Source organism: Emys orbicularis, chromosome 20 (assembly GCF_028017835.1).
Source record: "Emys orbicularis isolate rEmyOrb1 chromosome 20, rEmyOrb1.hap1, whole genome shotgun sequence".
Taxonomy (NCBI): domain Eukaryota; kingdom Metazoa; phylum Chordata; order Testudines; family Emydidae; genus Emys; species Emys orbicularis.
In genome coordinates this window covers 12,340,042-12,411,297 of record NC_088702.1, presented here as the reverse complement: position 1 = coordinate 12,411,297, position 71,256 = coordinate 12,340,042, and the positions used below count along the sequence as shown (strand labels likewise).

At 51.8% G+C, this 71,256-nt stretch overlaps 1 protein-coding gene across 1 annotated transcript; it reads left to right on the top strand.

The window, feature by feature from the left end:
* The first annotated feature begins 30,705 nt into the window (after nt 1-30,705).
* ACKR1 (atypical chemokine receptor 1 (Duffy blood group)) lies at nt 30,706-44,998 on the top strand. Its single transcript, XM_065420442.1, has 2 exons — nt 30,706-30,752; nt 44,015-44,998. Exons 1-2 carry the CDS (start codon nt 30,729-30,731, stop codon nt 44,996-44,998), a joined length of 1,008 nt encoding a protein of 335 aa, XP_065276514.1. The 5' UTR covers nt 30,706-30,728.
* The last annotated feature ends 26,258 nt before the right edge of the window (nt 44,999-71,256 follow it).

Genomic DNA, 71,256 nt, shown 5'->3' with positions numbered 1-71,256 from the left:
TATCCAGCTTCTTGTCCACTGTAATCCCCAGGACCTTTTCTGCAGGACTGCCACTTAGCCAGTCGGTCCCCAGCCTGTAGTGGTGCATGGATTCTTCCATCCTAAGTGCAGGACTCTGCACTTGTCCATGTTCAACCTCATCAGATTTCTTTTGGCCCCATCCTCCAATTTGTCTAGGTCACTCTGGACCCTATCCCTATCCTCCAGCTTATCTAACTCTCTCCCCAATAACGTAAGGGTGTGATGGATCCAGCTAGGAGGGTCTCCAAGATGCCCACCTCTTTGGGTATTTGAAAGTGCACACTAAGCCAAAGGTCTGGCCTGAAAAGAGAAATGGAACCAAAACAACCTGACTTCACTTTGAGACCAACTGAGCTGCCCGTGTGGACATTCTACAGGCATGTCTGCACGACAGACTTAAGTCAACTTATGTTAGGTTGACTTACAGCCACTGTAGCCCAGCTGGCAGCAGGGAGCCGGGGGCAACCAGGCTTTAGCTGCCCGGGTTTCTTGTCAATTTCACGGCTCCAGCGTGGAACCCTAAAAATTGACAAGACAGCCAACAGCCCATGTAAGTAACGCAGTGTCTACACAGATACTGTGTCACCCTAACTACGCCGCCATAAGCCCTACAGCTCTCATAGAGGTGGAGTTACTATGTTGGTGTAGTAGGGCACTTCCATCGGCAGGACAAGCCTGTAATGTAAACACTGACATAGCTGCCTTACGTCAACCTAGCTGTGTAGTGTAGACCAGGCCTGAGGTCCACTGAACTGTGGCTTCTTCCACTTTAGTGACTTAATGGGCTTCACTAAACCGGAACAGGTGGCTTTAAACAGCCTGTAGGGGGGCCCACTCAGCCTTGACTCCAGCTTAACTCATTGCTTTAAATTTACTCCCTGGCTGACCTTGCCCATGCGGACCAGGCCCTAGAAACTACCCTCCGGGGAAAAGCCTGCAGTGGCTGGGAGCTGGAGGCTGTGCACCCACCGGGTCCTTTGCCTCACTGATTGTTCTGATTCTTTGTCTTTGGTTTACTGGACTCGTTTATTCAGCAGCAAAGTGGGCATGTGATCATCTGATGGGCCTGTCAGTGTCCGCCCAGCTTCACCCTGGCACGGGGGCCGGGTGACGGAGCTGGGAGCTCAGCCCCACTCTGAGTCACCATCTGCCGCAGCATAATTCACACAGACAGGCCAGATGCTGTGACTAGCACAAAGCTCTGTCACTTTCATGTGAGTTAAAATACATTAGCTGGGGGGCACCGGCCGAAGACTGGACCCAGCCCTGCTCTGAGCACAGGCAACACGGCACTGCCGCTGGCCACACATGATGGGAATTGCTGCCAAAGGAAGCCCACAGCTCACCTTGACACAACTGGTGGTGTTTCCCCAGTACCAGCCTGTGACATTCCCCAGGCTACAGTCTGGACTGTGTCCACTCAGTTCTCCAACCTGGGGAGCCTTTTACATGGCTTCGCTCTGAGAGCAACCACTCCTGGCCTGCCCACACCCAGCCTCCTGCATATAAGTTACTCCCGTGTACAGTACATGAGTGCTGCAGCCTAGGCTTGCCAACAGTCCCTTATTACAAGGGACCCCCCTTATTTTTCATCTCAACAAGATTGGGAGTTGCTGAGTGCTGCAAAGAACAGCAAGAAATTCCCCGGCAAACGTAGGTGAGTGCTGCTTAGTATTACTATCATTATTATGTTCCTTATTTTTGAAATATTGTTGGTGACCCTCCTGCAGCCAGCCACTCTTGACTTACACTGCAGAGTGACACCGGCAAACTCCCAGGCCCAGACTTTCCCAAAAATGCGCGTCTTGCATTAAACCCTCTCATGGACAATACAAACCCAAAGAAAGTCCATCATTTTATTAATAGAAAACGATATGCACAAATCCTGTTATCTCAAATGAAATTTCCCAAACACTTCAATTCAAACACCCTGGTTTAGATAAAACAATAAAACAAATTTATCAATTATAAAAGATAGATTTTAAGGGACTACAAGTAGTGAGGCATAAAAGACAGAAATGGTTACAAGAACATAAAAGGTAAAACACAACTAATGCCTAACTTAACAAGGTAAGTGAATTCAAAGCAAAGGTCTCTCTCACCACGTTCCAGCAGTCTTACCCGCTGAACTTCTTTCCGTCAGGATCCCTCCTCCACTCCAGTGCTGCTTCCTTTGTTCGTTAGGTGATGTGGTCGCCATGGATAGAGAGAAAGGGACAAATCATTTGGGGCATTTGCTCTCCCTTCTTATAGTTCTCTCTCTTCTTCGAGAAGCATCTCCAGCTGAGGTCCAGAAGACAGAAAGTCTGTATGGACAGGAACCCCAAGCTGTTTCTTTGTCAAGATGTAGATTTTTCCCCCCACATCCTCCTTGTCATCATTTCCTGACAAAGAATGGCCACTAACCAGGTGAGGGTCCATTTGATTTTGTTGACACCTGACTGAGGCATTAGCTTGCCTTTTGTCTCTGGAGAACTGGTTTGTGACTGCTCCCCAGACTTGGAACATATCTTAGTAATACCATACAGGAGAATCTTATCACTTTACATGCAATATTGCCACACATATTTTACCAGGACAATAATGGTCTGCAAATTCTGAATTTTCAGATGATACCTCACAAGGCATCCTTTGTACAAAATGTAGCATAGTCCTGGGGTGAACATAGGGTTCCAGACTGTCATAAAGGCTCCTTCTTCAAATACCCAACACAGCTGCCACCACCCTCCCAGTGCCCAAAGAGTCACCTGCTCCCTGCCACAGCGCTGCCACCTCTTTCATTACATCACATATGGGTGGGAATTTCCCAGCTCCCCAGGATTCTGCAGAGCAGTTTCCTGCCCAGCCATTCCAAGCTCACAAAGGAGAAGCCAGCGCTCTGCTGAACTCCAGCCTCCAACAATCTACACAGCTGAGCATTAGTGGCTGGCGTTATTCTGCGGGCATTGCTATATGTGCCCCACTGCTTGGTATGAATCTGAATAACTGCTTGGTCAGTGCTGACTAGCATAGTCCGGCAGCAGCAGGAGGAGCCGCCAGCGCCAGGGCTGTGAGCCTGCCCTGAACTACCGGGACTCTGAGCATTAGAGAGGCTGCTCCAGCCATACTGCCTGGGTGTCTATTTGTGCCACAGGACTTACCCAGCAGCCTTCAGGGCAAGGTGACAGAAACCTGATGCTTTGGCTCAAGAGATGGCTTGGGGCTGCCTCCTTGGCTGTGCTCAGCAATCAGCACTATGCCCAGAGCGCACATGAACATGGCTCAGAGAAGGAGCCTGCCCAGCCAGGGAGCAGCCAGCTCTCCCCTCCCCTCATCACAAGGCTGCTCTGCACACGGCAGCTAGGCCTGTGTCTGAGCAGGCAGGGCTAGTTAAGCAGGTGCTGGGGCTGCAGGGGGTGTCACCGTCGGGAACCAGGGTCGGTGGAACTGAGCTCTGTCCCTAGAGATGGACATCTCTGGTCTCCATCAGACCCAGGGCACTATCCTGGATACAGGAATCCCTGAGGAAGCATCTGACTCCAGCCTATGCGAGGCAGGAGCTCAGACTGGATGGTCAGAATGGCCCTTGAAATCTACACAGCTAGGAAAATTAGCTAGAAAAGGTCTTTTAGTTCACACCTGGGGCCCATGCAGGATTGTTCCCTATGGCCAGGGCCTGTGTGTGGCAGCAGAGCTGACCTCCTTGGAGCAAGCCCTGTGGGCTCTGGTATGATGGGCCAGCAAGACCCCTGTTCTCTGAGAAGCTGGCAAAGCCCCAGGACTCCACGGGCTCAGGTGTGACAGGCGGGCAAAGCCCCGGGACTCCGTGGGCTCGGGTGTGACAGGCGGGCAAAGCCCTGGGACTCTGTGGGCTTGGGTGTGACAGGCAGGCAAAGCCCCAGGACTCGGTGGGCTCAGGCAGGCCAGGCCCTGGGCCTCTGCGGGCACCAGCTTGAGGGCCTGAAGATTCTCTGGCAGATTTGTTGAATTTAATCAATTGAATGTGGAATGACTAATCCAGCGGGCGCCATCACCTGGGAATTCATTTGGAGCCTGATGGCGTTGGACACTCGTCTCCCAGAGCGCCCTTGCGCTGCCTTCGAAATCCCCACCATAGGCATGAAATTCCCCTGCTGGGGAGTACCTTGGGGCGTGGGACACACCCATTGGGCCAGATCCTGAGCTGGGGGATTCTATGTAGCTCCATCAGCTTTGCTATTAAGGGCTGCAGAGGCCGGGGTTCTGGGGCCCTGCCTACAGGACATTGCCAGTTGGTATGATAACTAACTGGTGAGCATGTATTACGGGCCCCTCTGTGCCCAATCCACAGAGGGTATGAGTTGTTACGGGCCCTGCCTAGGGACTTGACTCTTTAGCTCAAGCTGTAGCAGCTTATGCCTTGACTCTGGAGGTCCCCGTTCAGCCCCTGGAGTGCTGGCTGAGTTGGCTGCCATCACACTATATCCAGTCCAGGTCTAAATGTAGCAAGCAATGGGATGTCTGCACTTCGGGGCAGCATGCTACACCAAGGGGGCAGAGGAGATGGTGGCTGTGGATGGGTTGGGGGAGGCGTCCTGTGTGCTGAGCAAGGCGCCCTCTAGTATGATGCTGTGCTTTGAGGGCAGATGTTGCCATGTCCCTGCACAGGGCCTCAGCCCCTGGGACCAGGCCGGCTGATGATGCCTGTAGAACCTTTCCTTCCTCCTCTCCTGTGCTGTTTGGGCAGGGACCTGTGGAGGTGGCTTGGGGCGGCCCTTCCCTGTGGTTCCATGCAAGGGCACCCACGAAAAGGAGGCTGCAATGGGATGGGACAGACTTAGGCTGGCGAAGCAGATGTCTTTGATGTCAGGTCTAACCTGAGCAATGTATGTCCATGCTGAGTTCCCAACAGCAGCAGCAGACCCGGAGCTCGGCAGCGGCCTGGCGTCTGCCCTGGCTGGAGCAGTCAGGGTAGAGCTGACCAAAGAATGGAGTTTTGGTTCAGAGCCAAACCCCCAAATCTGAAAAAATCCAGTTCAATTCGAACCAAAACCAATTTCATTTTTACATTGAATCGAAAAACTCAAAAAAGCAATTTGTTTTGAATGGACTGAAATGTTTCTGGTAAACTCAAAACTAATTTTTTTTTTTTAGTTTTTCATTTTGATTCTGCCATTTTCAGGTGTTTTGCACCCTTTTTTGTGGGCTTGGGTTTTTTTGGCCAATATGAAACTGAAAATGCTGTTTCAGAATTAAAAGTTGAAATGAAATGTTTTGACCTTTTTGAAACGTATTTTCAGATTTTTTCAGCCCAAACTATTAAATAAATTTGACCCAAATTCATGAATATTTTGGAACCCTGAGAAATGCATTTTTTCAGCAAAATTTCTATTTGCCAAAAAATTCACCCAACCTTAGTCTGGAGGGTGTTAAACTAATGGGAGAACAAATGGGCTTTCATTAGCACAAAATTGAGATGTTGAGAACAAAATTAACCAAGAAACCAAAGGATGTGAAGAAAGAAATTCTTGAATTGCCTAGACACCAATGCTAGGAGCCTGGGTAACAAACAAGAGGAAATGGAATTGCTCTTTTAAACCCATACATTTGATCTAGTTGGTATTATTACGGAAACCTAGAGGGCTGATTTGCATGATTGGAATGTTAAATTCACTGGTTACAACCTTCAGTATTTAGGAAGGCTCACGTGGGCAAAAGGGGAGGGGGAGTGGCACTCTGTCAAAAATGGCCTTGCCTGTCTCCGAACCACTGGCAATTCAGAAGAAAATAATGTTGAATGCTTATGGAGCAATGTCCTAACAGGTAACGCACAAGATGGGGTATCAGTTGGTGTTTGCTACTGACCCCCAAATCACACTAGGGAACAGGATGCATAAGCTGCTGAGGACCACTGCACCAGCCACAGTGACCAACCATTGATGGCATCACACCAGGCATCATGATCTGGCTCAATCCTGAGAATCCAAGAATCTCTAGGGCAGCTCCGCAGGCAACAGCAGATAGGGTCAGGGTGTGCAGTGTGCACCTCTTTGTGCATCAATGGAGAGTTTCAGAGCACAGTGTGCTGGAGGAGATGTGCAGGCTCCTCACGTGTCTGTCTATAATATATAGGGGAAAAGGCTGTGTGATCATGGGGGACTTCAGTTTGAGTGACGTATGCTGGAGGTCTCATGCTGCTGCTGCTAAAACATCCTCGGAATTTCGAAATATTATAGATGACAATTTCCCAACTCAGAAAGCGTTGCATCCAACTTGGGGGAATTCTTTATTAGACCTCATCTTGACAGATAAAGAAGAACTGATCACAGAACTAAAAATTAGTAGTAGTTTAGGTTTAAGGGATCATGGCTTGATTGTTATGTGCAAACAGAATAAGTCCAGACCAGGGATATATATATTCTTGGTGCTTTAAAGGGCCAGTTTCACAAAACTGAAAACAATTATGAGCCAAATCAATTGGGAGAAAGAATTTAAACTGAAAAATGTGAATGATAAGTGAGAACTGTTGAAGATTATTTTACTAGATGCCCAAAATGACACAATCCTCCAATTGAGAAAGAAGCCCACACTCGTTTTTAAAAAAAACTGACTTGGAAGAGAAATAGAGGCAATACGATTAATTAATTACAATTAAAATAAAACCATATATATAACAAAAAGAAAAAAGGGGAAGTCGATAGTAATGAATATAAATCAGAAGCTAGAAATTGTAGAAAATCGATAAGGGGAGTAAAAGGACAGCAGGAGCCATCTATGGTCAGCAAAGTTAAGGACAATAAGAAGGTTTTAAGTATATGAAGAACAAAAAGAATTCTAACTATGGTATTGGTCCATTACTAAATGGAAATGGTAGAATTATCAATAATGCAGAAAAGATGGAAGTGTTCAATAAATATTTCTGTTCTGTATTTGGGAACAAAAAATAGGTAGTGCAGATATATCATATGTTGATTAAACACATTCCATTCCAATAGTAACTCAGGAGGATGTTAAACAGTAGCTTCTAAAGTTAAACATTTTAAAATCAATAGGTTCAGATAACCTGCATCCAAGAGTTTTAAAAGAGCTGACTGAGGTGCTCACAGGACCATTAATGTTGATTTTCAATAACTCTTGGAACAGTCAGGAAGTTCCAGAACATAAGAACATAAGAACATAAGAACATAAGAAAGGCCGTACTGGGTCAGACCAAAGGTCCATCTAGCCCAGTATCTGTCTACCGACAGTGGCCAATGCCAGGTGCCCCAGAGGGAGTGAACCTAACAGGCAATGATCAAGTGATCTCTCTCCTGCCATCCATCTCCATCCTCTGACGAACAGAGGCTAGGGACACCATTCTTACCCATCCTGGCTAATAGCCATTTATGGACTTAGCCACCATGAATTTATCCAGTCCCCTTTTAAACATTGTTATAGTCCTAGCCTTCACAACCTCCTCAGGTAAGGAGTTCCACAAGTTGACTGTGCGCTGCATGAAGAAGAACTTCCTTTTATTTGTTTTAAACCTGCTGCCTATTAATTTCTTTTGGTGACCCCTAGTTCTTGTATTATGGGAATAAGTAAATAACTTTTCCTTATCCACTTTCTCAACATCACTCATGATTTTATATACCTCTATCATGTCCCCCCTTAGTCTTCTCTTTTCCAAACTGAAGAGTCCTAGCCTCTTTAATCTTTCCTCATATGGGACCCTCTCTAAACCCTTAATCATTTTAGTTGCTCTTTTCTGAACCTTTTCTAGTGCTAGAATATCTTTTTTGAGGTGAGGAGACCACATCTGTACACAGTATTCGAGATGTGGGCGAACCATGGATTTATATAAGGGCAATAATATATTCTCAGTCTTATTCTCTATCCCCTTTTTAATGATTCCTAACATCCTGTTTGCTTTTTTGACCGCCTCTGCACACTGCGTGGACATCTTTAGAGAACTATCCACGATGACGCCAAGATCTTTTTCCTGACTCGTTGTAGCTAAATTAGCCCCCATCATGTTGTATGTATAGTTGGGGTTATTTTTTCCAATGTGCATTACTTTACATTTATCCACATTAAATTTCAGTTGCCATTTTGTTGCCCAATCACTTAGTTTTGTGAGATCTTTTTGAAGTTCTTCACAATCTGCTTTGGTCTTAACTATCTTGAGTAGTTTAGTATCATCTGCAAACTTTGCCACCTCACTGTTTACCCCTTTCTCCAGATCATTTATGAATAAATTGAATAGGATAGGTCCTAGGACTGACCCTTGGGGAACACCACTAGTTACCCCTCTCCATTCTGAGAATTTACCATTAATTCCTACCCTTTGTTCCCTGTCCTTTAACCAGTTCTCAATCCATGAAAGGACCTTCCCTTTTATCCCATGACAGCTTAATTTACGTAAGAGCCTTTGGTGAGGGACCTTGTCAAAGGCTTTCTGGAAATCTAAGTACACTATGTCCACCGGATCCCCCTTGTCCACATGTTTGTTGACCCCTTCAAAGAACTCTAATAGATTAGTAAGACACGATTTCCCTTTACAGAAACCATGTTGACTATTGCTCAAGAGTTTATGTTTTTCTATGTGTCTGACAATTTTGTTCTTTACTATTGTTTCAACTAATTTGCCCGGTACCGACGTTAGACTTACCGGTCTGTAATTGCCGGGATCACCTCTAGAGCCCTTTTTAAATATTGGCGTTACATTAGCTAACTTCCAGTCATTGGGTACCGAAGCCGATTTAAAGGACAGGTTACAAACCTTAGTTAATAGTTCCGCAACTTCACATTTGAGTTCTTTCAGAACTCTTGGGTGAATGCCATCTGGTCCCGGTGACTTGTTAATGTTGAGTTTATCAATTAATTCCAAAACCTCCTCTAGTGATACTTCAATCTGTGACAGTTCCTCAGATTTGTCACCTACAAAAGCCAGCTCAGGTTTGGGAATCTCCCTAACATCCTCAGCCGTGAAGACTGAAGCAAAGAATCCATTTAGTTTCTCCGCAATGACTTTATCATCTTTAAGCGCTCCTTTTGTATTTTCATCGTCAAGGGGCCCCACTGGTTGTTTAGCAGGCTTCCTGCTTCTGATGTACTTAAAAAACATTTTGTTATTACCTTTGGAGTTTTTGGCTAGCCGTTCTTCAAACTCCTCTTTGGCTTTTCTTATTACACTCTTGCACTTAAGTTGGCAGTGTTTGTGCTCCTTTCTATTTGCCTCACTAGGATTTGACTTCCACTTTTTAAAGGAAGTCTTTTTATCTCTCACTGCTTCTTTTACATGGTTGTTAAGCCACGGTGGCTCTTTTTTAGTTCTTTTACTGTTTTTCTTAATTTGGGGTATACATTGAAGTTGAGCCTCTATTATGGTGTCTTTAAAAAGGGCCCACGCAACTTGCAGGGATTTCACTTTAGTCACTGAACCTTTTAACTTTTGTCTAACTAACCCCCTCATTTTTGTATAGTTCCCCCTTTTGAAATTAAAGGCCACAGTGTTGGGCAGTTGAGGTGTTCTTCCCACCACAGGGATGTTGAATGCTATTGTATTATGGTCACTATTTCCAAGCGGTCCCGCTATAGTTACCTCTTGGACCAGCTCCTGCGCTCCACTCAGGATTAAATCTAGAGTCGCCTCTCCCCTTGTGGGTTCCCGTACCAGCTGCTCCATGAAGCAGTCATTTAAAGTATCGAGAAATTTTATCTCTGCATTTCGTCCTGAAGTGAAATGTTCCCAGTCAATATGGGGATAATTGAAATCCCCCACTATTATTGGGTTCTTAATTTTGATAGCCTCTCTAATTTCCCTTAGCATTTCATCATCACTATTACTGTCCTGGTCAGATGGTCGATAATAGATCCCTAATGTTATATTTTTACTAGAGCATGAAATTTCTATCCATAGAGACTCTATGGAACCTGTGGATTCGCTTAAGATTTTTACTTCATTTGAATCTACACTTTCTTTAACATATAGTGCCACTCCTCCCCCTGCACGGCCTGTTCTGTCCTTCCGATATATTTTGTACCCCGGAATGATTGTGTCCCATTGATTGCTCTCAGTCCACCAGGTTTCTGTGATGCCTATTATATCTATATCCTCCTTTATCACAAGGCACTCTAGTTCACCCATCTTATTATTTAGACTTCTGGCATTTGTGTACAAGCACTTTAAAAACTTGTCCCTGTTTATTAGCCTGCCTTTTTCTGATGTGCCAGATTCTTTTTTATGTGGCTGTTTATCATCTGATCCGGCCCTTACATTATACTTTTCAGTCCTCTGCTCCTGACTATAACCTGGAGATTCTCTATCATCAGACTCTCCCCTAAGAGAAGTCTGTGTCCGATCCACACGCTCCTCTGCAGCAGTCGGCTTTCCCCCATCTCCTAGTTTAAAAACTGCTCTACAACCTTTTTAATGTTTAGTGCCAGCAGTCTGGTTCCACTTTGGTTTAGGTGGAGCCCATCTCTCCTGTATAGGCTCCTCCCATCCCAGAAGTTTCCCCAGTTCCTAATGAACGTGAACCCCTCCTCTCTACACCATCGTCTCATCCACGCATTGAGACTCTGAAGCTCTGCCTGCCTACCTGGCCCTGCGCGTGGAACTGGGAGCATTTCTGAAAATGCCACCATAGAGGTCCTGGATTTCAGTCTCTTCCCTAGCAGCCTAAATTTGGCTTCCAGGACATCTCTCCTACCCTTCCCTATGTCATTGGTACCTACATGTACCACGACCACCGGCTCCTCCCCAGCACTACACATAAGTCTATCTAGATGCCTCGAGAGATCCGCAACCTTCGCACCAGGCAGGCAAGTCACCATACGGTTCTCCCGGTCATCACAGACCCAGCTATCTACATTTCTAATAATCGAATCTCCCATTACTAACACCTGCCTTTTCCTAGAAACTGGAGTTCCCTCCCCCGGAGAGGCAACCTCAGTGCGAGAGGCAACCCCAGAACCATCTGGAAGGAGGGTCCCAACTACGGGAAAGTTTCCCTCTGCTCCCATTGACTGCTCTACTTCCCTGGGCCCTTCTTCCTCCTTAACAGCACAGGTGCTGTCTAAGCGGAGGTGGGACAATTCTACAGTGTCCCGGAAAGCCTCATCAACATACCTCTCTGCCTCTCTCAGCTCCTCCAGTTCCGCCACCCTGGCCTCCAAAGTCCGTACATGGTCTCTGAGGGCCAGGCGCTCCTTGCACCGACTGCACACATACGCCACCCGCCCACAGGGCAGGTAATCATACATGCAACAGTCGGTGCAATAAACTGGATAGCCCCCACTCTGCTGCTGGGCTTCTGCCTGCATTGTATCCTAGTTAGTGAAAGGGTGGTTTACAGAAGGGAGTTTTGGAATGTGGTTTGGTTTATAGGTTTTAGGGGGGGGCCACGGGGATGGGGTTACGGCTGGCGAGGGACTCCCACTCCCTTCCCACTCCCCTTCTAAACTCCCTTGCGAAACTCCCTGTTAGCAGCCCCTGGTCGCTTGTGCGCGGCTTTATAAAGCCCTGGCCTGAGTGAATGCCCCGCCCACTGATTAAGGCTCAGCCAATTACCAGAAGACTGGAAGAATGCTAATGTGCCAATATTTTAAAAGGGTAAATGGGATGACCTAGTTAATTATAGGCCTCTCAGCCGGATGTCGATCCCAAGCAAAATAATGGAAGGGTTTACACAGGACTTAATTAATAAAATAATTAAGGAGGGTTTTATAATTAATGCACATCAACATGGCATAATGGAAAATTGATTCTGTCAAACTAACTTGATATCTATTTTTGATGAGATTGTAAATTTGATTATAAAAGTAATAATAGCATTGATGTAAAATACTTACTCTTCCGTAAAGCATTCTGCACAATATTTTAATTAAAAACTAGACTGGTGCAAAATTAACACAGCATACATTAAATGGATTAAAACCTGGCTAAATGACAAGTCTAAAAATGTAACTGTAAACAGGGAATCATCATCTAGCAGCTGTGTTTCTATTGGGGTTCTGTTGGGATCAGTTCTTACCCATGCATGATTTATCATCAATGACCTGGAAGAAAACATAAAGTCATCAGTGATAACGTCTGCAGATGAAAGAAAGATTGGGGGTGTAGTAAGTAATGAAGAAGACAGGTCACTGATTGTAAATGAGTGGCATCCTCCCAGGCGCCCCCTCATGGCCATAGGGAGCCTTGCAAGTAGACCCTCGCCTCAGTTTCCCTCTTTAGTAACTGAAAGGACTCCACTTCAGGCTCTTACTTACAATACCCCTCCTGGAGGGCAGTGTATTACAAAAACCCTGTGCAAATAGTCTATAACAAAAGTCCCAAATCAGAGTCCATATAAACCCAGTGCATAGTCCTTGTTCTCACCATATCCCATGTCTTCCATCACACCTAGGCTTTTATCCATCCTCTTCCAGCCCTCTGCCAGAGCAGCCAGCCCAACACTTCTGTCTGGGGTGCAAGCAAACAATATGTGTTTTAAGATGGCAAAATGTAAATGCATCCATCTAGGGCTGAAGAATGTCAGCCATGCTTCCCGGATGGGGAGAGGGGCTCAATCTTGGGGAGCAGTGACTCTGAAAAGGATTTGGAGGTGCTAGTGAATAATCAGCCGAATTCGAGCTCCCAATGGGATACTGTGGCCAAAAGGGCTAATGCGACCCTTGGCAGGGGAATATCGAATGGGAGCAGAGAGGTTATTTTACGTCTATATTTGGCGGTGGTGAGACTGTTGCTGGAACACCATGGCCAGTTCTGGTGTCCACAATACAAGAAGGATGTTGATAAACTGGAGAAGGTTCAGAGAAGAGCCAGGGGAATGATTAAGGGGTTGGAAAACCTGCCTGCTAGTGACAGACTCCAGACACTGAGTCTCTTTAGTGTAACTGGGAGATGGCTAAGGCGACTTAACCGTGGTTTTTAAGAACCACTGTGGGTCATGGTGGAGTCTCCATTACTGAACATCAAGACTGGATGTTTACTAAACACTACGCTCCAGTTCAAATGGGAATTAACTCCGGGAAGCCCGCAGCCTGTGCTGTACAGGGGCTCAGACCAGATGATCACAACGGTACTGTCTGGCCTTATAACCAGATCTGCGCCAGCTGGGCTCACCTTGCAGCCACCGATCTCCAAGCACCTTGCAGAGACTAGTGAGTGCGGCCTGGGCCAGCCTCCTCCCACCCATTGCAGGGAGCAGTTGGGCTGTGGGACTGAGGGAGCCGGAAGTGGAGCGGCTGAGTTAGGCTGGGAGGCCAGCAGGGGGCACTGCAGGGCAGGATTGCAGATGTTAGCGCAGGGACTGGCGGTGCGCGGCTCAGCAGCGGTTGCTGGGGGGCGGGGGGTAGCGCCATGCTCCAGCGGCGCTGCCAGCCCCGCGCGGCCGCGCCCCCGCCGAGAGGAGAGAGAGACAGCCCGGCACTGCGCTGCCCCCGCCCGCGCTGGGGCGCGCTGGCTCCAGCCAGGCAGGGAGACGGGGCTAGGATCCTCAGCGCAAGGGAGAGAGGCCAGCCCCAGCCCCCCCCCCCCCCCCCGCTTTGTTTCTATTGCTTTGGATAGCTGCTCCCCTCCCTCTCTGACAGCTGGGCGACCCCCCCCCCCCCCGCTGGGTGATTCCCTGCCCCCCGAGATAACTGGGTGAGACCCCCCCCGACAGCTTGGCGAGAATCTCCCCCCCCCCGGTGATTTCCTCCCCCCCCCCCTCCCGAGAGAGCTGGGTGAAACCCTCCCCCTCTGACAGCTGGGCGAGAATCCCCCCCCCCCCCCAGAGAACTGGGTGAGACCCCCCGACAGCTTGGCGAGAATCTCCCCTCCCCCCGGGTGATTTCCTCCCCCCCTCCCGAGAGAGCTGCGTGAAACCCTCCCCCTTCCCAGAGAGCTGGGTGAGACCTTCCCCCTCTGACAGCTGGTTCCTTTTTAGACCACGGTTTATTTAATGCACCCAGGGAGAAAGCAGCCTTTGGCCAGGCTTTGCAATGTATGCCTGGCGCTTACCTGCCCCTGACAGTGGGATACACAATAACCTCTGGGTGTCCCACCCCACCGCTGGGTATCTCCCCTTCTGGTGGTTCCCAGCAGCGTTGGAGGTGGGAGGCTTGAAGGGGGTGTAGGCAGGGAGGAGTAGGCTGGGGTGGGGGGTTGCGGAGGGGCAGGCTGGGGGGGAAAGGCTGGGGGTTGGAAAGGGGTAGGTGTGGACAGGAGGGTTGGAGATGGGTAGACTGGGGCGGGGGGTTGGGGAGGGGTAGGTTTGGGCAGGAGATGGGTAGACTGGGGGGGTTGGAGAGGCATAGGTTGGGAGTCGTGAAGGGGTAGACTGAGGTGGGAGGGTTGCGGAGGGGTAGACTGGGGCTGGGGATCAGAGTGGGGTAGGCTGGGGCAGGGGGTCGGAGAGGGTAGTTTGGGGGGGATAGGCTGGGGCGGGGGGGTTGGGGAGGGGTAGAGTGAGGTCGGGGAGTTGGGGAGGGGTAGGTTGGGGCTGGGGATCAGAGTGGGGTAGGCTGGGGCTGGGGGTCGTGGAGGGTAGGCTGGGGGAAATAGGCTGGGGTTGTGGGGGTTTGACACTAGCTTATCAGAACTCCAGAGCAAACTCTGCCACTCCCACAGCTCCCCACTCACCTGCTGGCATCTCCCAGCCAGCAGGGCTGTGACCCACTAACTGCTCAGGGTGCCAGCCCAGCATCTCCCCAGCGTATGAGTCACAGCCAGCCCCAGGCCTGCAGCGCCCTGCCCAGTGATGCCACTCAGAGCCCTGCTCTGCAGGGACGTGTGCCCAGCTAAGGCCGACTCTCGGCAGCTAGTGCCAGGGACATCAGTGAGAGCTGGGAACAGGGAGCCACAGAGCACAGGCCAAACCTTGAGAGGAGCCACTGGGACGCAGGGGGCAGAGGAGACGGGGTGAGACACCTGAGCTCGAGGCAGCACGAGACAGAGCGAGGTCCCCTCTCAACACCACAGCAAGGGGAGTTGGGGGGAGGGGCAGAGATGGCCTCACCCCACGGAGCAGCCCCCGCCCCACAAAGCCCCACCTGGGACATCTTGCCCCCTCACATGCAGACCGCAGGGGCCAGCCCTGTTGTTCTCTGGGACACGTGTGGAGAGTCTTGGGCCAGGGAGCTGCTGTGGAACTGAGCTGCGTGTAGCTGTGCGTTTGCACGTGTGTGTGTAGGGCTCTGTACACATCTCCCTGTGCATGCACTTATATGCGTGCTTGTGAAACACACTTGTAAAGTGTGCATCCTCCTCCTCTAGTGATTAGCCTGGACAGAGGAGAACAGGCTAGTCACATCTGTACTCCCAGTGGGCGAAGCTTGTGCTGTGGTGCTGAAGTCCCAGGCTTAAACCTGGCTGGTAACATGGGTGGGCTCATTACATGTCTGCTCACATGTCTCTCGATGTACGTATACATGTGTGTGTGTGTGTGCTGGTGTCCCAGCTTGTGCACAGGTGCATGTGTGATTGTGTGCAAGTGTGTCTCTTCATGGATATGTGTGTCATTCCCTGCACATGCCCCTGTGCATTAGGGTGACCAGACAGCAGGTGTTAAAAATCGGAATGGGGTGGGGGGTAATAGGAGCCTATATAAGAAAAAAAACCCAAAATCAGGACTGTCTCTATAAAATCGGGACATCTGGTCAGCCTACTGTGCATGCATCTGTGCATGTGACTCTGTGTGTGCATACGTACACATGGTAACCCGTGTGTGCAAATAGGTGTGTCCCCCCTGTGTGTGTGTGCATGTGTCATAATGCAGAGCTAGCACTGCTGTTACCTTAACCCATGTATTTCATCTGCCTCACCGTTCGGAGGAACAGGCGTGTCCCATGGCTCCGCCCTGTGGCGTCCCCACTGAGTACTGCCCCAGTGCCTGCAGGCCTGCTCTGGGGTCTCCACAGCCATCCTCTGCTAGTTATTGCCTGGAATGACAGTGACTGCATCTTTCCTGAGAGCTCGGCTCCTGTGATTCTGTTAAACTCCCGGTTTTGGTCTAGTCGCAGGGTGACGGCTTGTCCCCTGCAGGCCAGGGGAGGTTGGGTTCTGAGGCCAGTGAGTGATGGGCAGTCACACCGCACAGAAGGGACTTCTTAATCTGCAGGGTCACAAAGAAAAGCCCCAGAAGGGTCTGGGCTTTTAGCCGGATTATCAGTTTTAACCCAGCACCCTGTCCCGTTCCTCTCAGGAATCCTGCAAACAGAGGCAGGCAGCCCCTCACCGGTTGGCCCTGGGAGTCCCACTTGACACTGAGTGGGGGGTTCTTCCCAGAGAACAGGAGCTTGGGAACCAGCCCTGCACGCCTGCTGGAGGCAGCTCTTGCTGCTGCTGGCGGTGCTGGCCGCCGCAGCCTGTCCCAGCAAGGAGCATTGCTCAGTGGCTCTTAAGCCCTTAAGCATCCGCTGTCATTATTACTGCTGTTTATCATGTGAATTCCCATAGCACTTTTTATCTCTCCGGCCCGAGCACAGGTTTCTGGTGCTCGCTGGTTCCTCTGGGAGCATTAATCACAGGGGCCCATGGGCAGCTTTAAGACTGTTATTGGAGTGCCTTGCTGGGAGCCCAGGCCTGTGTGGCAAGCCAGGTTCCCCTGTTAGCACAGTGGCAGATCTGTGGCTGCAGCCAGAGCATGTTCTAGCCCAGCCTGGCGTTCCTGTGCCCCACCATGCTGGAGGCACCTGCTGTAGGGACGTGGGAGGGGCTTGTTTGAAAAAGGAAAGGAAATAAATAGGAATAAAAGATAAAAAATCATCTGTCAAAATCCCCACCCCCAGCCCTGCTCAGGGCAGCCTCGATCCCCAGTCCCTTGGCAGTGCTGTTGTTGGCCAGGCTGTCTGCTTGTCTCTGGGGGCCACTAGAGCTTCTATTTTCCTATTAATACCTTTGAAACCTTTATGTTTGCAAAGGAAAGCTCCTGAGGGTGATAGAGATTCGGTGTCATCCGGGTGCAGCTAGGCAGCTGGGAATGGCCTCTCCCACCTCTTCTCAATGCTGTGTGCACTCTGAAGCCTAATGATCGCCATTTACACTGCAGCGTCTCCTACTGATCGTTGGAGCAGAAACCTCCGGCCACTTCAGGCACAACTTGGGCTGAGAGCCGACTGTGGGCTGTGTAGAGCCATAGATCTTAAGACCAGAAGGGACCCCCAAATTACCCAGTGTGCCCTGCTGCAGAACTGCTCACAGAACAGCACCCACACACCATGCCCAGTAAACAGACCTAGGCCAAAGCATTTCACAGGCAGAGCCCAGGAGGGACCGAGGCGCCATCGATGCCCAAGGCACCTGCCCTGGCAGGGCATGGATTAGCTGAGACATATGATCCCACCCGGGGAGAGAGAGACACACACTCACTCTCTCTCTCTCTCTCTCCAGGCTACAGACACACAGGAAAACTACATCATAGGGGACAAAATTCTCTTCCCCCTGCAGGTGACTGACTGAAGTTCTGAAGCATGAGAATTTAGGGACATAAGACATGAACCAGAAGGGATCCTAAGAACTGCTGAGTCCTACCCTCCACCATCACAAGTAACCCCATCGTACAATCCCACTCATACATTTATCAGGCTCCCTTTTAAAACTAGTCAGTTTCTTTGCCCCACAACTCCCATTGAAAGGCTGTTCCAAAAGCTCACTCCTCTGATGGTTAGAAACCTTCTAATGTCCAGCCTCCGTTTGTTCATGGCCAGTTTATCCCCATTTGTTCTTGTGTCAACATTGTCCTTTAGCTTAAATAGTTCCCTCTTCCTGGTGTTTACCCCCTATAGAGAGCAAGCAGATCTCCTCTCAGCCTTTATCTCACTATGCTAAACCAGCCAAGCTCTTTTAGTCTCCCTTTGTAAGATCAGCCTTCCATTCCCCTGATTGTCCACCTAGCCCCTGCATCTCTTCCAGTTGGAATTTATCTTTCTTGACCATGGGAGACCAGAATTTCAGTGTTCCAGAGGAGGGCTTACCGGTGCCTTGTACATTGGCATTAATGCTTCCCGATCTCTTCTGGAAATGCCTCGCCTGATACCTCCTAGAGTCTCAGGTCTTTTTCCTCCTCTGTCACATTTAACTGATGAGCCCCCAGTGTATAGCAGAAATTCTTGTTATTGGTCCCTAAGTGCATGAACTTGCACTTCATACTATTACATTTCATCCCATTTCTATTACTCCAATCCTCAAGGTCATCCAACTCTGCCAGTCCTCCTCTGTGCTGCTGCCTTCCAGCATTGTGTCAGCAGCAAATTTCATTGGCACCCTCCTACTTTTTGTGTCAAGGTCATTCATGAAAATATTAAATAAGATTGGTCCCAGGACTGACTCCTGAGGAACTCGACAAGCAACCTCCCTCCAGCCCCACAGCTCACCTTTTCAGCACAGCCTGTCGTCATCTCCCCCATCAAGTGCCTTTCTGAAGTCCAGATACGTTCGATCACCTGCATTTTCCTCCCCGTTCTAGCCCTGAGTTTCTGAGGCTGTAATTCACCTGGACGGCCTCTGAGCAATCCCAGGCTGGACAGAGCCACCTGCCCCTCTGCCTGGTGAGAGTCACGCATGCTCCTGCCCCCCTGGCTGGGTGGGTCTCCCTCCCTAGCTGAGGAAATATGCTCAGGGAGGGGAATATATGGCTCTGTGGCTGGGCTCCTCACCCCCTCAGGAGGACACCACCCTGTGCATGAGCCGGGCACTCACCGCTGTCTCACTCTTGCCAGCTCAGTGGGCTGTGGGCTGTGCCAGTTCTCTGCTCTGGGGCAGCCTGAGCACACACCGGCTGGCTCCCAGCTTGGCAGTCGGAGGTGCTGCACAGGCCCTGGCTGATTTATAAGCCACTGATGAGAGCTGGATGCCCCGAGACATCGCCCACCCTGCCGCTGCGCAGCCTGAATTGCAATGGCTGGAACGGAACTTAATTAAGAACCAGGCACAGCCAATCCAGGGAAAGTGCTAATTCAGGGAGCGCAAAGAGTCATGGTCGGGGGGAATAGGGGAACCTCACCAGATACCAGATAGGAGAGTGGCTGCCCCTCACAGAGCCAGCACAGACAGGGCCAGGCGGCAACTCCCCGCATCATGGCCAGAGCTGAATAGGAGGCAGTGACACCCCCCCCCCCGACCCAAAACCTAGCAAAATACACCCAACATGCCAAAGTGCTTGGCAACACACCCCGTGTCCTGCCCCTTCCACATGCTACAGGGTCACAGGCAGGTATCCAGAGACACGCATACATGTGCCAACATACATGCACAGACAAGCCTGGGCACTGAAACATGTTCATGAGCTCGTGTGCACACACACACACCAGACTCGTTAGCCTGGATTTACGAGGCCAAGCCCAGGTTGTTCCTTTTAGCTGATGTGCATTTCAAGCAATGCCCCAATGCAGTGGGAAGCAAAGCTCCCTAGGGGACACGTAGCCAGGGAGACTGCAGCAGGAACACGCCAGGGCACAAACAAGCCACCCAGAACATGAATTGTTTTGACTTTCCAAGGGCTACTGGTAGGGTGACTGCATGTCCCAAATTGGTGGGACAGTCTCAAAATGCAGAGCTCAAGTCCCGGTCCTGGGCTGAATGACTCCTGGACAGTATTTGTCCCGGATTCCTGTGACTCTGCTACGTACCTGCTCAAGGATCATGGGCAGCGCCAGCCTCTTCCCAGCCCCTCCTCGCCATGAGACACCCCCCCCCCGCTCCTCCTCTCCCTTCCCCCCGCCTCCCCTCCCCGAGGACCTGCCTGCTGGTCAGGCCGGAAGCTGGAGCCAGGCCTTGTTAAGGGCCACTCAGGAGCCCAGACTGCTGTGGGATTACACACAAAAGAACGAAGTTAAAACATTATTAAGGTTGAAAAGTTCAGCACCCTAGAGTGAGGAAATGCCAGAATTTAGGTTCCCCACTGAATCTTAATTCCACACCCTGGTGCATAGGCATTATGATACAGCCTTTCACTACATGATCACGTACTGTTTTTTCCACAGCATCCCTGTCTTGTTCAGTGCACAGGCTGGACCTGCTCTGGGGATGAACCAGGTCTCTATAGTGAAGGAGGCGGCAGGACCCCTGCTTCATTAGTTATGTGTGTTCCCCATGTTCCCAGTGCCTGACTTGATACCCTGGGGTCTGACTGGCAGCAGAGCTGAGCTCTCACTGCTACAACTGAGCTTTGAACATACGATGTGCTAGATAATGCTCAGTACCTGGGAAGTCAGGGTTCATCATCACCAATTGGGCAGCCAAAAACGTGGAAACTTTTGACTTTAATCCTTGTGCCTGAGTGCTCCACCTGGGAAGTGGGGCCAATGCTCCCCAACCCCAGGGGTGAAAGGAACTTAAAGGACTTACCGGTACGCCAGAGTCCTGAGTGGAGGCGTGGCCTCAACCAGAAGAGGAGTGGCCTCAACCGGAAGAGGAGTGGCCTCAACCGGAAGAGGCAGGGTCTTTCAAGATTTAAAGGCCCTGGGGCTCCGGCTGTGGCTGGGAGCCCCAGGGCCTTTAAATCACCCCGGAGCTACCAGCTGCAGAGGTGGCTGGGAGCCCCGGGACTCAGGGGCGAATTAAAGGGCCTGGGAGCTCGGGCGTTGCTTGAAAGGGCCCGGGGATCCCCGCAGCGGCTGGAGCATCGGGCCCTTTAAATCCCTGCCCGAGCCCGGCTGCCGGAGCTCCGGCGGCGCTTTAAAGGGCCCGGAGCTCCCTGCAGCAGCTGGAGCCCTGGGCCCTTTAAATCACCACCGCGGAAGCCGGTCCAGTCCAGCATGGCGTACTGGCTCTTGCCAGTACGCCGGACCGGCTTACTTTCACCTCTGCCCACCCCCATCCCGCAGGCGTGTTGGGAAGATAAATGAGTTAATGTTTGTGAAGCACTCAGAACTGTCGTGATGAGTGCCATGGAAATGAATGGTTCGGTCTTCAGAGCAGGGTTTGTATAGTGGGCAGCAAATCAGGGCTGGGGCCACCCATTGAACAATGATGGGAAAACCAAATATTGACTAGCTGCTCATTAAGGGAGCCAGGACCACCTGGTGCACTGAACGAGGCAGGGTCCTGTGAGAAAAAAGAGTATGCGTTCAGATAAGACTGTTGAATGGGCTGAGAACCGAGCCCTGTGGGATCCCACTAGAAACTTCCCCGATGGTTGATGATTCCACACTGATCATTATGTTTTGTGATCTAGCCATCAGCCAGCTTCAATCCAGACTGTGAAGAAGCAGGGCACAAACCCCAGATTGGCTGTGAGTTCTATACTTAGATTTCACCAACCGAGTATCAAATGTGGACTCCTCAAGTACTATAGCAGCCTTAACATGGAGTCACAGACAGTGCCCTTGGGTACTCTGATCCAGCTTGCTGCCCAGGTAGGCCTGTCTTTGTGATAGATGGTCCCTTATACCAAAACCCACAACATTCAGGTTACTCCCAGTCCCAAAGGATCAGTCACTTACCCCAGGTCAATTGCATCTCAGATCCTTTACCAAAGATAACATTTGTAGCCAATCCTATTATAAATTAACTAAAGATTATTAACTAAGAAAAAGAAATGAGAGTGTTATTTACAAGGTTACAGCAGGTAACCATACCACACAAATGAGTTACACTCTTAGGTTCCAAAAGGGTAATCGAAGCTGCTGTTATATGCAAGCTCTCTGTCCTTCAGGGCTAACCCAGGCTGAGCACTGGGGAACTCTCACCTATGCTTAGAAATCCTTGCCCCTCCGAGTTCAAGCAGCATAGAGAGAATTTCTTCTTGACAACAATTTTTATTCCCTTCCCCCAGAGTTCAAATTGGGATGAGTGCTTGTGCACGTCTCCTCTTCATGGGTGTGCGGGGAGCAATCAACAGTCTTTTGTCCACTGATGATCCACAATGGCTTGTCTGGTGTCTATGGGCCTTCCTTTGGTGGAGAGGAGACGACACCTCGTGTGGTAACTAGTATTTCACACTTGGTAATGCTTCTCTCCTGACTGGTGGGTTTACAGTCACAGAGCAAACACTTACATATGACCTTATAACATAAGAGTAGTATATACCTCAAATAGCATTCATCACCATGTATTTTTGAAAGGTTTCCACACCCCATTTAGGGCTTATGTCCTGCCCTCCGTCCCCGTTTCCATTGGTGTCGAGGTTTGGCGCCGTTGGCCATTTTGAAAAAAAAAAAGATTATTTTTTATGTTTGAATAGGGGGAATGTTGCGTGCTTGTGCTTTGATACATTTGGTTGATTGTTTAGAGAAAAAGGTTGAAAGAATAGAGTGGGAGAGCTTAAAGATTAAAAAAGGAAAGCTTTGGTAAGGTTTAGAGGAAAAAAGGAAAGAAAGGTTGTTTGGTTAGGTTTAGTAAGGAGAGATGATTTAAAGGCCTAGTTTGGCAATTTATTAAAGAATAAAAATGTTAAGATAAATGTAAACGGTGTATTAAATATAAGGGTAGGTTAAGAAAAGAGCATTTAAAACATTAAATAAAAGAGAAAACTATAAAGGTAGGTTTAAAAAGAACACACATGGCAAAAGGAATCTTATAAAGCAGAGAGTGTTAGTAAGCACACAGTAAAAAGTATAAAGGTAGGTTAATAGAAAAGCATTTAAACTATTAAATACAAGGGTAGGTTAAGAAAAAAGCATTTTAAAAGAGTTAAATAAAAGAGAAACATATAAAGTTAGGTTAAAAGAGAGAACAGGGCAAGAAAAGGGAAAAGAAAGCCCCTTTGCAAAGGGCAAAGATAGACAGCACGTGGTTGAGTCAGAGAGAGAGATCTTATCCTTCCAAGTGTTTCTGCGGAAAGGGTCAGCTGCCCAGGTTCACAGCTCCTCAGGCTTGTTATCACTGCCTTTGGATCTGACCAATTAGATGTTGTTCTACAGCAGTGTCATAGAATTCATTTTCCTGAACCAATCCTGTCGTCCCAAGGTTTTTAAACAAGAGCCATCTCTCTCCCCTCCCCTCACTACCCCCCCCTTAACTGCCTTATTCTTATCTAAAAAAACAGAATCCAAGCATTTTCCCCACCACGTAGCCCTTTTACATAGGGGCTTTAATAAAAGTTAAAACCATAAGCCCTTAGTAACAAACAATGTTTAAAAGTTTCCCCCTATGTTTTAGACTAACATTGGTTATTTTTTTAGTAAGGACAATTTGAAGCTGCAGCAAAGCTCCTGTTAGCAAAAACAGCCTCTGTGAGTCAGTGGTTCAGAGATAAGAAGGCTGCTTCTTCCCCAAACTTTTTAACAAATGCAAGTACAAGTTACAGTAAGTTTTGTAAAGGAATAAAGTTCTGCTTTATGTTTACTTGAAAAGACAGGCCTATATGAAGACACATCCCTTTATTTACAGGTGTGTTTCAATAAAAAAGAGCATGCAGAAACACCCCCGGCCTAAATCCACAAGTCCTTACTAACAAAAAGCTTTTAAAAACTTTTGTTTTTACTAAGGGCTTATGGTTTTAACTTTTATTAAAGCTCCTATGTAAAAGGGCTACATGGTGGGAAAAATGCTTGGGTTCTGTTTTTTTAGATAAGAATAAGGCAGTTAAAAAATTTTCAAAATGGCCGACGGCACCAAACCTCGACATCAACAGAAACGGGGATGGAGGGCGGGACATAAGCCCTAAATGGGGCATGGAAACCTTTCAAAAAATACATGGTGATGAATGCAATCGAGGTATATACTATTCATGAGGTTCAGCCGTTATAAGATTATTATAAGCTAAAAAGTCTAAACAAACACATTTTTATAACTCTAATACCTATTGTAACAATACTAACACACAGGTGAGTCAGACTGGTTCAGTTGATGCCTGGGGCCTTGGCATGAGCTGGCACCTGGTCTGCCAGAGTCACAATCCACTGCATAGATTTTGTACTGAGCTCATTTTTAGCATGTGTCTTTGGCAGCTGCCTCACCCCTCTGCCCACTAAGCTGCAACCCCTGGGGTTGCCTCTAATATCCCAACTCTCTGAGCACTTCCAAAATTTGCCATTTATTTTTAAATCAACCTGCCAGAGAAATGTTCCTTTCTTTCCTAAAATAGATTGCATTTCTCCCCCAAATGACATTGCTCTAACATAAGCCACTAGGACTGGAATTGGGCACTTCATACTCTTGGGGGAGACTTTCCAAGGGCACGTAGAGCCTGCTTAATGCACAAGCTGCTGGGGTAGATCTGTAACTAGCGAGTCTTTCTGGCTGAATCAAGAAGAATTCAGCAGCAAAGGGCCCAGCGGGCAAACAAAGAAATGGAGACTCGACACAGTTCAAGGCATGTCTGAATGCATCATTGCCTCAGACTCTCCCGACAACGGGTTTCCTCTGCTTCTTCCTCATCAAAAATCATCCCAGATTGGTAAATCCAAGAACGGATACCCTTGTTACACCTCTAATTGTCTGTGAGCATCCAAACCAAGAAGCCAGTCCGCAGCATGTGTGTGCTGTGTAAATGGAAACTGGCCAGCCAGCTAAGTGGGCTGACTAGGGCCTGTGATCACAGTGACACATTCCCGGTTGTGAACCTCGAGCCATGGGAGAACCCAGCTGTGAGTGGCGCCCGTGACGCCAGGCCCTCCTTGTGCTTCCACTGAAGTCTCTGCAGAGCAGGGTTCAGCCCCAACGGAGGTCACTGATGCTGCCCTGAAACTTTGCTCCTCCACAGTCCCCTTTCTGGAGGTGACAGCATTTTTAGCAGCATCAGTGATCAAAGCCTGAAATATAACGAAGCTGCTAGAATCGTGTGGGCTTGGAGAGGCGAAGGGAAAGCGGAGCCAGGAGAAGGAGAGGAGGGAGACATACGAGCTTTCTCTGGGGAGAGGAGGCAGCTGGGTGTGGCTGGCAGAGGGTCAGGAACAGAACTGGCAGCGACAGCAGCATGAAAGGAGCTAGAATGCTCTGGGGCACAGGAGCAGCAAGCCCCAGACCCAGAGCGCCCCAGTGGTGGTCTAGGAGTGCTGGAGTGTCCCTGCGGGCTCCCAGGAATGGTGGTTTGGAAGGGGACGCATGGAGCTGCGCAGGGAGAATGGCCGTGGGGGTGGTGGTCTCACTCTGCGGAGCATTCAGTGGAGATTCTCCCCCTCGGGTCACCCACCCTGTCCACCCAGCCTGGATGGCTACGTGCTCCACAGAGGCAGTGGCTCTGGCAGGGAGACAGCTACTCAAGCCAGCGGCTGCCTCTGCCGCCTGAGGCTTCTCCCTCATCCCCATGGCAGTGCTGGGTGGGTGCAAGCCCTGGCTGGCTCCCCTGCATGGCACTTGGTGGCCTGGCATGAGTGACCTGGGCCTGTGGTCACAGCCAGTGCCATACCGCAGGGATGGGTGTGTCAGCTATGACAAGCAGACGGGTCCCCCAGAGCTGGAGCCCAGGCCTGGAGCAGGACCTCTTCTCCCAAGTCCCCCCCCCACCCCACCTCTTCCTGACCTGCCTCTGCCCGGTCTCTTCCCGCCCAGTTCCGCCCCCTCCCCTGAGCATACCCCGCCCCATCCTCGCTTCTCCCCCTTCCTCCCCAGCACCTCCTGCACGCCACGAAACAGCTGATCGCGGCAGGCGGTAGGCGATGGGAGGGATGGGGAGGAGTTGATCAGCAGCAGGCGGGAGGCGCTGGGGGGAAGGAGGGGAGCTGGCTGACAGTGGGTGCTAAGCACCCGCTAATTTTTTTCCGTGGGTGCTCCAGCTTTGGAGCTTTGGAGCACCTACGGAGTCGGCGCCTATGACACTAGCTCCAAGCAGCTCGCATTGTCCAACCCAGAAACAGACAAGTGATGAGAAACCACTGAAACAACTTGAACCTGAAAAGAAAACCCCAGTCTTGCAAAACAAAGGGCTTGTCATCACGTACAGCCCTACAGCAGCACAGCTTTAGTGACGAGGCTCCCACAGCTCTCCCGTCAGTGAGTGAATCCACCTCCGTGCGAGACGGGAGAAGCTCTCCCGCTGGCACAGCGCTGTCTACATGGGGCTTAGGTCGGTGTAAGTACGTTGCCTAGGGAGGTGGATTTTTCAAACCCGAGCGACATAGTTATCTCGATATAGGGCTGTAGTGTAGCCCTGGCCTCAGAAAGGAGGGAATTTCCCCACCATGAATCACCATCATAGTGTGAGAGAGAGAAAAAATCCTGCAAAGCCTATTAAAGGGGAAGGGGTTTGATGTGGAGGCTATCCAGATGTTGAGGGCCAGCATCCAAGTGGGGTGCTGGATCCCCTCTAGGACAGAGGACATGCTGGGAAAGTGAGCAAAGGCACTAGGTAACATGTTAGAAAAGGAAATTTTATCTACTGTAGAAGTGTGAAACCCTGAGGGTGTGTCTTTATGTTTATTTTCTGGGTAACTTGCTGGGTTTGCTCTCCCTCACCATAGAATCAAAGAATAGAATCATAGAATATCAGGGTTGGAAGGGACCTCAGGAGGTCATCTAGTCCAACCCCCTGCTCAAAGCAGGACCAATTCCCAACTAAATCATCCCAGCCAGCCCATCTCTGAATCGGGGGCTCTTCTAGTCAATGAACCTTTTGTTTATTTTTACCCCAAGCAGGTCTCTGTGGTGCAAACTGTGTGGAGTGTGGGTCCCAAAGAGAACTGATAACAGTGAGCAGATCAGAGGGGGAAAGTGAAAGTGTCTGGCAGTTAAGAACTCGGTGCAGATTGTTTTAGAGGCACTTGGGACAGGAAGGGCCGCTGAAGTCACCTTGCAAGGAGTGACCAGGGTGAGACCTTTATGCTGGTAGGCTGGCTACCGGTGCCAAGGCTCTGAGCCATGGCAGCATGGCATTAAGGCAGCATGGCATTAAGGCACCCAACAACACAGGGCAGGCGGTGACAGAGCTCCTTACTGATCTGGGTGATCCCCAAAACATCACAGACACACTGATAGACAGACAGACGCATAAACGCAGACACAAACAGACACACAGACATACTGATACAGACACACACACACTGACACACAGACACACGGGTAGACAGGCACACACACAGAGACACAGACACACTGATACAGTCACACAGACACAGACACACACACTGACACACAGACACAGACAGACACACAGACACACACACAGACACACTGACACACTAACAGACAGACACACTGATACAGACACACAGACACACTAATAGACAGACACAAACTGACACAGACAGACACACAGACACACTGATACAGACACACACTGATAGACACGCTGACACAGACACATTGATACAGACACAGACACACTGATAAACAGACACACTGACACAGACACACTGATAGACAGACACACACACACACACAAACAGACAGACACACACACATTGCAAATGAATCTGGTCTGCTTCAGGCACCATCCAGGAGCTTGCAAAAGCTGCTTCCTTCCACCCTCGCTGGTGCCAGGCTGAGTGGGCCATGCCCCTCCATTCTCACTAGCTTCTCACCCTCCTGCCCCCCACAGCCCCACTCACCCCCACCTTGACTCTCCTTTCTCATATGAGGACTGACCAGTCATCCACTTTTGCTGAAGTTTCTGTAAAATGTCTTTAGACATTTTATTAAATGTTTAGTTAGGAGGGAATGACTATAGGGGGAGCTGCCCTGATGTCTGGAGCTAAGTTTGCCTAACAATTCCTGTTATCAGTTGCTCATAACTTTGCCAGACTTTACCTGTTTGGCTGAACTATTCCCTACGCTCTGCCTCAGACAGTATCTACCTTGCTAGCTAGTCAGTTAGTAAAAGTCTGAACAAAAATGGTTCAGCTGTTTCAAGCGACAGGCCAGAATAAATAGCCTCACTACTGTTAAAGACCATTCCAGCCATTTTTTTTGGAAAAGCTCTAGAGCTTCCATGCTGGGGAACAGGGGCTTGGACTGTGGTAGGGATATCACGCTCAGGTCAGCAAGGTGCCTCTTGCTGGCCGTATACAATCCACTCAGGCTTGGTTGAGGTATAAGCCTCTGAAAAGCTTTGTTTGCCCGTGCTCAGTAGGGTCTGGTAGCCACTTGCTGATAAAATCTTGGAACAGTCCTTATGCACTGAGCATGCTCCCCAGTGCCACTGACCGTTACCTGCACAGGCCAATTGCACAGAGAATGCCCTGGGACCCAACAGAGCTGGAGCTCCAGAGCAGACACATGTGCAGCAACTGCAGCCAGATATGCTTTGGCCTAAAGGAAGAAATGTTGAGCTGAGAACCAGGAGGAGACCATGAGATCTGGGGCCTGATTTTCCACCAGCTACACCTTGTGCCGTTATTTGCAGCTGTGCAAAGTGGGTATAAAATGCTCCCAGCTTGGAGCAGTGGTATGTAATACCCACTTTGCAGGTGTAAATGACAACATAAGGGGCTGGACAATGGAGAAGTTGGCCTCTAATCTCAGCTCTTACATTGGGTGGTACTGAAAATTCTGTGCACTTCACACTCCTTAGTGAGCATGTCCACGGGCCCCCATCTAAGAAGCAGGCAAGTAGTACACAGAAAGATTGCACAAACTCTTCTGGCAGCACTAGGGAGCAGACCTAAGGCTCATCCACGTAGCCACCCTGCCTTTCAAAATGGCTGTGCCAAATCTATGTGCTTGGCTGTGCTGTTTGTAACCACCAGCCCACACACCCCTCTAGGGCCAAGCATAGAACCCAGGAATGCTGGTTCCCAACAGCTCCCTGCTCTCTAGCAAATAGCTGTGTAAGAAATTGATACAGTGTGTGCTGCATTTCCTTCTAGTTACTGGTCCACATAGAATGTAAATCCTGCCACTGCTACCAGATACTCTTTTAGTACATGTGCTAGAGGTGGAGGCTGTGTGTCTAAAGCATCCAACCCTGAGGATTCCACGTGATGGGATTCCTCTTGTTTCTGTTTTTATTTTTAAAAAGCTAGAAAATTACCTACAAAATACATGAGCAGGATGTTACGTTTGCAAAGTCAAGCACTCAAAAGTCAGGAAATGCCAAATGCACAGTTGCCCATGAAATCTTAGCGCTGCCCCTTTGGGTGTATGCACAGTCTTTATAATCACATGATCACATGCTATTTTTTCCACAGAACTCCTGCCTCATTCAGTGCACAGGATGGACAGTGGGTGAGAGAGAGGACTGTATGAAGAAAAAGACATCTCTTGTGGTTAAGATGCTGGATTGGGGCCCAGGCTAGCTGGATTCTGTCCTTGGCTTTGCCACAGAATCTCTGCGCAATACTGGGAAAGACCTTTTCTTAATGCAGGGCAGAATTCAAGTTACACAGGCAGCCTTAATTCTGGCATTTCCTGACTTCTGAGGGCTTTACATGGCAACCGTAATGGTTCTTTTATCACTGTTGTTATATGTAATATGTAATAGTTAGGGTGAGCTGTTTGATAGGTAGTTATTATCTGGGCTATTGTCTAATTGCTGCTATTTCACTGCACATGTTGCAATATTATGCTGATGACTGGGAATTAACAATTCAGTTTCTTACAAACAGGTTTACTTGTTCTGTGAGTAGTTCACAGTAAGAGTCACTCATTCCGATCAGTGCTAAGTAGTGAATTATTTAGTATTCTCTGGTAATCAAAGAATAAGTCTTTCGTTTATTTAATAAAATTATTGCAAAATAACACAGTTGCTTAGTGTGTAATTACTAAATACTACAGCATGTTGTCCACCAAACAGCCACATTCCTTTTCCACTCAGAAATTCAAAGGCTAATTACGAGTCATTAATTTTGGCGGTGCCCAGAGCCCTTTGGGGGGCTTTGGTAGGCTCACAAGGGGGGTGAGTTAGTGGAGGAACCACACCCTCCTCTTTGCACACTAGGAAGATTACACCCCATGAATGTATGTGTGTGTGTGGGGGGGGGGGAGATCTGGGCCTAGATCTGTACCATTTTGAAGCTGACCAGCAAAGGGATGAAGAGGGGGCCTATGCCTTTATGTCTCCTGTTTGATGATAAGGATTATGAAGGCCTTAGAATTTGTCTTTTTTTTTGTTTTGTTTTTGACATGAGAAATGCAAGTCTCATCTGCCCAGGCACATGAGAGATAGCAGCAGAGTGGGGAAGGGAGATGTAATCAGACTGTCTGACACACTTTGGGTTGAGTTTGCTTTTGTAGATGCCTGTGTAACTCAAATGACTAATACACACTTGGGAAAAGGAGGTCTGAGTTAAAAATCCAAACCCTGCCTCCCCCTTTGAGTAACGGGGAGGAAAAGCTCCTGATACACAGGTGAGCCCTGCTATGAGTCCTCCAGCCAAACCAGGGGAGCCCAGGATCACCAGTCCTGACATTTCTAAGGTAAGAAGCAAACAAACAGGCCAGAGAGGTGAGGGTGATGGTGGAATGGGAGGGTCGTGGGATTGGGAGGAACAGGGAAGGACAGGTGCCCACACCATGCGGGCCAGTGAACTGGACCCTGAAGGATGCCATGTGGGGTTGGCTGTAATCTGGCTGTAGGTTGGTGCTACGTGTAGTCTGAGATATGGAGTCAGTCGGGTCAGGTCTCTGGCATGCATTTGTCTCAGGGCCTGGAACATGTATATGAGGCATCCAGACAGGAAGCCTGGAAGAGAGATGCATTCCTTGGCATTGGGGACCCTGCCAGGATATCCAGTAGATTGGTCCCCTCCAGGAGTGTTTCCTGCGCAGAGGACTCCAGGCACTTACTGGCAGTGCGGCTCCCCCTGTTTCCTTCACTCCGGGGGTTTCACTGGAGCAGAAAGTTTGTTTTTAATATCCCAGGTCTTATCTTGTAGCAGCAGCCTGTCCCCTCCCCTTGGACAGAAAGACAAAGGCAGAGAGAGCTTTCCTGTACCAGTCACAATTCGCACAGCACGCGGACACCATGGGGAACTGCATCATCACTGTGGTGAGTCCAGGGGCTCCTTTGCCCACCTACACTGTCCTCCTAAAATAGATTTGCTCCCGTAATGAAGGTGAAGGGCTGAGAGCAAAGGCAGAGTGCAGAGTGGTGCAGGTGTAACCCACACACCTTCTGGGTGTGGTGTTCTGTCCCATCTAGTGGCACCGAGACCACTTAAAGAGAGAGTTAAATGAGTCTGCTCTACAGCCTTAGCTAACAGCCAGCTGGTTTTTAGCTCATGCGGTAGAAGCTCAGGCACTAAGCTCCAGAGTTCCCCAGTTCGATCCTGCCCGCTGATACAGACACATGCTGGGCTAACACTCCTCGCTCCTGAGCACAGCTGGTCAGGGCTTTCTGACAAAACAGGTTTTCATTGGAAGATGGTGAGTCCTGGAAACAGAGACTTTCCTCAGGAATGTCTTGGTGTCTGTGAAGCTGCCCAGGAAGTTTTCTCAGCTCAAGCAGGAATTTCTTGTCAAAGCCAGACGGGGCCTTGCCCCAGTCGCTGACAGCCCAGTGCTTCGGGCACTCCCCTGGCCCACATTTGAACCTGGGCTATAGGAGCCTCTCTCCAGCCTGGCTGTCTGCGCTGTTCTGCTTAAGTCAGGACTGACCCTGGGGTTAGGGTACTGAGGGGAGCCCCAGATTCAAGGCCCTGCGCCAAGCCAGGCAGCGCAGGGATGTGATCCCAGGTCCCCCACACTCCAGCAGAGCAGCTGAACCTCTGGACTGTTGGATATTTGAAGGCTGCTCTCGCTCGCTCTCTGTTTTTTCCAAGAAAATGTTGGCAGGGCTTGGTGTCCAGCTGGTGTGGAATGGGAAAAAAAATAGATCTTGAGTTCCACAGGATGGGAAAGCATTTCCCACCCCAGCTCTCCTCCTGCCTCCCTCTCCACCTGCCAGTGCCGGGGAGAGATTCCCTGTACCTATGATTTGTGCCGGGCACTTTTCACTCACTCAGCTCCCTGCTCCAAGTGGGACAGAGACCCAAACCAAGGAGCACGCCAGCTCCCCTTCAGGAAGGGGAAGGTACTGCAGGATTCCTTCCTTTGGGAAAGTAACTCTAGAATCTCCTATTCAAGAGTCATTATTTCTGATGGCAATTTCCTCCAATAAAGTGAGGAGACTCCGAGTTTTGGGGAGAATGCAGGTGAGACAAAAATGAGTGACAGCTCTCCAAACATGGGACACTGGAGAGGGATGCTCCCTGCTTCCCTGGACTTCCCATGCTTCTCAATCCCAACCCCCAGCCATCCCAGTCCTGGGCCACTCCTAAGCCGTTGGGAGTGGATTCTATGGGAATGAGCACCAACAATGATGGTTTGGGAGTTTATCCAGAGGCATCACCTTGTGGTTCCCCCCTCTTCCCATCCAGCACAGAAGCTCAGTGGGTTGCAGTATCATTTGTACTTGTGAATTGAGCCCAGACAGCCGGCTGGTACATCACAGATCCCCCAGTCCCTGCCTGATCCCCTGGTCACTGAGTGGTCATCATGTGGGGCAGACTGATTCTTGTCTGCAGAGCTAGAGCTGGGAGCTGCTGTCACCGGCTTGAGACTGGCTTTTGCAACCAGCTGTGCCCAGCGTGGCTGGCTGGCTGGTATCATGGCTGCATGAGCCATGGCATCTGTGAAGCATCCAGCACCAAGCCTGCCTGGCAGCTTGGCTGCAGCCTCGTCCTGGGGCCCTGAGCCAGGCACTGACTGTGATTTGTGGCCTTTGCCCCAGGAAAATGGCTTTGTAAAAATGATGATCAAAGCATTAGTTCTGAAAACACTGCTTCCTGATGCTGCTACTCCTGCGCCCTGGGGGACAGGCAGAGGGGTCATCTGGGCACAGGACTGGCTGCTTACCATGAAAGGGCATGTTCCTCGGCCCACACTCACCCCATCTCCAAGGCTGGCTTTGATTCTGCCCCCCTCGCCTGGACGCCAGCGGGGCCCCAGTGTCACAGGCTGGCCCCGCCTCGCTTTCCTCTCTGGCCCCACATTATCCCTGAGTCTCCGCTGAGCCTCCCCCATCTGTTCCTGACCCCAGGCCGCCCTGGCTGTTCCCCACATTCTCCCTCTGCCCCATTTCACCCCTCCCCAGCCGCCAGAGTCACCCCAACCCTTCCCTTCGCCCTAAGCCCTCCTCCTCCATCCGTCCGTCTCTGCTGCCCTGTGCCGGGGGCTCTCACCGGCTCTGTCTGCCCTGCAGCAGGGAGCGAGTCTCCCAGCTGGTCAGCAGGCTCATGCCAGCGGGGCGCAAGCTGTGGGCAGCTGCTGCAGTGGAGACAAACGCAGTGACTGCCTGTGCAACACCCTTGCTGCAGAGCAGCGGCTTTCAACCTTCTTTCATTTGTGGACCCCTACAAAGTTTTGAATGGAGGCGCGCCCCCCTTTGGATATCGCAGACATAGTCTGCGCCCCCCGGGGGTCTGCGAGCCACAGCTTGGAAACCACTGTTGCAGAGGGGCTAGGCCATGGCATCCTAGGAGTGCAGAGTGGACGAGCCCTCCAGAGCTCCTCTAGCCCAGCCCCCGGTGCTGCGGCAGGACCAAGTGACCCTGGACCATCCCTGACAGAGGTTTATCCAGCCTGTTGCTAAAAACCTCCAGTGAGGGGGCTCCCTTGGGACTCGTTCCCAGAGTTTAACTCCCCTTAGTGTTAGAAAGTTTTTCCTAATATCTGACCTAAATCTCCCCTGTTGCAGACTTAGCCCATCGCTTCTTGACCTTCAGTGGCCATGGAGAACACTTGATCCCCCTCCTCTTTATAACAGCCTTTGCGTGTTTGAAGACTGTTATCAGGTCCCCCCTTAGCCTTCCTTTCTTAAGCCCAGTTTTTGAACCTTTCCTCATACATTCGGTTTTCTGAACCTTTTCACATTTTCGTTGCTCTCCTCTGCACCTTCTTTAGTTTCCATTTCTTGCCTAAAATGTGGTGCCCAGAACTGAACACCATCCTCCAATGCCGAGTAGAGCGGGACAATGACCGCCCGTGTAATACAGGGCCGGTGGAAGGATGTTTCGCGCCCTAGGTGAAACTTCCACCTTGTACCCCCCCACCCCCCGTCCCCAAGCCCCCGCCCTGAGGCGCCCCCCCAGCGGCAGCTCCCCACCCCCCACCCTGAGGCACCCCCCCCCCCCCGGTGTAACCTTTAGGCGACCTAGGCGGTCACCTAGGGCACTAGGATTTGGGGGGCGCCATTTTCTTCGGCAGCGACCGCGGCGGCCAGATCTTCGGCCGCCTCGGTAGCCACCGGCAAGGGGGGCGGGGGGGCGCGGCACGCAGGGGAACTCCCCGCCCCAGCTCACCCCTGCCCCGCCTCCCCGAGCACGCCGTGGCTGCTTCACTTTTCCCGCCTCCCAGGCTTGCGGCGCCAATCTGTCCATGACTTATAACATAAATACCCCTGATTGAACTGGGGGGGGGGGACCAGAGGGCTCATGGCACCTGCAGCCGGGGGCGGGGGAAGCCCCAGGGATCCCGCTGCCACTCTGGCCACCACTGGTGGGGGAATAGCCCCGGGGGTCCCGCTGCTGCTCCATCCGCTACCGGGGGGGGGGGCGGGGGAGAAGCCCCAGGGGTTGTGCTGCCACTCCAGCTGCCGCCGGGGGGGGGGAAGCCCCGGGGTCCTGCTCTGGCTGCTGCCGGGGGGAGCCCTGGGATGCCAGCCACTGCTCTGGCCGCCCCAGGTCCGCTGCCAGGAGCCCCCGGGACCCTGCTCAGGTGGTCCCCGGGGCCAGCCTATTTGGCCACTGCTCGAGTGGTCCCTGGGGCCAGCTGCCCGGGGCTGCCAGAGCAGCGAGCGGTGCGGCTGGCCTCAGGCCGCTCCAGCAGCGGCTGGTGCTGCTGGCTGCGGGGCTGCCCAAGAGGCTGGCTGCAGAGCCGCTCCAGCAGCTGCCGGTGTGGCTGTCCACAAGGCTGCCTGAGCAGCTGTCCCTGAGGCCAGCCGCTCAGGCGGCCCTAGGTTCAGCCACACTGGCTGCTGCAGAAGTCACAGTCCATGACTTCTGCGACCTCCGTGACAGACATGAAGCCCTACTTATGGGAATGTCAAAAGCCGTACAAAAAACAACATATAGCACATCTTGGCTTCCCTCCACTAGCCGCTAGGACAGTAACTTTGTCAAAGCAGGAAATTAGGTTGGTTTGGCATGATTTGTTTTTGATACATCCATGCTGGCTGTTCCTTTGAACCCTGTTATCCTCTAGGCGCTCACAAACTGTTTAATAATTTTTTCCAGGATCATAGAATTATAGAAGATCAGGGCTGGAAGAGACCTCAGGAGGTCATCTAGTCCAACCCCCTGCTCAAAGCAGGACCAACACCGACTAAATCATCCCAGCCAGGGCTTTGTCAAGCCTGACCTTAAAAACCTCTAAGGATGGAGATTCCACCACCTCCCTAGGTAACCCATTCCAGTGCTTCACCACCCTCCTAGTGAAATAGTGTTTCCTAATATCCAACCTAGACCTCCCCCACTGCAACTTGAGACCATTACTCCTTGTTCTGTCATCTGCCACCACTGAGAACAGCCTATCTCAGGTGTGGGCAAACTACAGCCCATGGGCCACATGTGGCCCATCAGACCATTTAATCGGGCCCTCAGCTCCCGCCGGGGAGCGGGGTCTGGGGCATGTCCTGCTCCCGTGCTCCAGCCGGGGAGTGGGGTCAAGGGCTTGCCCCGCTCCGCGCCGCTCCCAGGAAGCAGGTGGCATGACCCCCCTCCAGCTCCTATGTAGTAAGCCGAGGGCGCAGCCAGGCGGCTTTGTGTGCTGCCCTGTCTGCAGATGCTGCCCCCACAGCTCCCATTGGCTGGGGTTCCCGGCTAATGAGAGCTGCAGGGGTGGTGCCTGCAGATGGGGCAGCGCAGAGCCGCCTGGCCACGCCTCGCAGCCAGAGGGGAGACATGCTTCCAGGAGCTGCTTGCGGTAAGCACCGCCCGGAGCCTGCACCCCTGAGCCCCCCCCACCCGTGCCCCAATCCCCTGCCACAGCCCTGATCTCTCTCCCACCCTCCGAACCCCTCAATCCCAGCCCAGAGCCCCCTTTTGGACCCCAAGCACCTCATCCCCAGCCCCACCCCCAGCCAGAGCCCTCACACACACACCCTGTGCCCCCAACAGCTTGCCCCATCCCTGATCCCCCTCCTGCCCTCCAAACCCATTGGTCCCAGCCCAGAGCACCCTCCTGCACCCCAAGCCCCTCATCTCCAGCCCCACCCCAGAGCCTGCACCACCAGCCGGACTCCTCACACCCCTCCCCCATACCCCAACCCCCTGTCCCAGCCCTGATTCCCCTCCCACACTCGAAACCCCTCAGTCCCAGCCTGGAACTCCCTCCTGCACCCCAAACCCTCATCCCCGGCCCCACCCCAGAGCCCTCACCCCCCCCCCCCGCACCCCAACCCGGAGCCCCTTCTCACACCCCGAACTCCTCATTTCTGGGCCCACCCCAGAGCCCGCACCCTCAGCCGGAGCCCTCACCCCCTCCTGCACCCCTACCCCCAATTTTGTGAGCATTCATGGCCCGCCATACAATTTCCATACTCCGATGTGGCCCTCAGGCCAAAAAGTTTGCCCACCCCTGGCCTAGCTCCATCCTCTTTGGAACCCCCTTTCAGGTAGTTGAAGGCTGCTATCAAATCCCACCTCACTCTTCCCCTCTGCAGCCTAAATAAGCCAAGTTCCCTCAGCCTCTCCTCGTAAGTCATGTGCCCCAGCCCCCTAATCATTTTCTTTGCCCTCCGCTGGACTCTCTCCAATTTGTCCACATCCTTTCTGTAGTGGGGGGCCCAAAACTGGACGCAATACTCCAGGGGTGGCCTTTCCAGTGCCGAATAGAGGGGAATAATCACTTCCCTCGATCTGCTGGCAATGCTCCTACTAATGCAGCCCAATATGCCATTAGCCTTCTTGGCAACAAGGGCACACTGCTGACTCATATCCAGCTTCTCGTCCACTGTAACCCCTAAGTCCTTTTCTGCAGAACTGCTACTTAGCCAGTCACTCCCCAGCCTGTAGCAGTGCATGGGATTCTTCCATCCTAAGTGCAGGACTCTGCACTTGTCCTTGTTGAACCTCATCAGATTTCTTTTGGCCCAATCCTCCATGAGCTCTGGAAGGTAATTACTAATGGTTCTGAGATTGCTGCAGCTAGTTTGTTAAGTACCTTGTGATGAATTTCATCAGGCCCTGAATACAGCCAGTGCATCACAATATTCTTTAACCAGTTCTTGCCCTATTTTAGCTTGTGTTCCTTCCCCTTTCTTGTTAACAGTAATCCTGTTGCATATCTGGTCACCATTAACCTTTTTAATGAAGCCTGGAAAAAAAATTGGCATAAAACACCCCCAGCCATCTTGCTGTCCTCAGTTATTAGCTCTCCTTCCCTGCTAAGTAGAGCACCTCTGCTTTCTTTCATGTTTCTCTAGCTCCTACTGTATACAAAGAGGGCCTGCTGCGTCCCTGGGCCCCTGCGTTCCTGGGTGCCCCTTACACCTGGGCCTGCTGTGTCTCTGGGCCCCCCTTACACCTGGACCCCCCTAGCCCCTGGGCCCCCTTTACACCTGGGCCTGTTGAGTCCATGAGCCCCCCAATTACACCTGGGCCCCCCTCATCCCTGGGCCCCCCTCACACCTGGGCCTGCCTTGTCCCTTCCCCGTCCTCTCCCCCCCCCCCCCCCCGCTTGCTCCTGGTCCCTCCCTCATTATGGCCTCCTCTGCTGAGAAACAGGAAGCCACGGGGAAGACTGAGGCCTGGCTCCCACACACAGCAGGCAGATCACTAGCCCTCGGTCAGGCCACCAGACTGGGCCCATGATCCCCCAACAACCGGGTGCAGCACCAGCGCAGAGACGCTGTTTTCAGGAATGGGTCCAGTTTGGACTTGTCTGAAGTGCTTTCGGTGTTGAGATCCCTGCCCTGGGCTCTCTAACACCCTGTATCCAGAGACACTCCAAACAGCCAAAGCCAGACCCAGTTCTGTGTGACCCCGGCTGCCCTGCTCCCCACAGTGCCAGGCATTGCTGGCCCCCCCGTGCTTCACTGCCGAGCTGTTCTGTTCCTATCTCAAATGGCCTCAGCAATCCCGTCTGATGGGTGACGCCCAGACGGGGCCACCTCTGCGGGGAATCTTCCTCTAGGATTTCCCCACTGGCCGTTGGACTGAGCCCAGCATCCTGCCAAGGAGGGTTCACTTTGTGCTGGGAAATGAGGCCATTTGTTCCCACTGTGGATGATGAGAGGCCAGGCCATTGTTCTTGTCTTGTGTCACAGGTCATAAATCACAGGCCAATTAGGTAGAGACAAGGGGAACTCCTGATTGCATGGCTGCCTTCCTGCCTGCAGCCGGTTCTGCTGCAGCAGCTGGCCCTGTTAGGGCAGAAGGACCTGGGGAACTGGGTGGAGGAGGTGATTCCAGCTCCCAGGGGCCATGTCGAATCACCACGCTAAGCGTTAACATTGTGAGGTGCCCAGAGAGCACAACACTGGTGATTTGTGCTATAAGGAAATGGAATCTCCTGGCCGCACTCTATGACTGTCCACACAGTCTGCACCACTGGAGTGCAGCGAAAGCCAGTTTGCTCCTAGATCCAAATTGCAACAGCACCATCTACAGGTTTCACACTCTACAGTTAAAAAATCTTTCTAAAAACTAAGAAAATTATCAAACAAAAACTCTGTGACAATGGAGTTAAAGTTCTAGACAAACATCTGTTAAGTGAAAACACTACTCCTCACGCTCTACCGTTACAGTAACACAAACTGGTGTTGAATTAGGGTTAAAAAACAAACTTTGCTGCCCCACTCAGTTGGTGATTAGATGGGCTCTAAGGTGATGTAGAGACCGGTGTCAATGACTGTCCATCACTGACTCGAGGAGGTTCCAGACCTTGTCACAAAACATCAGCTCAGTGAGACGGTCCCAGCTGCTGCCTGCCAGAGCTCAGCTTGCAATGGGATGTTAGGAGAGGCCATTTCTAGGCCTCATTTCCCATGTGTAATGAAAGGGATTTATAGCTGTTACCTCCAGTCGAGTGTAGCCAAGAGACACCTTTTCCTCACCCAGCATCAGATGCCAGGTGATCACTGCTTGTTTCATGGTGTTTGTCTGCCCCTCCGTCCCTCACACCAGCTTCCCCCCCCCTGGACTGTGCCGGCAGGTAAGCCCCCAGGCCCAGCCCTCTCCACCTGCCTCACACATAATGAATGTCACACTCAGATAACAAACTTGCTTAAGACACAGCGATGGTTGTAAATAAGCTCCATTAATTCTAAGCAGCCTGGCTACGAGACAGTGGCTATAATAATAAATGTTGGCAAAGCAGCTTTGTCTCAGTCACAGCTATAATTCTGCCCAGCTGGAAGCCTTCTCCTGAACCCACCAGCCTTTCCAGTGTGGGCCATCTCCCCCCACACACACACAGCCCAGGGCCCATCCTCCAGCTCAGCCTCTCGTTAGGGGCACAAATGTCTTGCCTTAGACCAGAGATTCAACCCTCTCCCCTGCCCCCATCCCAGCTACCCAGCATGGCCCACTGGCTACAACATCTCACACTCCTGTCACGTATGGCCTAGAAGCTCCACCCTCTGCTCTGACCACAGAGACCTCTCCCACTCCGCCACTCTCATTAGACAGCCTGGAGACCTCCACACTGCCCCTTCCCTAGTCCAGATACAGGCCCTTGGCTGTCTCCCCAGAGCCCATTCCACACTTCTCCAGAGGGTGATGTTCAGAGGTGAGGTGCGAGGGGCTGTGACTTAGACTCCCTGGCCCTCAGCTCCTCACTGTGGCACTAAACGGGTGTAAATGCGGGCAGAACTAGGGTTACCAAAGAGCAAGTATGAAGAATCAGGATGGGGGCAGGGAGGAGTAACAGGGTCCTATATAAGACAAAGCCCCTTATATCCAGACGTCTGGTCACCCTACGCAGAAAACAGCTCCTCACATTGACTCAGGCACCATCCGACCTTCTTACCAAGGAGAAAAGGGGACTCAGCTGGGGTAGGTCACAATGCAAGCTGGTTAGATTGAGAGGGCCATGGTCAGAGGTGATGTGGAAGCAGAGGGGCATGGGAGTAGTAGGCTAGGAGTTGGGGTGACGTGCTGAAGGGGCTGAGAGAAACGGTAAGTTACATCAGACTGGATTCGTCTTTGAACTTGGCCCAGTGCCTACATGTGGTCTAGATGGGACACTGCTTATTCGCACAGCTCAGTGCTGCCAAAAACCCCAGTCCAAAAGCATGACACTGCGGTGATTAATCAAACAGGAGGTACTAGGATGTGTGACTGCACCTTTCAAGCCAGGACTGCCCATGTCCACACAAACACAATTACTTTGTGTGAATATTGCAGGAGAAAATTGAATGCAAAGGCGACTATAAACAGCCAATAAACCTGGCTCCTAGTGATTGAATGCAAAGGCAACTATAAACAGCCAATAAAGCTGGCTCCTAGCTAGTGATTGAATGCAAAGGCGACTACAAACAGCCAATAAATCTGGCTCCTAGTGGTTTATGCCTTGCTGTCTCTGCAGACAGGTGTTTTTGAATGCGGGGTCCATATATGCAGCCAGGGGGAAAAGTGTCTGTGGAAAAGGGGATAGGAAAAGGGTCAGCCTGGCCTGAAACTGAAGACCTGGGAGCATCCCAGTGGACTGGCACAAAAGCCAGTGAGAAGGACACACTGAGAGGACAGGGATTTGTGACCTTTTGGAGGCCAAAAGGAACCAGAGACAGAAGCTGTGTGAGAGTGAGACAAATAGGAGGACTTCCTCCTGGCGCGGCAGTCTGTGAGAGACCTAGAGTGATGGTGCTGCAGGGCCAGGTGGGACAGGGGGCCCATGGGGGATCCTTCAGGCAGGCCCCCAAGTAGGGTGACCAGACAGCAAATGTGAAAAATCGGGACGGGGGTGGGGGGTAATAGGAGCCTATATAAGAAAAAGACTCAAAAATCGGGACTGTCCCTATAAAATCGGGACATCTGGTCACCCTACCCCTAAGCGATGTGGCTTCGTACAGAGAAACGTCTCGCTATGAAACAACCCTGTGTTTGTATCTGAGCGGGACAGCCAGGTAGATGGGGCATAACTGAGGAGGCACCAGGAGTCGAACTCCACCCCACGGCAGCTGGAATCAGACTCTCGCGGGGTTGCCAATTCCACATAGCAGGAAATCACCAGACAAACTCTGAAAAGTTGCTAGATGTAGCTGTTTAAGCACTCAAAAGGAGTCAAAAATGTCACTAAACAAAATGTCCAGAGAATTCAACAGAGAATATATATATATATCTGCGCCCTGGCGAGTATAGTCACAAAATCATTCACAAGCAGTTTGACAGTGTTAACAAAATCCATTCCGTGCTCTTCTTACTACATTCTACCGCACACCAAGTCAATGTCATCATGTCTCAATTGAGCATGTCCTCGGAAGGAATCGCATTCCAGGGCTTCTTGGGCTGAGATCACTGGAATCTGCAGGCGAGGAAAATAAGTTTGTGGAGGCTAATTAAATACTTTGCTAAAGCCAGGTGCACTTCGGAAAGAGCAGCACATTAGCCAGAGCTTGTTTTTACCCAAATGTTCTTTCTCTCTGCTCCGTAGCAGGGAAAGCTGGCTAATGAAGCGGGCTGGGCGGGCGAGGCAGGTTAGCTGGCGAGGAGAGCCGCACGGATGGAAGGTGGGGTGGAGTGAGACAGGGCCATGTGTCCCAATGGGATGGGGGGCACCGTGCCTCCAGGGATGAAGCCCTTACTACAGGATCTGAATGTCACTGTAATTGGCAGTGAAAGTCGCTAGATTTGTCACTGGTCACTTTGACACTTATTTTCTTGCTAGGGAAACCAAAAAGTCGCTAAATCTAGTGACAAAGTTGCTAAGTTGGCAACACTCAGATGTGGCAAATGGGTGTGAGGAGGCTCCCTCTGAGCCATCAGTGCAGAACTTGGTCAGAGACCAAGACATAGGAGCGCAGCCTTTAAAACTCCTTGTCCAAACACAATGGCACAAACCAGAGGGTTCCACAGGCTGGACTGTGCAACACTTGTTGCTCACACGTATGACCAGAGTGCTTGCCAGCAGCAGGAAGTGTTGCACAGTCTCCGTGTCTGGGCGACCAACGACCTGCTCAATGGAGCAGAGATCTCCGGGACAGAGCAGGGATCTCCGGGACAGAGCAGGGATCTCTGGGACGGAGCAGAGATCTCTGGGATGGAGCAGAGATCTCCGGGACAGAGCAGGGATCTCCAGGACAGAGCAGAGATCTCTGGGATGGAGCAGGGATCTCCGGGACAGAGCAGGGATCTCCATGGTGCACCTTGTAAAGTAGAGTTTGTTGGGAATATTCTGGTGCAATGATTTTCTGACAGAAATATGCAGTTTCCTCAAAAATTGAAATTCTTCGCAGGAAAATGTTGATTGTACTGAAAATTTTCCATTTTTTGTCAAGTAAACTGAAATGCGATAGTTCATTGCAGGTCATTCCGAGCCAAATTGGAAAGTTTCATTGATTTAAATGGCCCATTAAACTGTTTCCCGCTGTCACGTTGCCTTATGGGTAGGGCCCTACCAAATTCATGGCCATGAAAAACGCGCCACAGACCATGAAATCTGGTCTCCCCCATGAAATCTGGTGTCCCCCGTGAAATGTGGTCTTTTGTGTGATTTCATGGGGGACACCAGCATTTCTCAAATTGGGGGTCCTGACCTAAAAGGGAGTTGCAGGCAGGTCATAAGGTTATTTTTTGGGGGGCACAGTATTGCAACCCTTCCTTCTGCACTGCATTCAGAGCTGGGCGGCCGGAGAGTGGCAGCTGTTGGCCGGGTGCCCAGCTCTGAAGGCAGCATCCTGGTAGCAGCAGCGCAGACGTATGAGTGGCAATACCATACCAGGCCACCCTTACGTCTGCACTGCTGCCTTCAGAGCTGGGCGGCCAGAGAGTGGTGGCTGCTGACTGAGGGCCCAGCTCTGCAGGCAGCGGCGCAGAAGTAAGGGTGGCAATACCATACCATGCCATCCTTTCTTCTGCGCTGCTGCTGGCGGCAGCTCTGCCTTCAGAGCTGGGCTCCAGGCCAGTAGCCGCTGCTCTCCAGCTGCCCAGCAGCAGCGCAGAAGTAAGGGTAGCAGTACTGCAACCCCCCCCCCCCTACAATAACCTTGCAATCCCCCCCCCACACACACACAACTCGTTTTTGGGTCAGGACCCCTACAATTACAACACTGTGAAATTTCAGATTTAAATAGCTGAAATCATGAAATTTATGATTTTAAAAATCCTATGAACGTGAAATTGACCAAAATGAACCGTGAATTTGGTAGGGCCCTACTTATGGGAGCTGTAGTCCTGGCCCCCATTCTCTTCTATGAGCCAGGCTCCCTGGAGGACTACATTGCTCATAAGGCAATCTGACTGAGCTGCATGGTGCATCTTGGGAATCACATGATTCAGGTTCATTACGGGAAATGTAGTTGGGTCAAGGGAGAACAGCAGTATCAGGCTGCTGAACTTAACTCCCATAATGCAATGTGTCACTATGGCAAAATGCAGTTTAATGTTGCAAAGAAGCGTTTTGATTTCAGGAATATTGAACTGTTTCATTTTGACTGTATATGTTGAAAGAAAACATTGCCACATTTTGGAACTGAAATTTTTCAGAAAGTCTGTTCCATGGAAAATTTCATCATTTTTGCCTCATTTGAGGTTGTGGGGAATGTGGGGATGTTGGGATTTTCCACGGGATGGAAATTCCAAATTTTGCTCACACATGCATTTCATACCAACCCCTTGTTCTTGTGCCCCAGTAGTTCCTGCTCCTTTCCCTAAAGTGAGCCTGGAGGTGGAGGGGCCTGGTACTGCATCAGTAAGCTCACCTGAGCAGAGCCATCACCCCAGCAAAAGGCACCACCCAACTCAGCAGCACAACCCTGCCCAAGGCCTACAGCCACATGGCCCAATAAACTCGGGGGGGGGGGGGGGGGAGAGAAAAAAGTAATCCCTACTCAACTCCCACGCTGGCCTTATGTGGTGTCCCAAGAATGACACCTCCCTCCAGCACCCGGCGTATAAACCCTGGTACCCACAGAGCTGCCTGGAGTCCAGAGAACCCCATCCTCCAGCACCCAATAGGTGAATTCCTGGGGCTTGCATCGGGACCTGGTGGCCAAGGAATGCACCCCCATCACCCAGTGAGTGAACCCCTGGGGCACACTGTGCCGCCCAGTGGTCAAGGAATACTTGCCGGGTGGGGCACAGGGCTGAACTACCTGATGTTTCTCTTTTCCAGTCCAGCCGCCTGGAACTGAACACGAGCGATTACAGCTTTGAGAACATGACGGCGAATTACTCCTACGACTATGACACTAATGATATCTTGGCCGCTGCACCCTGCCAGAGTGGCTACTGTTCATTCTTTCGCAGTCATGCCTTCAACTTCCTGGCTGTAGTCTGTGCCCTGGGCCTGTTGAGTAACCTGGCCCTGGTGGTGGCCTTGGCCAACTGCTGGGGTCTTTGGGGCTGGCCCCTTGGCAGAGCCTCCCTGTTCCAGCTGACGCTCGGCACCACCATCTTCACAGCCATGCTGCCATTTTTTGCTGCAGGCATCAGCCAAGGTTGGGTCATTGGTGACGGGCTCTGCAAGGTGGCGTACATGCTGTGGTACGGGAGCCTCTTTGCTCAAGGGCTGCTGGTAGCTGCCGGTGCATGCAGTGCCATGTGGGACAAATGGGTTCCCAGACGGCACCACTGGTGCATGGCCGTGGCTCTCTGGGTGGCAGCTATCCTCCTGGCAGTGCCAGCTGCCTTGCTGAGTGGGACGGAGGGGCACCCGCAGGAGCTGTGTATGATGAGGGACACGCACTGGTGGCACCTGGCCCACGTCACATCCTGCCTGGCTGTTTTCATTCTGCTCCCTGCCGCACTAGGCGTGGCCAAGGCAATGCTGACATGGCGCAAGAGTGACTGTCAGCTGCGGGTCGGGGTGACGTGTCTGTTCTTCCTTCTCTGGGTGCTGTACGGGACAGCTCTGCTCCTGGACTCACTGGTGCGGAGGCAGCTGCTCGACGCCAGCTGCCAATTCTACGAGTTTCTTGACTTCTTCCTGGGGCTGTCAGAGGGCCTCGGTGTGCTGCACTGCTGCCTGGGGCCCCTGCTGCTTCTCGGGGCAGGGCTGTATCACCGAAGGACCCATGCTGACCCAGGTCCCCTCCGAGTGCCAGCACAGCATGTGCCAGGGCTAGAATTGCCAACCCCAAATGTTCAAAAAGCATGAGTCAGGCTCACCAAAAATCACGAGATTGGCTTTAAAATCCTGTGAGTTTGTAAATAATATTGGGGTGCTTTTGATTTGCCTTCTGCTTTTTGAACCTCTGGTGTGCACGGGGGTCACATTTTAACGCTTTCTCTACAGCCATGAGGGCCAGAAACTGACTTTTTCTTTAAGAATAAAGGCTGAAGTTATCACATCTCCACTTGGCTCCAGGAGCTGGGGCTTTCAGGAAAACAATAATTATCATGAGGCTCATGACAAACTCATGAGAGTTGGCAACACAGGGGACAGGGCTGCCCGGGTCCCCTCCAGCTGGTGCTCTGCATGTCCATGTAAGCGCCTGTGCACAGCGGGGCTGCTCTCACGTGGGCTGGGCTGACTCGAGAGGAGTCACCGGAGTGTAGGGAGCTCGAGTTAACTGTGCCCTGAAGACAGACCCTGAATCTCAACCTGGCCAAAACAGAACACTTAACCTGTCCCCCAAGCCCTCCCAGCACCTTGCTCTCTCGGTCCCCTGCCATCGCCATCACACCCGTAACCTGGGCATTGCCTTTGACTTGTTCCTCTCTCTAGACATCCACGCTGTGTCTGGATCACATCTCTCCTTCCAGCCCGGCGTGTCTAAGACCCAGCCTGTCCTTTGGCCACACAGCTGTGTCTCTGGCCCAGGCCCTCATCATCTCTCACCTTCATGACCACATCCTCCTCCTCCTCTCTGGTCTTGACAAACCCCATCTTCCCCCCTTAAACCCTTTCGAAAAGCTACTGCCAGATCATTGCCTGGCTCATTGGGCTCAGCGGGTCACCCCCCTGTGCCTCCCTATGCTGGTCCCCCCTCCTCCACGGCACTGAACATAAACAACATGTCAGCCCTTCCCAGCTATGGCCTGCCCAACTAACTCTTCTTTTAGATGGCACTGAGCCATCACCATTCCCCCCTTCCCCCCAGTAATGATGCAGCCTTCAGCACCCATCAGTTAGCTCATCCCAGAAGCACCTTCTCACTCCCTCCCCCACCTGCCCTTATGCCATGGACAAGCAAAACCACCATGTTCTCAGCCTTAAACCTCTCCAAGCCCCAGCTAGGCCTGCTGCCTACAAAAGGCTGGACGGTGGCTGCTGGGCTGTGACTGCTGCGCAGTCCCTGTTCCCTGTGCTGCCGGGTCTGTCTGTGCAACCTCTGTGACACTCTGTACCTCGGGGGAACACCCAGCACCCCCATGTTCATCCTTATAATAGGATTGTGTGGTATCCAATGCAAAGTTTGTCATGTCGGGTGTCTTTGGAAGGCTCATGATGTACTGAATAATTAATACTATAGTAATGTTATAGGTTGTAATTTCATGTATATTGTTATGAGGCTGAAAATGTATCCTCATGGCTTAAAGAAAGCCCAGGGAAAAACTCTCTAAGAGCAGAGGGGCAGTTTACACCTCACCAAGGCATGTATGGGACAAACCCAGCCCAACCTCACAGGAATAAAGGAAGCTGGCCTAGGCAGCAACAAAAGAATCTGATGGACTCTTGAGTGAGTCACTCCCTTTCCTTTGGTCAGTTTAGGACTGGGATGAGGTAATGCTCACCTGACTCTGAAGGGGGGGCAAAGCCAAGAGGGAAGAAAGGACATGATAAAAGGGAGAGACGTTTGCCATGGTCTCTCTTCCACCTCCGTCTACAGACACCACACCAAGCAACTGAAGGACATTGAAAGTGTTAAGATCAGATTAGAATGCGTTTTGCTTTTATTTCATTTGACCAAATCCGACTTGTTGTGTTTTGACTTATAATCACTTAAAATCGATCTTTATAGTTAATAAATCTGTTTGTTTATTCTACCTGGAGCAGTGAGTTTGGTTTGAAGCGTGTCAGAGACTCCCCTTGGGATAACAAGCCTGGTACATATCAATTTCTTTGTTAAATTGATGAGCTCATATAAGCTTGCAGCGTCCAGTGGGCAATACTGGACACTGCAAGACGGAGGTTCCTTGGGTTGTCTGGGACCAGAGATATTGGCTAGTGTCATTCGGTTGCACTATCAAAGGAGCAGCTTAAATGCCAGAGGCTGTGCATGAACAGCCCAGGAGTGGGGGTTCTCACAGCAGAGCAGGGTAAGGCTGGCTCCCAGAGTCAAGGATTGGAGTGACCTAGCAGGTAGGAGTGACCTAGCAGCTGTCTGTCTCTGGCCACTGCTGGGAGAGGGAGGCTCCCATTTCAGTTTTGTTTGATGGCACCCACTGAAGTATTGTGATGCCAGGGACTGGGGCGCCATCCGGAGGGAATCCAGAGCGGTGCAATGCCCTCTCTTTCTCCTGGCAGCCCATCCTCCAGAATGATCCGGTGTCTGGGAAGCCAACACTGGCCTCACAGAAAGACACTTCCGAAGCTCAATCTGTTTAGCTCGTCAAGGAGACGGTGAAGGGGTGGCAGGATCACACTCGGTGGTAGAGGGCTCTTCAGTCTGGCAGACAAAAGCGGAGCAACATCCCATGGATGGAAGCTGAAGCCAGACAAAATCAGACCAGAAATAAGGTGCAAAGTGTTAAGGGTGCGGGTCATTAAGCATTCGGGCAACTGACCCGGGATGTGGTGGTTTCTCCATCACTCGGAGTCTATAAATGGAGATTGGGTGGCACTGTGTAAACAGCCCAGCCCAGCCCAGGCTCCAGTGACAGGCAGGGCTCTGGATTCCCTGGGTGAGTGTCTCTGGGCTGTGCACGGCAGGAGGTCAGATGGGGGTGAGCGGAACGGGCCCTTCTGGCCCTACCTGCCACGGGTCTACAAAGGCGTCTGAGGGCCGCACTGGGGAATTGTCCTGCTCCTGGCTCAGGAGGCCCTGCCCTAGGCCGCACCCCAGAATGCAGCCTCCAGGGACGACAACCATCTCCGGCCCATGCTGCCCAGGTCACTGCAAGCTGCAGTGACAGCCGGGGTCCCAGGGCTGCCTGGAGAGGTACAAGCCACAAGGGGCCAGGGCACAGAGTGAGAGCAGCCACTGCGTGCCACCCACCCACCTGCCAGGCGCACGCCACTTTACACCCGCACTGGAGCTGCTCCAGGCTGACCCAAATCTGCCTCAGCTCCTTGCACTGCTGACAGCCACTTGCAAATGCCTGGTGTTCTCACTGCCCCAGCTGCTGTCGCTACTACCCCGTGCCCAGCTGTTACCCCCTCTAGTACCCCATGGCTCAGCTCTTACCCTTCTGCTACACCCCTTCCCAGATGTTACCCCACAGCTACACTCCTGCCCAGCTCTTACCCCTCTGCTACACCCCTTCCCAGCTGTTACCCCTCTGCTACCCCCCCTGCCTGTTACCCCTCTGCTACCCCTCTCCCCGGCTGTTACCCCTCCTCTACACCCCAGCCCAGCTGTTACCCCCTCTACTCCCCCCTGCCCAGTTGTTACCTTCTGCTACACCCCTTCCCAGCTGTTACCCCCTCTACTACTTCCCTGCCCAGCTGTTACCCCTGTTACCCCACACCCCAGCTGTTACCCCTCCTCTACCCCACGGCTCAGCTCTTACCCCTCCGCTACACCCCTTCGCAGATATTACCCCACAGCTACACCCCTGCCCAGCTGTTAGCCCTCTACTACCTCACAGCCCAGTTGTTAGCCCTCTGCTACCCCCTGCCCAGCTGTTACCTTCTGCTACCCCCAGCCCAGCTGTTACCCCTTCTGATAACGCCCTGCCCATCTGGTACCCCTCTGCTACCCCATGGTCCAGCTGTTACCCTTCTGTTTCCCCCTGCCCGAGGGGCCTGGAGCTGCTAGGTGCTCAGCAGGTGGGGAAAACCAGGCTCTTCTCGGGGTGCCCATTTGTGAAGATCTTGTTCTGCATGGAGCAGAGTGGCCCAGGAGCCCTGTTAACCATCCCCACCAGCCTTTGTGCACTGAGGCCCTTCCCTGGCTCCTCCAGCTCTCTCCTCAGCTGCCCCCAAGACCTGGCATTTGCGCTGACTCCAAACACGTCTTGTCTCTCCCTGCCGAGGCTGCTGGGCCTGGCAATGAGCAGGGAAAGTGCCAGCGCAGAGCCAATTTACAGCACAGCTAAAGCTTCAGCATCTCGCAGGGAGAGGCAGGTGGAGATGCAAGGAGGCACCCAGCACTGGTTAGCAGCACCCTGGTGCTGAGCCCAGCCTCGCTGGGTCCTGCCCTGGGGTAACCGTGGCTGTTCCCCTTGTGCCAGGCTCCCTACAGCCCCGTCCCTGGATGGCAGGGTGCACAGGCCATGGCAGACAGACTGGGCTTTGGCTTCTGATGGTCCCACACATCCTCCCAGGCTGCGCAGGTGCAGCCAGCTCCAAATCCGGCCTGAGCTGCCTTCCCTCTTCCTGGTGCCCAGTCCTGCTCCTCCTCTGCCAGCCACTGCCCCACGCTGCACATTGGCCCATCCCCATGGCTCTGTGCATCCCCTCAAACCCCCCATCCCCGTGGCTCTGTGCATCCCCCCTCCCCGTTGATCTGTGCATCTCCCCAACCCCCCCATCCCCATGGCTGTGTGTACCCCCCCCCCCCGACACCCCCCATCCCTGTGGCTCTGTGCTGGGAGAGCAGCAAGGGAGCACCCACACACACACACACAACACGAAGACATTAGCGCAATAATCTTCAAATGCCACCTTAAAACCTCCTGGTTCTCTTTAGTCTGTGACTGATTCGCTCTCTAAAGTATTTTACGAGGCCGCATATTAAGCCTGCTATATGCAAATACAGCACGTAAGGTGGCCTAACCAGAATTGCAGCTCGCCAGCATCCTGTGCCCAGCTCGCCAGGCTGTTAATGATGGCACTGTGCATTTCAATACGCGCCACATTCCGGTTCCTGATGCAGTGCTGGCTGCTCTCCGGCACACCCTGCCAGACAGCAGCTGTCCTGGGCAGGCACCGAGGAGTCCAGGCACTCTCCTCCTCCCCCAGTGCAGGCACCTGCTGCCCTTATGGGCTCGTACCAGGAAAGTGTGTGGGCTGGCTTTATTTATAACCATGCCCACCCTGTACCCCGCCCCCCACTGCCCCGACCACGGCAGCACAATGGCATCTTGGCTGGTACGACAGTGCCTGTCCCAAGAGCTGGCCGGGGCCTGAGCAGGAGGGCTCGGAGGGGTCCCAGTCCCCAGTGCCATGGTGCACCGGGGTGAGCTGTGCCGAACCAGCCCTGCCCGGCTGCACAGGGGCAGCTCAATGGGGCTGGAACCCCCGGGGTGAGCAAGGCCCAATGGGGGTTTGATCTGAGCAGGGAGAACTGGCTCGGTACCAAACTAATGGTTCCTAGCACTCAGCCAACCCCCCCCCCCCCCCCCCGAGAAGGAGGAGTGCTGTGGGGTCCTGGCTCAGTGGGGCAGGGCAGGGGCCACACACTCACACACTGCAGCGTCCCCCTAGGATTTTCTCTGCTGAACGTCACATGTGCTTCTCCCTCTGTTCAGCACTGCTTGGGGGCACAATGCAAGGCCTGGGCCCCTGGGCAAACCCTCCTGCCTTGCCCTGGACTGCAGGCGGGCATGAGGGCTCCATGTGGTGTGGGCTGTGTCCATTCCCAGGAGGGCGATACAGCACACCTGCACTCCCCAGTCTCAAAGCCAGGCTTCGGCCACCCATCCCTGCCTGCCACACCATGGCTCCACAGCCCCAGGGACCACCCACAGCTGTGTCTGTCACCATGGAGGTGACTGTGAGGTCACAAGCAGAAGCCAGACTCATAGATGAGCACAAATATCGGCAGGGAGTGGGATGGCCAGAGTGGGGGCAGGGGCATGCAGGGTGCTGTTTGGGGGCTCAGGGTGGTGGGCAGAGCAGGGTCTAGGCAATGGGTGAAGCAGACAGCACCTCTCTCTACCCCTCCTCAGCCAAACAACGGCCCCATATACAGGGAAGGGCTGGCTCGGGGGCACAGGCCAAAGGGTGGCTTGGGCGGGGAGGGGGGCACACGTGACAATCATGATGCGTTATCTGTCCCCATACACAACTCTCTGTCTGTCTGTCCGTCAGGGGGGAGTGGGTCCTTGAGGCACCCATGCGCCCCACCCCCTGTTGCAGGTCTCATTGGCGCCCCCTTTGGGTGGGCATTGTGTGCTGGGGTGTGGATGAACATGCCTGGTGCTTTGGGCTGCCTGGCCACCATTACCCCCTGCACTCCAGCAGCGGGAGCTGCTCTCTCAGCTGGGTCGGCACTGCCCGTTGGTCCTGGGCTACCCCAGTGACCGTGGATGCCCGACACACCTGAGCTTTGCTGTGCTGCTGGGATGCATCCGGGGAGATGCTGTCCTGTCACCTCCCTGGCGATTGCTGGCCGTGGATGTGAGCAGCACCACCTAGCCCATCCCAGCTAGGCCTGTTCCTCTGCCACTTGCCGGTCCTCTCTGGAGTCCAGGCTGTAACCTGTGACTCAGGAATCTTTGCTGCCAAGGGCCCATGCCAGGACACAGCTGGACCCTGCCTGATACCAGCTCAGGACTGATCAGCTTCTCTGGGAAGTGCAGTTTGGGAGCCCAAGTTCTCTCTGTTAACCATCCTGATGAAGACGTCGGAGCTCGGTGGGAGTTCAGTCCAGGGTACGACTCCAGTGCACGAGCTGTGCTGGCAAAACGGCCTGAGCTTGTGGGGCAAGGAAACCCAGCTCCCCCCACCCCTGTCCAGACAACCTGTCCTGAACCCCATCGCACCCAGCCAGCAGGGTGCAGAAGGGGGAGGTTTATAACATGGTACTTGGACAAAGGCACAGTGGGAGGAGTCCCACCAGCCATTTGAGGCCCTGCCCGTTCGAGCTGACAGCTCACCCCGCCCCATACCCCAGCTTCACAGCTCTGTGCCCAGAGGTGTGGGAGCATGTGGGGCACCTGGTCATGCAGGTTCTGTGCAGGTAGAGACCAGCCTTTGAGCTGGGGCAGGAGTAAACAGGGAAGCCCCAACCAGGGTGAGAGGTTGAAACTCCCAGGAAGAGCAGGCCCTGGTAGTGCACCACCACAAGGACACGCAAATGTGACAAAGAGGAAGGCTCCCCAGACAGATGAAGGACCCAGAGTCAAGGCCAAGGATGGAGCAGTCAGTTCTTACAAAGCAGTTCAGAATCACAGCTGGGATGATGACACTTGTTTGTATTTCCAAGCATCTTCCACAGTGTCACAGACCCACAGGATTGATGCTATGTGCCCTCCTTTGCAACAGTGTCTAGGAGGAACCCCTTCGATGGGCCAGACCCCCAAGAGCTTGTCCTTCAGGGTCGAGCACACGGCCTCACCACCTCCTGAGACTGAACCTCTGGGCTCCAGCACTCCTGCTTCACACCATGAGCTCTGCACAGTGAGTCCAACTGAGACAGACTCCTGGGAGAGACTTGCCCACTCTGCAGGAACTAAAGCACCTCAGACAGTATTTGCAGTGACCCTCAAGCAGCGTTTTCAGAACAATCAGGTTTATCAGTGGACTGGAACCCAGAGTAGGAAGTCTGTAGGTTAGCACAGAGACAGGAAGGTGAATGCAAGGACCATTCTACTCAGCACAGAGCAACTCACCAGCCAAGCTGTAGTGAACCTCATTTTCAGATCCCGTGTCTCTCCTCCTGACTTCCTTCCTCAGTCCTCTTCCAGCTGAAAGAGTCAAGGCTCCTTCCAGAAGCCAACTCTTTACTTCCCCCCTCACGCTCCCAGTCCTTTGTTCTGAGCTGGGGTCTCTGCTCAGCTTCCCTGCTGAGAGGCGGGGAAATCCTCCTGCCTCTGGGTCTTTGGTTGCTAGGTGTCCGTGTCCTGGTGACTGGATTTTCCATTGACATGTGTTGGCCTCCTCGGACAGTCTTTTTAACGATGACCCATTCAGTTCACTCAGACAGCTAGGCAACACCCATCCACCTATGTATCTTGGCCTGCCCTGAGAGCAAACTTAATCCTGTTGCCCCCACCTCCCCTCCACATCCCTCCTGGGTAGCAATACAACATATGCAGGGTAAACTGAGGCACTGGGTCTCGGTTCCTTGCCAGTTGGGCTGGGTCTTGGTTCCTGGTTAGTGGGGCTGCCACTTAGTGCTGATTGGGGCTAGATGAATATTTTCAAAATTCACAGTTTTGATGGAAAAATCTGGCCTCCATCTGGGGAATGTGCTGCTAGCTGTAGGATGTAAAGCTGCCTCTCCAGGGCCTGGCCCTTCACCTTCACCTCCACCCTGCTGCTCTCGCTCCAGCAGGCACTGGCCTTTGGCACAGCACTGAGGACCTGATCCAGCTCCATTGGAGCCGATGCCCAAATGCCCAGGGACTTCAGTGCTCGGGATCCAGCCCTTGCTCGCATGCCCAGTGCTTTGTCTCCTCTGTAAGGGGGGACTAGCTGCAGGTTCCCCATGGCTCCTGAAGGTATAATTGTGCTGATGTGCAATAGGGTGTAATTAGGGGGAGCTGGAGAATTAAATGTGGGCGTTAAACTTGCCACACACACAATTCGCTTTATGCTTCAGACTCAAATCATGTTAACAGCAACTCAGAAAGTAATAAAGGGAAGAAAAGAGGAAGGAGCCATAATTACCACTGAGCTGAGATTAATAGCAGCCTCGGTCAATTGTGACAGGCTTTTCCCTGTCTCTGAGCAGTAACATGCTGCTGCCTTGACTATTATCTTCAGTGCAGGTTCCTACGCAGCAGGCGTCTCAAAACAGTTGCCCCAAAAGCTGGCTTCCTGCCCAGCCACGTGCACTTTCCTTCCCATCCCTAGCGTGTGAACTGGGCCTTGGAGAATCTCACCTCTTTCAGCTCAAAGAATGTAAAACTGTAACTAGGGTCCAAAAGCAGGAGAGAACATGAGCTCAGCGCTGCGTGAGCAAGGGCCGCAAAAGAAAATGAGAGAGGGATGAACAGAAAGCAGAGCTGCCCAGCTACCCCCAGCGGAACTCTCCACACGGGCTCGGAGGTCCCTGGGTGCTGAAGTGAAAGGGCTATAGGTCACATGATTGCAGCCATTCTGGCTGACAGCCACAGCGCCTCCAGCTGTGATCGCTCAGCACTAAACAAGCCTGGGTGAGCTCCAAGGAAAGGATTGGTGCTGCAGGGAGCGGGGCTGGTGGCGATTCAGCAGCTAGCTCCATTCCCTTTGAGTCTCCACCAGCCTATAACTCACAAGGATTTGTACAGAGCTGAAAGCCAGAGGGGACAATTAGGTCATTTAGTCTGACCTGTATCTCACAGGCCATTAACCATCACCCAGTTACCTCTGTGTCGAGCCCAGTAACTTGTCTTTGGCTCATGCAGCTTCCAGAAAGTCTCCAGTCTGGACCTGAAGACAACAGGAGCTAGGGAATCCCTCACTTCCCCGGGGAGTTTGTTCCAATGATTAATCGCCCTCCCTGTTAAACATTTGCACCTTCTTTCTAATTTGAATGTGTCTGACTTCAGCTTCCAACCACGGGCTCCTGTTCTGCCTTTCTTTGTTGACTGAAGAGCCAGTTTGTGCCCATTTACTCCTGCCAAAGGGTGTTATACACTGTCAGAGAATCATAGAAGATTAGGGTTGGAAGAGACCTCAGGAGGTCATCTAGTCCAATCCCCTGCTCAAAGCAGACATCTTCACAGTGTTCCTGTCTCAGCACACACCTCCACAATGTCCCTCCACCAGCCCTGTCACTCTGGGGCTCCGATAATCTCTTACGCCCCATGAAAGATAGAAACAAGAACTTTCTTTTTCTATGACTATCAATGACCCTTCCTTCCCATACTCTCCCGAGCCCCAGCGCTGCACTATGTCAGAGTGTGGAGATTGCAATCCAAAGCCTATTATCTGTGGCTATTTGCTTTGTGTCTTTGTGACTTCTTACATTGCTACTGCAATGTCTTTTAGGTTTATTGGCATGTCCCCTCTCCAATGAGCTGATATTTGTGGCTGTGGAGCAACTGGTAGGATTTGGTTCTCATGGACTTGGTGGTGTCTGCTCACTCTGAATCCAGATTTCTTTCCACCTATCTATAAATATCCTGTGTCCAACTTGACAAGGTATGATGAGTCTGGGACATCCCGAGTGCAGATGCAGTGAATATTAACAGCTCATGTCTGGAGCCACTGCTCTTTGTATGGGCATGATGGGGCACGTTACACGGGGGAGCAGAGTGATTCATTCTAGACTGCTTTCAGAGTAGCAGCCCTGTTAGTCTGTATCTGCAAAAAGAACAGAAGTACTTGTGGCACCTTAGAGACTAACAAATTTATCTGAGCATAAGCTTTTGTGGGCTACAGCCCACTTCATCAGATGCATAGAATGGAACATACAGTAAGAAGATATATATACATACAGAGAACATGAAAAGGTGGAAGTTGCCATACCAACTCTAAGAGGCTAATTAATTAAGATGAGCTATTATCAGCAGGAGAAAAAAAAGTTTTGTAGTGATAATCAAGATGGCCCATTTCAGACAGTTGACAAAAAGGTGTGAGGATACTTAACATGGGGAAATAGATTCAATTTGTGTAATGACCCAGCCACTCCCAGTCTCTATTCAAGCCTAAGTTAATGGTATCTAGTCTGCATATTAATTCAAGTTCAGCAGTTTCTCATTGGAGTCTGTTTTTGAAGCTTTTTGGTTGCAAAATTGCCACCTTTAAGGCTGTTACTGAGTGACCAGAGAGGTTGAAGTGTTCTCCTACTGGTTTTTGAATGTTATGATTCCTGATGTCAGATTTGTGTCCCTTTATTCTTTTGCATAGAGACTGTCTTGTCTGGCCAATGTACATGGCAGAGGGGCATTGCTGGCACATGATGGCATATATCACATTGGTAGATGTGCAGGTGAATGAGCCCCTAATGGCGTGGCTGATGTGATTAGGTCCTATGATGGTGTCCCTTGAATAGATATGTGGACAGAGCTCCGTGCTGTTCCCATTCCTCCTCTGATTGTGGACACTGCCCCCTGGTGTAGTTCTTAGCCTATAGGACTTCAGCACCGATTGGGCTTTTCGGGTGATGTCACGCCTACAGTTCAATTCCCCTTCAAGCACAAAGATGACATCACCAAGGATGCATTATGTAAATTAGATGGATGGGGAAAAGACATTGAAACCCCTTTTCCATAAGTTTAAAGGGATACAGTCCACTCAAAAATCACTTGGTAAATTAACTCTCTGTACACAGGTTACTAACAGAGCTGGGCCCAAAATTAGATTCAGAATTAAATTGTCTCTCATCAAAACGTGCTTGGTCTACACTGCAGCGGGGGTCCGACCTAAGATACGCAACTTCAGCTACGTGAATACCGTAGCTGAAGTTGCGTATTTTAGGTCGGCTTACCTAGCGGTGAGGACGCGGGAAAGTCGACCGCTGCCGCGCTGCCGCCGACTCCGCTGCCGCCTCCTGCCGAGGTGGATTTCCGGAGTCGACGGCAGAGCGATCAGGGATCGATTTTACCGCGTCTTCACTAGACGCGGTAAGCCGATCCCCGATAAACCGATTGCTACCCGCCGGATCGGCGGGTAGCGAAGACAAAGCCTCAGACTGCAAATCATTTGTAGAAATGGGATCGAGTTGCAAAATTTCAAACCTTTTCAGCAAATGGTGAGTTACAAGTTTCTGGTTTTACGGTAACTGAAAACTTTGCTGCAGAATTTAATTGCTGGTGTTAAGGTGCAGACACTGGAGCTGCTTTTGAATGAGACATAAACCCATTATCCCAACCAGTCATTAAAAATCTCACCCCACTCTGCACAAATGTGGGCGCACTGCACATGTTTTGCACTGTATAAATAATTACACACAAAAATCAACACTTCAAAAATGTTAAGGTTGCAAAGTCAAACACTTCAGAGTTAGGAAAGTCCCAGATGAAGGTTACCTGCGACCTTCATTCAGCACCCCTGTGAGTATGCAGTATAATACAGTTCTGCCCAGAATCACATAGGAAGCCTGTAGCAGGGCCAGGGAGAGAACCCCTCTCCTCTGGGTCCTAGTACAGTGTGTTAACAACAAGAGAATGTCCATTCACTTCCTGCCCTCTATGCCTCATTCATTGCCCTCATGTCCACTGAGTGAGGCAGAGGCCTTGTATGCAATCATGCAATTAAAGACTGTATCTACACAAGGGACAGAGTTAAGGTTAAACAGGCACTCTTAATTCTGGCATTTTCTAATTTTTGAGTGTTGAGCCCTACAGGGGCCATCAGCAGAGTCTGAACCCATGATCCTTACACCCCCAATACAAACCTCTGCTGATTGAGCTTAAGGAGTAACGGGCAGCAGCGATAGGCTGTTACTCTCTGTGTGAACAGCTGCTAAAGGGGTAATGACACACACATTGTCTGGTCGCTTACATAGCTGTTTGCTAGATAGCAGTAAAATGTTGGGAGCGAGGATTCCTCGGTTCTGTTCCTGGCTCTGGCGAAGAATGTGGTCTAGTGTTGACAGACAACACAGCCAGGCACATATCGTTGGCAGATGTAGTCTCAAAGGAATTGTGGCTGAGCGGATGAAACTCAGGTTTGTTATACCAGAGATGAGGTTTGGGGCCAGCTTGGCCAGAAGTGAACTGGTGGAACCTCTCAGTTGTCGAGCTATGCAATAGGGGAAGTGACACGTGCCTGTCTCCTAAGGTACAGTTGTGGGGCCTCACTCAATGACAAAGTGCTGTGAAATGTCCAGAATGATTAACACCAACCAGTGGAAGATTGCCTCCTGGCTCCCAGCCCAGCACACCTTCTCCTGAGCCAAAAGGATGGGAGTGGGGGAAGTGGTGCTGCTGTGCCAATGTCCCATTTAGAGTTCTAGCTCTGTGCTTACTATGCAGGAAGCTGAGTTTGGCCAGGAAGCATGCTCAGTACAGATGGAAGGTCAGCTGGGCCAGAGCATGCTCAATACTGATGGAATTTTCAGACATTGTAGCACATATGAAAATGGCAATTTTCAGATGCTTATAACTCAGCCAAACCAGGGTGGATTTTCATGGGGATCACAAAAGGCACCTCCCTGACTCTAGGACTATTTTCCTACCAAATTTCAAGTCCCTGCTGCAAAGTCTGGAGGTGGTAGATATCTTCATAAAGGGTTGGAAAAAATACTTATTTTCTCCTAAGCTTAGACTCAGAAATGGCTGAACCTTTTTTACTGAAACTTTCAAAAAGCAAAACAAAAACAAAAAAAAACAACTCAGCCTAAGGCAGGCACCTGGCATGGAAAATTTGAGGCCAAATGGTTAAAGTCCAGTAACGTTTAAGCATTTCAAAATAGGGATTTATAATGGAGAATGTTCTTGGTCCTTAACTATAGATATCATTACCAGCTCTGCCTGTAATACATAGGCAATAATAAAGGTGTCCAAGCAAAACCCTAGTGGGGTAACTACAGGACACCTCCCTCCATTCCCCTGCCTATTCATGTCCATCTGGTAGGTATCATTTTCTCTCCTGAGCTGTTGTTTGTCAATGAGGGTGGAATAAGGGACATGTCTATAGTGCCCCTTCACCTTTAAATCACACAAGTGTGTGAGAACATTGTTGTCCCTACTGTACAGATGGGGAAACCGAGGCACAGAGACTTGCCCGAGGCCACAGACGGAAGCAGGATTACAACACAGGTATTCCTGGCACCAAGTTCAGTGTTCACAGTGCTCCGCACACAGAGATCAAGATTCATCCTTGCAGTGAAATGAACTAAACTGATCCCAGGTGCTACCCCATTGCCATGAATTTCCCCCAGTGTTTGTTCTGTACAAATTCAATAGTTCTCCTGTGTGTACTCACTGGCCAAGCATTAGGTACGTGCTCTACGCAGCCACACCTATGGAAGAGGCTGTCTGTCTGTGATCCACCTGCCAGGGTTAGCTCTCATCATTCCTGCTGACAGCTCAATTTTGATTTTAAGTGACTCAGAGGCCAGAAGGGCCCTTCCAAAGGTAAATAACAAGGTCAGTTAGACAGGCACAGTCACTCTTCCCTGAATTTTGTCCTTTCCACCAGTCAATGGAAACAGTAAACATGGTCACCTCCCTGTGTCACAGCTTCATGCAGAGACAGCACAAATACTTCCACCCCAGAACGTACCATCTCATTAAAATATCCGGATGCCTTTGCGCTGTCTCTGGAATTGGCTTTGATTTAGGTACTGACACCAGTATAAAGGCAGGCGCGCTTTGTTCTGATTCCTTGCATCCTTATCTCTAGAGTTCAGAGAATTTCCTTATCAAAAGGAAGAACTTCTCTTGCTATTTCTCCTATCAGTTCTGATCAGATCCTTTTTCAACTAATGTATTACCCAGTCCTTCCCATTTCATCTAGTCATTCTCAGCATCACCGCATGGGAGGAGGGCAGGTGGGCTGGAGAGACATGTTACAGGAGTGGGGGGGAGGCAAGGGGCCATATTACCTGGGGGATGGGAATGGAATGGGGGGAGCATGTAACACAGGGGGATGGGACAGCTGGCACGTTACATGGGGGAAGAGGACAGGATGATGTGATGATGGGCATGTTACATAGTGGGCTTGTAGGCACAGCAGGTGGGGTCCCCATTAGCCCATGGCCCCTATCTAGGGTGACCAGATAGCAAGTATGAAAAATCAGGACACTTTTTTTTCCAGGGGGTGGGGGGTATAGTTGTGTATATAAGACAAAAGCCTCTAATACAGAAGTCCCCAATCTGTTGAGTGTGCCCCCCCCCCCAGGAAGTGTGTGGAGGACCATTCAGGAAGGCGCAACTGGGGCCTGAGCCAGCCCCCATGGGGGTGAGGAGGGAGAGCCACCCAGCTCCACACCTGGCCCCAGCTCCAGCTGCTGGCTCCAGCTGCTGGCCCCGCACCCAGGGTCCTGGCTCCCAGCTGCTGGCCCCGTCTGCCGGCCCCAAGCCCTAGGCCCTGCTCCCAGCTGCCAACCCCGCACCCGGGGCTCCACTCCTGGCCCCGCACCCAGGGTCCCGGCTGCCGGTCCTGCACCCAGGGCTCCGCTCCTGCCCCCAGCTGTGGCCCCAGCCTCAGCCCCCTTAGCCCTGTCTGTGTCCCCCCCTCCTGGAGCCGTGGCCCGCTCCCAGCCCCGGGGGGTGGGGGAGCATGAAAATGGGTTAGGGGGGCACGAGGTAAAAATGTTGGGGAACATTGCTCTGATATCAGGACATCTGGTCACCCTACACACATCTACCATTTCTAACACAACTTGCCACACTAACTACTCATGTCTCAAGCTGGGCCTGGACTTTCCTGTGACTCGAGGATTGCACAATCTACTCCTAGGGTTGCCACCTGGCCGGTTTTTGTCCTGCCTTGCTAGTTAGAAAATGTAATGTGCCTTCTCCGTGTACTTGGGACACATCAGAGCGCTCTGCAGTGCACATCTCCATAGTCTGGACTGTGGCACTGTGTTGGGATAAGGTAAGAAAAATTATAAGATAACATAAAAATATACCGTCCATCTGTCCGTGTGTGTACTAGTTAGCTCCGGTTAGCACTAGGACCCCTTTGGCTGGTGGTGGCAGGGGCAGGTGTGTGGCCAGTGGTTAGATTTTCCCTCCTACTCTTGAGTCACTCACATTCAAATATTTCGTTCCAGGGGCGGCCCCCAAGTAGGCGAGGGAAATGCTGCTGGGGCTGAGACTGCTGGTCTGGGGCAGGGCTAGGTGGAGGGCGGGGGTGGCTGGGCTGGGGCAGGGCTGCATGGCTGGGGTGAGGTGGCTGGGCTGGGGCAGGGCTGGGTGGGGGTGGGGTGGCTGGGCTGGGGCAGGGCTGCATGGCTGGGGTGAGGTGGCTGGGCTGGGGCAGGGCTGGGTGGGGGTGGGGTGGCTGGGCTGGGGCAGGGCTGGGTGTGGGTGAGGTGACTGGGCTGGGGCAGGGCTGGGTGCAGGTGGGGTGGCTGGTCTGGGGCAGGGCTGGGTGGGGGTGAGACGGCTGGTCTGGGGCAGGGCTGGGTGGGGGTGGGGTGGCTGGGCTGAGGCAGGGCTGCATGGCTGGGGTGAGGTGGCTGGTCTGGGGCAGGGCTGGGTGGGGGTGAGGTGGCTGGGCTGGGGCAGGGCTGGGTGTGGGTGGGGTGGCTGGGCTGGGTGGGGGTGAGGTGGCTGGGCGGGGGTGAGGTGTCTGGGCTGGGGCAGGGCTGGGTGGGGTGGCTGGGCTGGGGCAGGGCTGGGTGGGGGTGGGGTGGGTGGGCTGAGGCAGGGGCTGCATGGCTGGGGTAGAGTGGCTGGGCTGGGGCAGGGCTGGGTGGTGTGAGGTGGCTGGGCTGGGGCAGGGCTGCGTGGCGGTGGAGTGGCTGGGCTGGGGCATGGCTGGGTGGGGGTGGGGTGGCTGGGCTGGGGCAGGGCTGGGTGTGGGTGAGGTAGCTGGTCTGGGGCAGGGCTGGGTGGGGGTGGACTGGCTGGGCTGGGGCATGGCTGGGTGTGGGTGGGGTGGCTGGGCTGGGGCAGGGCTGGGTGGGGTTGGGGTGGCTGGGCTGGGTGGGGGTGAGGTGGCTGGGCGGGGATGAGGTGTCTGGGCTGGGGCAGAGCTGGGTGGGGTGGGTGGGCTGAGGCAGGGGCTGCATGGCTGGAGTAGAGTGGCTGGGCTGGGGCAGGGCTGGGTGGTGTGAGGTGGCTGGGCTGGGGCAGGGCTGCGTGGCGGTGGAGTGGCTGGGCTGGGGCATGGCTGGGTGGGGGTGGGGTGGCTGGGCTGGGGCAGGGCTGGGTGGGGGTGAGGTAGCTGGTCTGGGGCAGGGCTGGGTGTGGGTGGACTGGCTGGGCTGGGGCATGGCTGGGTGGGGGTGGAGTGGCTGGGCTGGGGCAGGGCTGGGTGGGGGTGAGGTGGCTGGGCTGAGGCAGGGCTGCATGGCTGGGGTAGAGTGGCTGGGCTGGGGCAGGGCTGGGTGGGGGTGAGGTGGCTGGGCTGAGGCAGGGCTGGGTGGGGGTGGGGTGGCTGGTCTGGGGCAGGGCTGGGTGGGGGTGAGGTGGCTGGGCTGAGGCAGGGCTGCATGGCTGGGGTGAGGTGGCTGGGCTGGGGCAGGGCTGGGTGGGGGTGGGGTGGCTGGGCTGGGGCAGGGCTGGGTGGGGGTGAGGTGGCTGGGCTGGGGCAGGGCTGGGTGGGGGTGGAGTGGCTGGGCTCGGGCACGGCTGGGTGGGGGTGGGGTGGCTGGTCTGGGGCAGGGCTGGGTGTGGGTGAGGTAGCTGGGCTGGGGCAGGGCTGGGTGGGGGTGGGGTAGCTGGTCTAGGGCAGGGCGGTGTGGGTGAGGTGGCTGGTCTGGGGCAGGGCTGCATGGCTGGGGTGAGGTGGCTGGTCTGGGGCAGGGCTGGGTGGGGGTGAGGTGGCTGGGCTGGGGCATGGCTGGGTGGGGGTGGGGTGGCTGGGCTGGGGCAGGGCTTGGTGGGGGTAGAGTGGCTGGGCTGAGGCAGGGCTGGGTGGGGGTGAGGTGGCTGGGCTGGGGCAGGGCTGGGTGGCGGTGGAGTGGCTGGGCTGGGGTATGGCTGGGTGCGGGTGGGGTGCGGTGGCTGGGGTATGGCTGGGTGGGGGTGAGGTAGCTGTTCTGGGGCAGGGCTGGGTGTGGGTGGAGTGGCTGGGCTGGGGCAGGGCTGGGTGTGGGTGGAATGGCTGGGCTGGGGCATGGCTGGGTGGGGGTGGGGTGGCTGGGCTGGGGCAGGGCTGGGTGGGGGTGAGGTGGCTGGTCTGGGGCATGGCTGCATGGCTGGGGTGAGGTGGCTGGGCTGGGGCAGGGCTGGGTGGGGGTGGGGTGGCTGGGCTGGGGCAGGGCTGGGGCAGGGCTGGGTGGGGGTGGGGTGGCTGGGCTGGGGCAGGGCTGGGTGGGGGTGAGGTGGCTGGTCTGGGGCATGGCTGCATGGCTGGGGTGAGGTGGCTGGGCTGGGGCAGGGCTGGGTGGGGGTGGGGTGGCTGGGCTGAGGAAGGGCTGCATGGCTGGGGTAGAGTGGCTGGGCTGGGGCAGGGCTGGGTGGGGGTGAGGTGGCTGGGCTGGGGCAGGGCTGGGTGGCGGTGGAGTGGCTGGGCTGGGTGGGGGTGGGGAGGCTCTGCATATCATGGGGAGTGTTTGGTCATTTTCAATATAAGGCTGCTAACAGAACCTTGCCCCGGATGTTGTTTCTGGCTGTCAGAGCTCTCCCCTGTTCTGGGTTTTGTGGGACTGTCCCACTTTGACCCCCTCAAAGTGCCATGTCCCAGTTAAGGGGCAGTTTGCCTATGACCCCCTGTTTGAGAAGCCCCCCAAACCCAGTGGCGTTGTGACCTGGTACACCGGGTTGCCATGCCACCCCCTCCCCCAAGCTGCTGCCACTTGTTGAGGCTAGGGGGCGGGAGGAGGTTGCTGGCCACACTCTCATGGCTCCTGCTGCTGCTGGCTGAGGCCAGGCTGGGAGCAGACTAGGAGGCCGAGCAGGGGGAGGCAGCCCCTGCCAGGGAAAGGCCGCTCAGGCCCAGCCCTGGACGGAGACAGACCCAGGCACAATGTCCCACCTAGAGCCGGGACATGGTTTGCCAGCTAGAAAAGGCTGTTTTGGGAAATGAACGTTCCACTTCTCTCCAACTTCTCTGGGTTTTCACGGAAAAATCAAAACTTTTTCACAACCAGTTTGGTACCAAGAGACGGGCTGCTTCTTGTCCACACTGTGCACGACACACACCCCTGGCTCCTGCTCCTGCTCTGGTCCTCCCCAGTGCCCAGGATGTATTGCAGTGCGGGGCTTAATACATGGGGAACTTCCTGGTTAGGCCTTTCTCTAGGTGCTGCTTAAGACATAGCTCTCTGTGTCTATGCCTCCCACCACGTGGGTGAGCAGTCAGTGAATCCCTCTCTCTAGAGAAGGAGTAAAGGAAAGAAAAGAGACCCCCAGGCTGCCAGTGTGGTGACTGAGTGGGGAAAGTGAAAGATCAGAGAGGAGGCCTGTGAAAGGTGCAGCAGAGAGGAGCCAGAGCCCTGTCTCAACGCAGCAACAGCGGCCATAGAGCAAATGACTCTGTCAGTGAAATTTGATTTTGGCAACTCAGGCAGCCGTAGATCTGAGCAATTCTGGCTTACAAGAATACCAGGTAAATTCTCTGATATTTGCCATGGGTGATGCTTCTGCTGCTGTCCTATGTGCCCTCCCCCTCACTGATAAGGAAAAGAAAGAACACTCCAAAGTGAAAGAGGCTTTTGATGTCCAGTTCATAGACAGACAGAACATTATCTAGGAAAGGGCCAAGTTTAATAGGAGGTGACTGGAAGAAGAGGGGACAGCTGAGACTTTTATTACTGCAGCTAATAGTCTTGCTGAACATAGTGGATGTGGAATGTTAAAAGGACTAATAAGAGACCGGATATAGGGTGACCAGATGTCCCGATAAAATCGGGACCGTCCCGATATTTAGGTGTTTGTCCCGTGTCCCGATCAATCTTCGGTCGGGACGCTGCACTCCGCCTTTTTTTTTTTTTTTCTCCGCCGGCAGCACTGGGCTGTTCTCGGCTTCCCCCCCCCGCCCCTCTGACTGCGTGCAGCACTCAGCTATTCTCGGTTGGTTTTTTCCCCCCCTCTCCTGAAAACCAGAGGCTCCCCCACTGTAAACTGATCCACACATTGCTACCAGTCTGGACACAGATAGACTTGCATGTCAGAATGCAGAGTGAAAGGAAAAGTTACAGCGGTTGTTACTTCTCTGCTCTGTCATTATGGTGATGAGCATGGTGTAAATACCTAGACGCTGAAGGTATGCATAGCTAAGGGAGGGTGCATAATCTCCTCTGACTGCCCGCAGCACTCGGCTGTTCTCGGCTTCCCCACCCCCGACTGCCGGCAGCACTGGGCCACAGTAGGGAATTGGGAGAGGGAGCTGTTTGTGTCGTTACACGGCAGCACTTGGTTTTGGGGTTTTTTTGCTCCGCCGGTGACCCCCCCGCCTCTTGTGTCCCGATATTTTCTTCCTGTCATCTGGTCACCCTAACCGGATAGCTGTTAAAGAGATAAGGTGTGGAAAGTAATATCTTTTACTGGACCAACTACTGTTGGTGAGAGAGACAAGCTTTCTTGATTACACAGAGCTCTTCTTCAGCTCTGTTGTTGGTATCAGAGACAGCAGTTTCAGTTAGACCCAGATCTCACACTGGCAACATTTATAACAAAAGTGAGAATGCAAGGGACCATAAAGAAACAGCAATGTGACTTACATGCTAGCTGCAGAGGGAAGACTGCATCAGACAAAATTGACATAGTAAAGAGAAAAGACAGAAATGTGAAAGGAGCTGTCAGACACATTTAAAACAAGAACAGTGCACAACCAGAGAGTAGGAGAGCAAAGAACCCAAATAGGAGGGAAGTTTACGAAAGCTATGGAAGATGTACCAAGACACCAAGTCATAGCTGGATGCAGTGTGATCAGCTAAAGAGGGAGACTGTAGAAGGTGCCACAGAATGGGACATTTTACAATAGCACGCAGGTTACCAAGAGCAGTGGAAACAATCCAAAAGGGAGTGTTATCACCAGATGACAACGAGTCCACACTTCTAGGGAGTATATCCTCAATAGAACAGACAGCACCTTGGTACACAGGAATGAATCTAAACAGTCAAACCCTTACATTTAAAATTGATACTGGGGCAGAAGTCACTGCAATTCAAATATATATATATTTGTTGGAGATCTTTAAAAACTAAATAAGATTCTGTGTAGGGTTAGTAACACTACATTGAGTGTTTATGGCCAGTGGCTTGGGAAACTGGAGAAAGGCCAGAAAGTTCTTCAACAAATAATATATGTAATACAGCGACTGACAACTTCCCTAGTAAGGTTATCAGCAATACAAGCACTATCTCTAGAAGAGAAAATGGAATGTATTAATGGCAAAAAGCAAACTATTTCCACGTCTTCACAGGGCTAGAGAGCTCTCAGGGGAGAACAACAAAATAAAATTGGTGCCATCAGTGACTCCCTTTGCTTTCACAGTCTCATGCCACATTCCTTTACCCTTACTAGGGAAAGTCAAGGAAGAGTTAAAGAGAATGGAAGATATGGGGGTTATTTCTCAGATAAAAGAACCCATTGACTGGTGCGTGGGGATGGTTGTAATATCAAAGCCCAAAGACAAAATCTAGATTTGTGTGGGTCTGACATAACTTAATAACAGCATGTGTAAAGAAAGGCATGTGCTTCCCACAGCTAATCAGCCATTAGCTCAGTTATCAGAAGCCAAAGTCTTCTCAAAGTTAGATGCTACAGCAGCCTTCTGGCAAATCCCCTTGGTAAAGAATCATAGAATATCAGGGTTGGAAGGGACCTCAGGAGATCATCTAGTCCAACCCCCTGCTCAAAGCAGGACCAATTCCCTATTAAATCATCCCAGCCAGGGCTTTGTCAAGCCGGGCCTTAAAAACCTCCAAGGAAGGAGATTCCACCACCTCCCTAGGTAAAGCATTCCAGTGCTTCACCACCCTCCTAGTGAAATAGTGTTTCCTAATATCCAACCTAGACCTCCCCCACTGCAACTTGAGACCATTGCTCCTTGTTCTGTCATCTGCCACCACTGAGAACAGCCGAGCTCCATCCTCTTTGGAACCCCCCCTCAGGTAGTTGAAAGCAGCTATCAAATCCCCCCTCATTCTTCTCTTCTGGAGACTAAACAATCACAGTTCCCTCAGCCTCTCCTCATAAGTCATGTGCTCCAGACCCCTAATCATTTTTGTTGCCCTCCGCTGGACTCTTTCCAATATTTCCACATCCTTCTTGTAGTGTGGGGCCCAAAACTGGACACAGTACTCCAGATGAGGCCTCACCAATGTCGAATAAAGGGGAATGATCACGTTCCTCGATCTGCTGGCAATGCCCCTACTTATACAGCCCAAAATGCCATTAGCCTTCTTGGCAACAAGAGCACACTGTTGACTCATATCCAGCTTCTCGTCCACTGTGACCCCTAGGTCCTTTTCTGCAGAACTGCTACCTAGCCATTCGGTCCCTAGTCTGTAGGAGTGCATAGGATTCTTCCGTCCTAACTGCAGGACTCTGCACTTGTCCTTGTTGAACCTCATCAGGTTTTTTTTGGCCCAATCCTCTAATTTGTCTAGGTCCCTCTGTATCTGATCCCTACCCTCCAGCGTATCTACCACGCCTCCCAGTTTAGTGTCATCTGCAAACTTGCTGAGAGTGCAGTCCACACCATCCTCCAGATCATTAATAAAGATATTAAACAAAACTGGCCCCAGGACCGACCCTTGGGGCACTCCGCTTGAAACCGGCTGCCAACTAGACATGGAGCCATTGATCACTACCCGTTGAGCCCGACGATCTAGCCAGCTTTCTATCCACCTTACAGTCCATTCATCAAGCCCATACTTCTTTAACTTGGCGGCAAGAATACTGTGGGAGACCGTATCAAAAGCTTTGCTAAAGTCAAGGAATAACACATCCACTGCTTTCCCCTCATCCACAGAGCCAGTTATCTCATCATAGAAGGCAATTAGGTTAGTCAGGCACGACTTCCCCTTGGTGAATCCATGCTGACTGTTCCTGATCACTTTCCTCTCCTCTAAGTGTTTCATAATTGATTCCTTGAGGACCTGCTCCATGATTTTTCCAGGGACTGAGGTGAGGCTGACTGGCCTGTAGTTCCCCGGATCCTCCTTCTTCCCTTTTTTAAAGATGGGTACTACACATTAGCCTTTTTCCAGTCATCCGGGACCTCCCCCGATCTCCATGAGTTTTCAAAGATGATGGCCAATGGCTCCGCAATCACATCCGCCAACTCCTTTAGCACCCTCGGATGCAGTGCATCCGGCCCCATGGATTTGTGCTCATCCAGTTTTTCTAAATAGTCCCGAACCACTTCTTTCTCCACGGAGGGCTGGCCACCTCCTCCCCATACTGTGCCAATCTATACCATTAACTACATTCATCACCTGGTTTGGAAGGTACAGCTTCAGTCGTCTTCCGTTCAGCATATCTTCAGCACCAGAACATTTACAAATGAGAATCTCTCAGATTGTGTCAGGTTTGCTTTGCCATCCAGATAATGTGTTTGGTACATCATAGAATCATACTGTGATGTTGCACTCCATATGCTTTATGAAAATATGCTTATGAATATTTGGAAGCCATTAAAGATGCTTCAGAATCAATGAACTGTAAATGGCTCTGTTTACTTGCAAACCTTCCTGAGTATGTGTGGGCCAGCCCAGGAAGAATGGAGGCTGGTGTCTCATAGGACATGTGATCATGTCACCTGGTACTGGATTCCATCTTAAATCTGGTACTTTTCCATTTAGAAGGAGGGGTGGGGACCAAGAGAGACAAAAGAGTCCCGCCTTGTGCCAAAGTTATAAAAGGGGGTGGAACAGAACAAAGGGGGCCAGTCATGAGAACACCCCTGCTTCCCACCTAAGATATCTGGTGGAACTAACAAGGACTGTATCAGGGGAAAGGATTGGGTCCAGACTAGGAAGGAGTCTAGTCTGTGAAAGAAGCTTATTGGAACATCTAGTTTCTTAATGTATTAGGCTTAGACTTGTGCGTTTTGTTTTATTTTGCTTGGTGACTTACTTTGTTCTGTCTGTTGTTACTTGAAACCAGGCATGTCTGGTGGGCATTGCTGAGTCCCCAGGCAAGGTTGAGCAATTCCCCTGGTGTGGCCTTATGCAAGTGAGTCATTGAATTGTAGCTCCCTTGCTGGACAATGGCTGGTTATGTCTGTTCAGGATCCACCTGGGTGTTGGTTACCTCCCTTGTCATTGTCTCTGGAGGGCTAGTATCCGGGCACCTCCCAAGCCCACAGCATATTTTAGTGATAACCATACAACACATTCTCATAACTTCACATGCATTAATGATATACATATTTAGATACAACAGTGGGTTTCAGCAGATCATAACCTTTCCTCAATACCTCACACAGCCTGCTTAATATGCAATATCACAATTATATATAATTGAGGACTATGTGGTTTACAGGATGCTCCCCCAAGGTACAGAATGTCGCAGTGGTACCAAGAACTGGACACAATACTCCAGTTGAGGCCTAATCAGCGTGGAGTATAGCGGAAGAATTATTTCTTGTGTCTTGCTTACAACACTCCTGCAGAATGATGTTTGCTCTTTTTGGAACAGCATTACACTGTTGACTCATATTTAGCTTATGATCACTATCACAAGAAAGAATAGCAAATATGGCAGGAGACCAGCTTGGCTTAACAGTGAAATCTTCGGTGAGCTTAAACTCAAAAAGGAAGCTTACAAGAAATGGAAATTTGGACAGATGATGTGGAAAAATCTGAAGTACGTAATGCTTTTTTTTGCCTCGGTCTTCACAGACAAGGTCAGCTCCCAGACTGCTGCACTGGGCAACACAGTATGGGAAGGAGGCGAGCAGCCCTCAGTGGTGAAAGAACAGGTTAAGGACTATTTAGAAAAGCTGGATATGCACAAGTCCATGGTCCAGATCTAATGCATCCGAGGGTGCTGAGGGAGTTGGCTGATGTGATTGCAGAGCCATTGGCCATTATCTTTGATATAGTGCCCATATTTTAAAAAGGAAAGAAAGAGAACCCAGGGAACTACAGCCTCACTTCAGTCCCCAGCAAAATCATGGAGCAGGTCCTCATGGAATCCATTTTGAAGCACTTGGAGGAAAGGAAGGTGATCAGGAACAGTCAGCATGGATTCACCAAGGGCAAGACATGCCTGACCAACTTGATTGCCTTCTATGATGAGATAAGTGGCTCTGTGGCTATGGGAAAAGCTGTGGATGTGATATATCTTGACTTTAGCAAAGCTTTTGATACAGTCTCCCACAGTATTCTTGCCAGGAAGTTAAAGAAGTATGGGTTGGATGAATGGACTACAAGATGGATAGAAAGCTGGCTAGATTGTCAGGCTCAACAGATAGTGATCAACGGTTCGATGTCTAGCTGGCAGCCGGTATCAAGCAGAGTGCCCCAAGGGTTGGTCCTGGGGCCAGTTTTGTTCAACATCTTTATTAATGATCTGGATGATGGGATGAATTGCACCCTCATCAAGTTCATGGATGATACTAAGCTGGGGGGAGAGGTAGATACACTGGAGGGTAGGGATTGGGTCCAGAGTGACCTAGACAAATTGTAAGATTGGGCCAAAAGAAATCTGATGAGATTCAACAAGGACAAGTGCAGAATCCTGCTCTTAGGAAGGAAGAATCCCATGCACTGCTACAGGCTGGGGACTGACTGGCTAAGCAGCAGTTCTGCAGAAAAGGACCTGGGGGTTACAAGTGGACAAGAAGCTGGATATGAGTCAGCAGTGTACCCTAGTTGCCAAGAAGGCCAGTGGCATATTGGGCTGTATTAATAGGAGTATTGCCAGCAGATCGAGGGAAGTGATTATTCCCCTTTATTCGGCACTGGTAAGGCCACGTCTGGAGTATTGCGTCCAGTTTTGGTCCCCCCACTACAGAAGAGATGTGGACAAATTGGAGAGAGTTCAGCAGAGGGCATCGAAAATGATTAGGAGGATGGGGCACATGACTTACGAGGAGCGGCTGAGGGAACTGGGGTTATTTAGTCTGCAGAAGAGAAGAGTGAGGGGGGATTTGATAGCAGCCTTCAACTACCTGAAGGGGGGTTCCAAAGAGGATGGAGCTAGGCTGTTCTCAGTGGTGGCAGATGACAGAACAAGAAGCAATGGTCTCAAGTTGCAGTGGGGGAGGTCTAGGTTGGATATTAGGAAGCACTATTTCACTAGGAGGGTGGTGAAGCACTGGAATAGGTTACCAACAGAGGTGGTAGAATCTCCATCCTTAGAGGTTTTTAAGGCCCGTCTTGACAAAGCCCTGGCTGGGATGATTTAGTTGGTGTTGGTCCTGCTTTGAGCAGGGGATTGGACTAGATGACCTCCTGAGGTCTCTTCCAACCCTAATATTCTATGATTCTATGATCACCCCCAGATCCCTTTCCACAGTACTCCTTCCGAGGCAGTATATTTTGTATGTGTGCAACTGATTTTTCCTTCCTAAGTGGAGTACTCGGCATTTGTCCTTATTGAATTTCATCTTATTTACTTCAGATCATTTCTCCAGTTTGTCCAGATCATTTTAAATTTTAATCTTATCCTCCAAAGCATTTGCAACCCCTCCCAGCTTGGTATCATCCACAAATTTTATGAGTGTACTCTCTATGTTATTATCTAAATCATTGATGAAGATGTTGAACAGAACTGGACCCAGAACTGATCCCTGCGGGTCCCCACTTGATATGCCCTTCCAGTTTGACTGTGAACCACTGATTATTTCTGGGAATGGTTTTCCAACTAGTTATGCACCAACCTTATAGAAGCTCCATCTAGGTTGTATTTTGCTAATTTGTTTATCAGAAGATCATGTGATACAATATAAAAGCCTTGCTAAAGTCAAGATATAC

Bases quoted from the DNA above. Each gene is read 5' to 3' on its own strand.
- ACKR1 (XM_065420442.1), top strand. From the start codon at position 30,729: ATGGGGAACTGCATCATCACTGTG. The intron at 30,753-44,014 runs GTGAGTCCAGGG...TCTCTTTTCCAG, and splicing joins GGAACTGCATCATCACTGTG to TCCAGCCGCCTGGAACTGAA.